We start from the raw sequence: 60,948 nt of genomic DNA on the forward strand, positions 1-60,948 counted from the left end.
AGAAGGGAAGATACACGAACCTGACGTAAATAAGGAAGGGAATTTGGTATAGTTACAAGGAATCTCTAGTCATAAATGTTTCTGTTACGGTTAAACATGGTAGCGAGCAATCAATACAATTAATACCATTAGTGAGCTCAAATTAAGTAAGGGAACCGTTATAATTGTATGCTCATATATAAGGACTGAAATCTCATTTGTAGAAAAAAGTAACGATTATTATTGAAATACATACTGTTATTCTTTGCTTTATTCTCCAAGCTTTAAGCCTTAATTTTGGGAGTAATTATCAGTTCATTTCTTATTTTCTTTGTCAATCATTTTTATTCTTTGATCTATTCTTCCAAAATTATTGGGAAAGTGAAGTAAATCTTGGTTATCAGTAACCCGATTCTTCTAGATATTGACTTTGACCGAAAAATCTAATTTTGGTTAAACATCTCACCGAAACCATTAGATGGCATGGCAAGCCGTGGTAGTATTGGTCATTGGAATTGATATTACAGATTTTTATTAGGTATTTTCCAGCTTTCAGAGCTTGTTTGGTGGGAGTTGTTAAGGCTTCTTAAATCCTAATAAACCCTGCAGATAAATGAGGAAATGGACTGAGCTATTAGCACGTGAATTGAATAATTTCCGTGTTCTTTTTAGATAGTGCGCGCTGCATTTTAAACAGTGATTACGAAAGAGAGCCGATTTTATTTGGGCAAAGATCACGCCTGCGGCCAAAATTATTTGTATTCGATAGCCGCAAAAGAATATAAAATTTATATATTTTTCGATTATTACTTTTAGAGTGGCTATACAATGTTATTTTTCCAGCTTATTTTAATTTAGGTCCTCTTTCGATAATAAATCCGTACGCTGTCAATAACTATTTTTATCTGGTCATGCCACCAGAGTCCAAAAAATCAGCCCAATAAAGTTGAAGTGAATCTGCAACTTTTTGAAAAGTATATACGAAAAGGGAAATAAGAATCTACTATTACAGAATGAAACTTGTGTATGGAGATGGAGGATTAACATGGAAAATACTTTACCGTTACGGCAAACACATATTATATATTTATTTAATATAAACAACGAGTAAGTCTCACTACTAGAAATTCGGTAAAAATCGATCACGGTCGACCGACCAATTTTGACCGATCAAAAAACCGACCAAAGTTGGTCGGTTTTTTAAAATATTTTATTTTTTAAATTTTTTTACGAAACCGACCAACTTTGGTGGGTTTTCTTTGGCGCAAAAATACGGGAAACTATTTTTGAGTCCCGCAAAATTTATTTTTCAAGAAACCGACCAACTTTGGTCGGTTTTTCATTTAGAATAAATTAATGTTAATATTAAAAAAATCAACCAAAATCGGTTGGTTATTTTCGTGTGAAAATACAATTAAAGAGTATAAATGAAATAAAAGACAGTCTTAAAACAAAATGCACCAATGGTCTAGTGGTAGAATAGTATCCTGCCACGGTACAAACCCCGGTTTGATTCTCAGATGGTGCATTTTTTAATTACATAATTAAAATACCGACCAACTTTGGTCGGAAAAAATCGACCAACTTTGGTCGGTTTTTTCGGTAATTTTTTCTTTTGAATTTAATTAACCGACCGGTATGCCCTTCCGACCTTCAAAATACCGTCCTCACGTAAATGGTCGCGTTTTGGACGGTTTTTGGCCATTACCGACCCATTTTGGTCAGTTTTTTGGGACGATTTTGCCCGAATTTTTAGTAGTGTCTTTTCAGATTAACGTGACCCACGCATATATCTCGAAGAATTTACATAAATATACATGTATATACATATCTTTAAGAATTTAGATAAACATGCACATATATTTTACGAGCCGTGTTCGATCATGGTTTCTTTTCCTGGCTAAACATGAGAAATATTGATTAACGGGTAATTCCTTAGCATGTCGTTTCTCTTCCCTCTCCCATCATAGACTATCACTTTGTTTGCCCGAAAATCGGTACAGTTGAATTTGTCTGTGGTTTCTAGACAAATGGATTAATATAGTCAAAAGAAGTGATGAATTAATCAATTTGGATGCAAAATACTTAGCTCAAAATGCAGATGGAACTATAGATCTGAAGAGCCCGAGAACAGAGTCTCCGGACACAATGATGGTTAGAATAACAAGCTCGAGAGAAAAAATAGTATCGAGATACTGTGTTGGAATATATTCTTTGATGTCCACCCATAAACCGTCCTTACAATAGGTATTAAGCCTATTATTTATAGCTCAGTGGACGTAATGATCGGGCTCACCTCTAATGACAATTATTAAAGTGGGATAATGAAAACCTAACGGTAAACATAAATGCTCAAAACTTTGTAACGAGCCATTACTCTTTAATGTTGTGGAATATTCTTTATTAAATATCACCGGGCGCAGCGTGCTTAATGCCTTTATGAACTTGCCTTTTTCGGTGACACACGAGGTAGCAGTGCCCGGCTTTCCATCCTCCCAGCTTTGGTTACACGTGTCCTCTTCATTGGTGGCCATGTACCGTAATATATTTTACCCAATACAGATAGTCCTCCTGCTTTTCGGTGACACAACTTTGTGTCACCGGAAAGTTGGTAAAAATTCTCATTTGGCGGGAATTACTATAATGTAGCACCCTGAAAAATTTCAAAGAACTTAAGCGCTATTAAGAAAGTTAATATGTGCTAATTATATTATTTTGTGTGCAGACCAGCAATATTAATATGATAGATATCAATTGAAAATGATAATAAGTGTACTAGGCATATTATAAGTGATGTGGGGTCTAAGGAGAGCCCTAAGTCTAAGTCAAGTTGGAAATTACATGATAGACTAAAGTTCCAAATGAGTATGCACAAGACCAAACTTTGGACGATCATACATACATATATATATATATATATATATATATATATATATATATATATATATATATATATATATATATATATATATATATAAAGAGTTATGTGATGGACAACCTATCAAATGAATTAACTTCGTGTCTAGTTTCTAACGCTTGAAACCGTTCGTCATTTCGATACTTCTATAAAAAGTTATGACCAAATTCCCAAAGACTAGCAGAATGTAATTCTGCGGTCAATTCCGAGACTGTAGAATCATTCTGCGAACCGCAAAAGTGGTCTGCGGACCGCAGAATGGTCGCAGACCTAACTAGTCTAGCCCAGATCTGGCATCGGTTTTGTGGTCCATTTTGTGGACCGCATACCTGTTATGTGGTCCAGTCTGCGACTGAAGACCTGAGTTCGGAGAGTCCATTTTTCTATTTTAATAACCCGACCCCATTTTGATAAATAGCCTTTGGGTTCGTTTTGAAGGCAAAAATCTAATATTTTTAGAGAGAGGTAAGATTATCTTAGAGAGAGAAAGAGAAAACCTAGTCATTTGTTCCTCAATTCTTGCTCAAGGCTTGAAGATATCACAAGGATCTTGCTAGGGCTTCAAAGAGGTAAGAATTTCTTCCCCCAATTCTTCAATTTTGAGTTTGGGATAAAAGATGGGTGATTGGGAGTAAGATTCTTGGGTGTGAAAGTATTATGCATACGTGCATGTACCAATAAGGTTTGAGGGAAGATTGCTGAGCTCAAATAAGTAAAGATTGGGGTATGGAATGAAAGAAATCTTATAGAAGAACTTGTAGCCAAATTTGCACACCTAGTGTTTGATAAAATGCTCAAATGAGCTGAAACCATGAATATCTTCCTAATTTGTGTTTAATTTTGTTATGTCTCAAAATAGATTAGGATTTCTAGGATTTTCGAAACTTTGTAGTAATTTAAGGAAAGCTCAAATCGAGGTATGTTGGCTAAACTACTCTCTTAGAATTGAATTCCATGATGTTCCCGTAAGTTTCAAGTATGGTTGGCTCAAGTTCTTTATTCTCATGTTTCGAGTTGTTCCCTATAAATTCGATTGTCCCGAGTAAGCAAAGTGTTGAGAATTATGTATTCAAAATGTGTTCCGAGTGTTCCTATCTCATTATGTTATCTTCGGGAATGTGTTCAAGAATGATATGTGTATTAAAATATTATGGCCTTGAGTAGTGTTTCAAATAAAGGTTATGATGCCAAATTGTGGGAGAAAAACTCGATGTGCTTAAGCTCTTAATTGCTCATATGTGTACCTAAAGTCTTGAGTGGAAATGCTTTATTGTTGATAATGTATAAAGATGCTCGAAAGTGAAAGAAGTGAGTTGGTGATATAAATTGTGGCCGCCGTGCCAAGAATGAAAAGTATACTTGTGGCTAGTGGTGCCAATGAAATGAGATAATGTGAGAAAGATTATGAAATGAGCTTTGATTCAACTGTTCCAATATTACTTCGAAAATAGATTTGCCTAAAAGTTTATGTCCTTACGTCACGCCCCAATATGGTTGCTTTAATTGATGATATGCTTTGTAAGTATTTCCAATGTGTTTTAAGCCTTTACATATTTATGAGTTGAAATTATACACTATCCTTTTTGGTATAAGTATTTCAAAGAATAAAACTCGTTTATGATTTTAACGTATGTATCTATTGCTGGTCAGTTTGCCCCATTCTTTGGGAAAAAACCTATTGTGTTTAAAGTTTTCATTACTAATGAACTTGAAGTTATGATTTCTCGAATATTCGATTCATTGATATTTATGATGATGATACATGAAAGAAAAGAAATGAAAGTATGGAATGTGATATATGGCCATTGTGCCATGAATGAAGAATCATATGTATGGCCAAGAGAGCCAGTGAAATAATGATATTGTAAGTGGTTGAAAGTGCCAATGAGGCTATATACGGTATGAAAGGTTATGAGGTAAAATACAATTTGTACTTATGTTTCCTTTGTATGCAAATCAAAAATGTATTTGGGAGTATCGATAGTCACCGAGGAAGGATAGGTTGAAATAACCTAACCCCGAAATTTCACGTGCTGGTGTAGGAGTAGATTGTGATTATTCCCCTTAAGTGGGATGAGATTGATGTTATAAAATTATTCCCCTTAATTGGGATGAGATGATTGATAGAAAAGTATGATCTCGATCCATACGGTATTGTGGTGAGATGACCTAGATGATCGGGTCGTGATCGGACACCATGTTGCACACATGGTGGTGATTGTGCTGTAAATTGTAATTGAAATTATGATTGTGGTTGATGTCTCGGATGAGACGGCCTAGCCGATCGGGTCGTGATTGGACTCCGTGCTAAAAGTACGATGGTATTGGTATTGTAAATGGTGATATTATGAATAGTGATATATCAGTGCTAAAGATCTCCCAACCAAAAATAATATTATCTTCATATCTTGATTATTATCTTCACAGTATTATTTTCGTATTTTGAAAATTGTAATGTTTTAACTTGACATTTGGAAATCATTGATTGTTGATTGTTGTTTCCATGGTTCTCCCTTTTTTACATTGGCATTCTAATTTGAAAGAGGACAGTTAGCTTTACATACTAGTACTATTCCATATGTACTAACGTTCCTTTTGCCGGGAGCGTTGCATCTTCAATGGATGCAGGTGGGTCATCAACGGGCAGCTTTGGTCCTCGTTAGCAGTCACTCTCTATTCAGCAGGTTTTGGTGAGCCCTACTCTATTCCGGGCCTGATGTCATTTAATGTTGTACATTGTGTTTTGATGTATAGCCGGGGCCTTGTTGCCGGCATTTCCATATTACTCTTCTGTTGTACTAAGAGGCTCCGTAGATAGGTTGTGGGTGGTGTTTGATGTGGGGAATTGAACTAGAAATATTGGTATTTGGAAAACATATTTTCATTATATCTATAAACTTGTAATATTTTGGAAATTATGAATGAAGCTACTAATGAAAATGAAATGGGAGTTGTTAATGAAATCTTTTCAGTTTTTGATTAATGGAGTGCATATCCTCTTTATTCATGGATGAGTTTGGGTAGAAGAAAATCTAACAGGCTTACTCGGTCGGGTTCACTCAGTTGAGCGCCGGTCGCGCTCCCCGAGTTTGGGGCGTGACATATAATTCCTTTTGGAGGTTACTGAGGGTTGATTAGACGCATGTCCCTCCATATTTAATGTCCCGAACACGCGTCTTCCTATGATTTAGCACGCCTTTTACCGGTAATCGAGGCAATCTTAGCCAAGTATTTAGCCGCTGAAAATGCCAACTATACGTATCAACTTCCCTTTCCTTTGAGTCTCAAAACTGCTTATTTTCCGATTTGTATCCCTGTTCTTCATCCCTTCTCTAATTTCCTTTAAACACAAATTCTTTTCTTCCCCTTTTCTCATGACATCTTCATCCAAACGTACTGGTTCTTCGAAGAGCAAGAATAAAAACGAGGATTTCGCTCTTCCAACACTAAGTTCCATAATCCCAACAAGGCTCAATACTTCGAAGGATTTTGAAGAGAAATTTCCCACTGAAAACCCTCGTTCATGGGCGGTTAGCAGGCACCCATCTTCCATTGATCCTTCCAGTATTCCTACTGTGAAGGAAGTTTGCAGCTGCCAAGAACTGGACATTATTGCTCCTGATTTATCGGAGCGAGTGACTCTCCCCCGGGAGGGTTTTTACATATTTTTACACGTATCCCTTTACTCTAGGTGCGTTTTCTTTGACTGGAGACCCTAATCCCTTTACTCTAAGTCCTTATGTGTGGAGGACGGTCGCCTGCCTTTGGCGCTTGTGCCTGGAAACCAAAGAAGAGCTAACATTGGCTCACATGGTGAACCTGTACTCCAGAAGATCTTCCGCGGGGGAATGATAAACCTTTGCAAGCGTGGCCACCACGCTATGATATCTAGCATGGATGATGACAATGACTGAGGGTGGATGGAACAGTTCATTGTAGTTGCCTCTGGTAACATTATTCCAACAACGGCTTCATCCTTTCCAGCTGTTTGGAACCGCTCTCGTAAGTTCCTTTTAACACGTCTTTTCCTCCTAAATATTCTTTCCCGTCTATATAAGTATTGATACTTTAACTCCTATGTGTCACAGTGACTCGATGGATCCCACCGTTGGTAGAAGGCTTAGACCGGTGGTTTCAGAAGATCTTGGACATCACCACGCCCGAAATTCGCTTGTGGAAAGAGCTGTCCATTAAATACGGATGGAAGACCAAAAATCATGGTAACTTATTTTTACCTTACTTTAGCTTCTGTATATGAGGAATTTGGTTGGGCCCTTCTGATTCGTTCATGATTCATGAAATTAGGTCTACCTGCGGGCTCGGTTGAGGTCCCCGAGGAGGATGCTTTGGCAGATCTTGCTGACGCGGCGAGGCTACTTCAAGAGGCACTTACTCGAACTGGTGCCTCTAGGTCCGCTTCAGGCGCAAGCGTATCTTTACAAAGCCCCCGGCCAGAGAACAAACAACGGAAAAGAAGGCGTTCCTCTGTAGCCGGGGAAAATAAAAGGAGGGCAAAGGTTGGTGCTCCCGAGTCATCCCTGTTGGCGATGATGGTTGGTCCTCCTTCCGGAATGGTCATTGACACTGTGATGATCGATGATGATGAAGAAGCTTGTGATGAGGGAGCTTCTTTACATAGAATACAACGATCCTTATCTTCTCAACATGATGCTCAACCTGTTGATGCAGTCACATCCGCCGAGGATGATGTCTCGGCACTTTGGGGAGAGTTTGATTTAGTGGAAAATGCCAACTCTCGTTCTCGGGCCCCAATTGTTGTGCCCGGTACTGTGAAGCAGAGTATTCGGTCCTTGCCGTCTTCGGTTGGTGATCACCTAACATCCAGTGCTGCCTTCGATGCAGTTGTTTCCCGTTATTCCCCCTTATCACCTTTATCACCGCCTTCTTCGCCACCAGCAGCTGTTACATCATTTCCATCTTTATCCATGCTTCTACCAACAACATCATCTCCAACGGCCGTACCTAACCGTGCTGAAGGCGTTCCTCTTCCACAGTCCCCTGTTCATGGGAATTTGGGGCAAAATTATGCTGCCCCTTCTGAAGATCCTCAGAGGAGGAGGAATGTTACCCTTTCGGTCTCTACCAGGTGCAACCTTCTTTCTTGGCCAGTGGAGCTTGCAAATTATCTCAAGACCTTGACTTCAAAGAAAGATTGGGAAAAGATTCAGACACTCTCGGGAGAGTGTTTGTTGAAAAATGCTATGCATAATGCCGCAGCAGTATGTTTCTTTTTTTCTCTGCTATTTTTCTAGTTCCTGAATGAGTGCGTTTTAAGTTTTACCTCTTCTTATCTTGTAGGCGAATTTTCTTGCTTCTGAGGGCCTACAAAGGTTAATCCGCGAGAAGGAGGAACTTTCTTCTGACAGGGTCAGCTTTTGGCGGAACGGGACCAGACTGTTCTCCGTCTTTCAGAACTGGAAACCAGGGCTACTGAGGTCGTCGTTTTGGAGGTCCGTTTGCAACAAAGTGAACAGGAAGTGGTGGCCTTTAGCCAAGAAATTGGGCCGCTGAGGACTAGTTTTGATGAAGTCAAAGCTAAATGGGCTGAGGTCCAGGATGCCATTCTTGCTACCAACGATCGTGAGGCTGCTGCTACTGAAAGGGTAACTAATTTAGAAGCACCCTTGAATTCTAAGGTCGAAGAGTTTGCTGCTGCGGGGGCAAGACATGCTTGGTTGGAGGGGAAGTATAAGAAAACTATCGAGCACAACAGGATCTACAGTTATACTTTCCATGATCTCGATGTTAGTCTCCGGTCTGCCAGGTTCGCCTGGGACAATCTTTCTACCGAGATAACTCAGCTCAAAGAAGAACTCAATCGCCGAGAGGCTTTACTCGTTGTTGAAAAGACTTATGCTATGTATAGCATGAGGAGCAAAACCTTGGAACAGGACAAGACTGGTATCATTAACATTGATGCCAAAATTGCTAGGCCTGAGAGCTTGAGTTGGCTGCAAAAAATGGACTCCCGGCACGGTCTGATGCTCCCGGTTCTTCTGATTCCGGTTTCGAGTTTTCGGACACTGAAGAGGGATCGAAAAGCGATGACACCGAAGACCAAACTGAGGAAAGCATTGAGCCGTTAGTGGAACCATCTTCTCTCCCTCCTGATTCCGGAGATGCTGGAGTTTAGCTTTTTCTTTTCCCGTATTGTACTTCTTTTGGCACATCCTTGTAAATGAAGACATATTTTGCTCAAATGTTTGTTTGAGTCTTACTTTTTCTTGAATATTTGTGCATATTTTCCTGTATGTGGTCTCAGATGCAATTTCTTCGATGCACTTCGGTCTCCGAAAATTAGCCCCTTTTACATGAGGGTTTCAATAAGTATTTGCGCAAGTTTGGTTTCTGCGTCTTTTTCATATGCGGCTTCGGGTGTATTTTTTTCCGATAGCATTTTTGGTTCCGGGTATATATTCTTCCGGAACTAACCCTTTAACGGGAGGGTTTTTATAAGAGAGGGCCCTCTTATGTTTACGGTGCTCTTGAAGAAGACGTCTCATGTTCATTACGACACTAACATTTGAAGTATTTGTTTAACTTTCAAATGACAAAATTAGCTCATCGTTCAGACAAGAAATAAGATAAAAGCAAAAGGATTTCATTTCATTTCTTTTGTTTTCATAGTTTACATAGGCATTTTGCTATGTAGAAAAGAAGTTGCCATGACTTGTGGCTATCTTGTACAACTTGTTTCTACGTAGCTGTTTGTGCAGTCCCCAGTCCCGATGACGCGTGGCATTCAGTGTTGCCTTGCCAAATTTTCGTTCCCATTTGACATGGCATTCAGTGTTGCCTTGCCAGAGTTTCGTTCCCGGTTGATGTGGCATTCAGTGTTGCCTTGCCGGATATTCGAATGCGAAGAATGCAAATTGAAACACTGGAAGTCTTGTGTCTTCGAAGATCCAACCAATGAATCGTTAGGTAATACTTTATTCGGCAACATATCTTGATTCCCAATAGGAATCTATGCTATCGAGCGAAAGAAAACCTAACAGCCCTCTAGTGGTTTGTGCTCGTGAATGATCGTGTAACCTTTGTTCGGTAGTAAACTTTACTTCCCAGTGGGAATTTACTATCAAAGAAAAGATTACCTTATCTTCCCCGAGTGGAAACTTGTTTGTTTGCCTTGTCACCGAAGGTCTTATCACTGTTATCTTCGTAATATGCTTTTCCATTGCTTCGGTTTGTCTGTTGTTTGTCAGTAATAATATTTTTTGAGGTGAGCCACGTTCCAGTTGCTGGGCAACTTGTCTCCGTTGCGGTTTTCCAACTCGCACGACCCCTTACCAGTGATAGCTTAAACCCAGTAAAGGCCATGCCACGTAGAGGCTAATTTACCCGCGTTGAGTTCTCGGGTGTTCTGAGTCACCTTCCTTAAAACCAAGTCTCCCACTTTGAAATAACGGAGGTTGGATATTTGATTGTAATATCGCTCCATTCTCTGGTTTTGGGCCACCATTCTGACATGCGCTAAGTCCCTGTGTTCTTCAAGCAGTTCCAATTTGATTAGCATTGCCTCGTTGTTTGACTCTTCGTTTGCTTGAAAATACCTTAAGGTTGGTTTCCCTACTTCCACCGGTATCAACGGTTATGCGCCGTACACAAGGAAAAAAGGGGTTTCTCTTGTGCTTGACTAGGCCGTCGTTTGGTAGGCCCATAGTATCCCAAGTAATTCTTCGGGCCAATGACCTTTCGCTGCTTCTAACCTTTCTTTTAGATTTTGCACAATTCTTTAGATTTTGCGCCGATAAATTGTGGCCCGTTGTCGCAAGCAATTTCTTTCGCTATTTCGAACCCGCAAATTATGTTTTCCCACAGGAATTCGACCACTTTGCGTTCTCCAGTCTTTTGATAAGGACCTATTTTCCCCCATTTTGAAAAAATAGTCAGTCAAAATTAAAAGAAACCTTACTTTTCAGGAGCCGGTGGTAGTGGTCCGACGATGTCCATTCCCCATTTCATGAACGGCCACGGAGACAAAACTAAATGTAGGGGTTCTGTTGGTTGATGTACTAGCAGTGCGTGGTGTTGACACTTATCACATTGTCGCATAAAGTTCTTGGCATCTAGTTCCATACGGGGCTAGTAATATCCTGCTCGAACTAACTTCAGCACCAGAGTTTGAAACTTCGTCCGTGAACAAGGTCCAGACTCCCGATGTCGGTTCCGACGCCATTATTTCCTCTTTGGCAGCCAGGGGCAATAGTCCCGGGCTAAAATCGGCCACGAAGTGAGCCAGGACTTGTGATTTATTCGTTGTCCTCGGTTTATACTCTATGCCGAACTCGCTCATTTGAACGGCCCATTTGGCCAATCTACCCGAAAGCTTGGGTTTATGGAGTATATTCTTTAAAGGAAATGTAGTTACCACGGCTATCATATGGCATTGGAAGTAGGGCCTCAGCTTTCGAGCGGCGACTACGAGAGCTAAGGCCAGTTTTTCCAGATGCGAGTAGCGAGTTTCTGCTCCCGTTAAAATTTTGCTAACGTAATAAGTGGGAAATTACGTACCTTTATCCTCCCGGACTAAGACTGCGCTTACCGCAACTTCTGAGACCACTAGGTAGATCAGCAATGTTTCTCCTTCTTTTGGCTTCAAGAGCAACGGAGGGCTTGCCAACTATTCTTTCAATTCCTTCAAGGCTTGTCGACACTCCGGTGTCCATTCAAAATTATTTTTCTTCTTGAGCAGTGCGAAGAAGCGATGACACTTTTCCGATGATCGGGAAATGAACCTGCTCAAAGCCGCTAATTTGCTTGTGCATCTCTGGACTTCCTTTATGTTGAATAGTTGATCCGGGATGTCCTCTATGGCCTTGATTTTGTCGAGATTTACCTCAATTCCCCTTTGCGAGACCAGGAATCCTAAGAATTTACCTGAACTTTCCCCGAATGCACACTTCTCGGGGTTAAGCTTCATATTATGCTTCCTCAGTGTGTCAAATATTTCTTGCAGATGCTTCAGGTGATCACCTGCATTCAAAGGCTTAACGAGCATATCGTCTATATATACTTCCGTAGTCTTTCCTATTTGCTTTTCGAACATTTTATTCATAAGCCGTTGGTAAGTGGATCCGGCATTCTTTATCCCGAAGGGCATTACATTATAAAAATATATGCCAAAATTCATTATAAACGAAGTCTTTTCACGGTTTTCAGGGTTCATTTTGATTTGATTGTACCAAGAGTAGGCATCGAGGAAACTCATTAACTCGTGCCCAGTCGTGGCATCAATCATTTGATAGATATTCGGCAATGGGAATGAGTCCTTTGGACATGCCTTATTAAGATCCTTATAATCTACGCACAAGCAAAATTTATGATTTTTCTTAGGAACCACTACTACATTAGCTAGCCAATCTAGATGTCTTACCTCTCGGATCGAACCAATCTCAAGTAGACGGGTTACCTCTTCTCTGACAAATTTATTCCTTGCTTCTACAATAGGGCGCTTCTTTTGTCTTACCGGAGGTATGTTTGGATCCAAGCTTAACTTATGCACACCTATCTCTGTCTGGATTTCTGTTATATCCTCGTGCGACCATGCAAAGCAATCAATGTTAATTTTAAGGAATTCGATAAAAGCAGACCTTAGCTCTGGGTGTAGTCATGTTCCCAAATGGAACTTCCTTTCTAGGAATTCTTCGAACAATGCAACTTGCTCCAGTTCATCTGCCGTGGACTTCGTTGCTTCCGTTTCTTCCGGTACTTGGAAATACGTTGGTACCTTATATTGTTTTGACTCCTTTGTCTCTGGGGATTTCCCTCTGGTTCGGGGGTGGAAGCCGATTCCTGTAACTGCTATGCCGCAGGTTCCTTTCCTTTGTTATGGGAGACCGATATCGCATTCATTTCTCTTGCGGCCGGTTGATCACCTCTTATCTGTTTGATCCCCTAGGGTGTGGGAAATTTCAGCAATTGGTGGTACGTCGAAGGCACAACTTTCATCTCGTGCAACCATGGCCTTCCCAGGATGATATTATAGCCCATGTCTCCATCTACTACTTCGAAGAGAGTTGTCTTTGTTACGCCCTCGGTATCCGTGAGCAGTAAAATTTCCCCTCGAGTTGTCACGCTTGTGAGGTTGAATCCAGCAAGGAGCATCCGGGAAGCGTCCGAACTTCTCCGATTTAAACCCTTAGTGAACGCTTCAGCTACACATTCATCCGGGATAGCTGGTAACAACATCCTTTCCTTCTGGAACTGGCTAACGAATCTCCGTTATAACTCGGATTTTCACTGTGCGATCCTGAATATGTCGGCCTTTCGGGCTTGTACCTTTTTGGCACTGGCATGGGCCTTGATGAATGAATCTGCTAGCATTTAGAAGGAATCTATAAAATTTTCAGGCAATAATAAGTACCACGTCAAGGCTCCCCTCCTGAGAGTCTCACCAAATTTCTTTAATAACACAGTCTTAATTTCGTGAGGAGCCAAATCATTTTCCTTTACCGCCGTTGTGTAGGTGGTAATATGCTCATGTGGATCTGAAGTTCCGCCATATTTTGGCACTTTAGGCATTCTAAACCGGTTAGGGATTAGTTCCAGGGTCGCACTCGGCTTGTACGGTAATTGAATATACTTCTTCGAGTTCGGACCTTTCAATACCGGTGGTACGCCGGTGGTACGCCCGGGGTCTGATACATGCGGGCATTAACTTCCTTCATGAACCGCAAAAGTTCTTCCTTAAATGGGTCGTTCTCGTTGTTGAGGCCAGATCTACTCCCCCAGCCCCGTTGGAGCCAACTTCGCCCATGGGAGTGTTGTTGTCAATTCTCTGTGTTGTTTGATTTGTAGAAACGACGGGAGGAATTGGATCTCGCCTGTTAGCATTATTTGAAGAACCTGACAGTGCCTGGTTTAGTTTCGTCATAACCTGATACTGTCGTGTGAGATGACTTAGGATGATTGCATGTTGCTCTTGAAGGATCCTTACTACATCCGCCACGTGTTCTTCGTCAACATCGTCAGGAGTAGCCTCTCGCACTCGTCTAGGGTACCGCCCGTCATATACCGGTGTGGCGTTATCTCCCCCAATGCGAGTGTCACTGATTGAATCCTCAAAATGAGGATGTCCCCCTTTAATTTCAGGATTGTGGGTGTCGTTAACGGTATTGATTATCATTTTTTGTTATTTGTTTTTTTGCTAAGATAGAAAACGATCAAAGTATTGAATGGAGAAAAATCAAGGACGATTTTAATCGCACGGCTGTCTAGGCCCCACGGTGTGCGCCAAACTATTTGCCCGAAAATTGGTACAGTTAAATTTATTCATGGTTTCTAAACAAATGGATTAATATGGTCAAACAAAGTGATAAATTAATCATTTGGATGCAAAATACTTAGCTCAAAATGCAGATGAAACTATAGATCTGAAGAGCCCTAGAACAGAGTCTCCGGGCACAATGAAATTAGATAACAAGCTCGAGAGAAAAAATAGTATCGATATGCCGTGTTGGAATATATTCTTTGATGTCCACCCAAACAACGTCCTTACAATGGGCATTGAGCCTATTATTTATAGCTCAGTGGGCGTAATGGTCAAGCCCACCACTAATGACAATTATTGAAGTGCGGTAATTTAAACCTAACAGTAAACATAAATGCTCAAAACTCTGTAACGAGCTGTTACTCTTTAATGTTGTGGAATATTCTTCATTAAATATCACCGGGCGCAACGTGCTTAATGCCTTTATGAAATTGCCTTTCTCGGTGACACATGGGGTAGTTGTGCCCGGTTTTTCGTCCTCCTGACTTTAATTCCACGTGTCCCCTTCTTTGGTGGCCACGTGCCGTACCATATTTTACCCAATACACACTTCTAATTGCAGGCAACAAAAAGGTCGATCTTTCATTATGCTTCCCCTTTTGCAGTGAAAACTAGCTCACATACAATGATAGAAACTCACATAAAGATGTAAATCTATTTGGCACAAACAAGAAGTGTGATGAGATGGATCTGATATTTTTATCTTCAATCTAGATTTTAGGTTTCGAGTTTGAGCTTCAAAAATCCCGAAAATCCACGATAGGAAATGTTAGCGTATTATTATAATGAATAATGAAACAGTAAACTTTATGAAACAGAAAGTTAGCAGCAACAGAATATCGAAATAATATCTGAAAATAATTTTAGAATAAATCGAGCGCACTGAATGCTCAGTATGTCCTTAAGGAAATTATCCCCCTCAAGTTTCCGAGGTGCTGGAATATTATCCTCCCAAGATAGAATGAATTAACTCACTAGTGTATTGGTACTAAAAACTTTGATGAACTGCGAACCACTCAATGGTTGTAAAATACACTAGAAAATGTTATTCATAAGAAGAAGAAGAAGAAGAAGAAGAAGAAGATCAGAATATTTCGTAAGGAAAGATTGTGGGATCAAGCCATATTTATAGCCATTTTCTGGCACAGTTTCTGAAAAGGTTTGAAACCTTTCAGAAACAGCCATGGTTGTTGGAACAGGTGGGAACATTTCGCGTTTTAAATATTCTGGAAAAGGGGATTTAAAATAATTTAGGAAGTCCTCAGTTATTCTGGGTTGAATTTTCGTTAATTAATTAAATAATTAAAAGAAATTTTATCCAATAAGATTAATCAATCGATCGATCTTTGGCCAAATCCGAATCCGAAGCCGAAGCCGAAGCCGAAGTCGAGCGAGCGACGACGACGACGGCGCGATGCTTACTTTCTTTCCAACCCATTTAAATCCAAGAGAAGTGTTTTCTCAATATAATCACATCTATTTTTCCATCACCAATGAGGGACACTTTGCTCTTTCCAAATTAAAATGGAGCTCACGTTCCCTCCACTTTCTTGCCTCCATTTCTCATTCACCAATCATTTAATCCCAACAATCCCCCACATGAATGGGAAATGGCTATAAGACAAAGGAATGCACGGACGAGTGTGAGATTTACATGCAAGGATTAATTGCATCTGGATAAGTAGGTTTTCCTTTGAACTTTCCGTAGTGAACTTATATCAGATATACTCGGTCAATCGGTAGATTTGATATCTTTGAACCGTCTAGCTTTGTTGTATACCTAGGCAATATAAGTCATAAAATCAACCCTTAACCATCTATGGTTCTCACGGTTGTTTTCGTTTCAGCTATTAACATCGCCTGGTTTCATGAGTGCTTAGAGAATGGGCCTTTACTTTCATTCCCCTTGAAGCGGCTTACACTTCACACTCCATAGGTGATTTCTAATTATGTAATCCTATAGACACACTATCTGAATATTTCCTGCCAGACTTAGTAAATCGTTAAAAAGCTTTAAGCTTTATTGACTCATCAAAAAGCCTTAATGCTTTACCCTGATTTCTGAACATTGTCTTCATCACGAGAATGGGTTAAGTTATTTGACAATGTTGAACCATCATTCATAACTTTGTTTGATCTCTTTAAACCTAGCTCTTGGGATCTCCAGTCTTCTAGGTAGAGTTACTGCTATGATGACTTGTCCTAGGCCTTAACCTCATTCCCTTCGATGATCTTTCAACTGCCTCTCTAGATAGGTCTTTTATAAGTGGATCTGATACGTTATCTCTTGATTTTATGTAGTCAATCGTGATAACACTACTAGAGAGTAGTTGTCTAACGGTATTGTATCTCCGTCGAATGTGAAGAGATTTTCCGTTATATATAACGCTCCATGCCCTGCCTATTGTCGCTTGAATATCACAATATATACATATAGGTGCCAAAGGTTTGGGCCAAAATGGAATATCTTCCAATAAATTCTAGAGCCATTCAGCTTCTTCACCGGCCTTGTCTAAAGCTATGAATTCATATTACATTGTAGAACGGCGATGCACGTTGGTTTGGATGATTTCCAAGACACTGCTCCACCCCCAATTGTGAAAATATATCCACTCGTGGATTTAACTTCAGATGATCCGGTGATCCAATTTGCATCACTATATCCCTCGATCATGGGGATATTTGTTATAATGTAAAGCATAATTTTGGGTATGTTTCAGATATCCCAAACCTCGTTTCATTGCCATCCAATGTATATGATTGGATTTACTTGTAAAATGACTCAGCTTGCTAATAGAACATGCTATATCTTGTCGCGTACAATTCATGATATACATCAAACTTCCCAATACTCTTGCATAGTCCAGTTGTGAGTCACTTTCACCTTCTTTCTTTTGAACTGCATAACTCCCGTCAATTGGAGTCTTGGCAATCTTGAAATCCAAATACTCGAACTTGTCAAGTACTTTTTCAATGTAATGAGACTGTGATAATGCTAGACCTTGTGGAGTCTTGTGAATTCTCATTCCTAAGATCACATCAGCAACTCCTAAGTCTTTCATGTCGAATTTGCTAGACAACATGTGCTTAGTAGCATTTATATCTGCCATAATTTTGCTCATTATCAACATGTCATCAACATATAAAAAAATAATGACTTCATGACTATTGTTTGGGTGCTTGTATAAGTCCATAAAGCGACTTAACCAGTTTGCACATTTTTTTTCTTTACCCGGAACCACAAACTCTCAGGTTGTTCCATGTAAATCTCTTCCTCCATTTTTCCATTTAGGAAAGCTGTTTTAACATCCATTTGATGGATTTCAAGACCATACACGGCCTCCAGTGCCACTAACACCCTACTAGATGTTATCCTCGTTACTGGCGAGTAAGTGTCAAAGTAATCAAGGCCTTCCTTTTATCTATAACCTTTGACAATAAGTCTTGCCTTATATTTGTCAATAGTGCCATCAGCTTTCATTTTCAGTTTAAATATCTATTTCGAACCTAAAGGCTTATTTCCTGGAGGAAGATCAACCAATTACCATGTATGGTTATCGAAAATTGATTGAATCTCACTATTGACTGCCTCTTTCCAAAATGCTGAATCAGAAGATGACATAGCTGCTTTGAACGTTTGAGGCTCATTTTCAAGCAAGAATGTCACTAAATTTGGTCCAAAGAAAGTAGATGTTCTTTGACGTTTACTACGCCTTGGATCTTCATTACTTGCAATATTTTCCTTTGGTTCTTCCCGTGGTCGTTTAGGTCTTTCACTTAACGACTCGTATTTAGTTTTATACGGATAGATGCTTTCAAAAAATTCAACATTATCTGATTCAATTACCGTATTAACATGAATTTCGGGATTATAAGATTTATGAACCAAAAACCAACATGCTTTACTGTTTGTACCATATCCAATGAAAATGCACCACAATTTTTTGTTTGATTTTTACCCTTTTGGGTAAAGGTACTTGTACCTTTTCTAAACACCCCCACACTTTGAAATATTTCAAGTTGGTTTTTCTTTCATTCCATTTTTCATATGGAATAGATTGTATTTTGCTGGGGTACTCTATTGAGTATTCGGTTAGCTGTAAGGATAGTCTCCCACCCACAAAATCTGCGGTAATCCGGAACTTATTAATAAAGAATTTATCATTTTTTTAATGTCCGATTTATCCTTTCCGCAATTCCATTGGATTGAGGTGTGTAGAGGGGAAGTAGTTTGATGGATAATTCCATGTTCCAAACATATTTCTGCAAACGAAGATTCATATTCTCCACCTGTATCACTTCTAATCATTTTAATCTTTTTATTCAATTGATTCTCCACTTCATTCTTGTATTGCTTAAATGCTTCAATTTCTTCATCCTTACTATTAAGCAAATAAACATAACAATATCGAGTACAATCGTCAATAAAAGTTATAAAATACTTTTTTCCACCTCGAGATGGTGTCGACTTCATATCACAAATGTCATTATGAATTAAGTCTAAAGAATTTGAATTCCTTTCACCAGACTTATAAGGATGTTTTACAAACTTAGATTCAACACATATTTGACATTTTGATTTATTACACTCGAATTTAGATAATACTTCTAAATTAATTAACTTTCGTAAGGTTTTGTAATTGACATGTTCTAAACGAATATGCCATAAATCATTTGACTCCAATAAATAAGAAGAAGCTGAAATTTTATTAATACTGTCAACAACCATTATATTGAGTTTGAAAAGGCCCTCTGTGAGGTAGCCCTTTTCTAACATACATATCATTCTTGCTTACAACAACTTTGTCAGATACAAATACACATTCGAATCCATTCTTAACAAGTAAAGAAGTTGAAATTAAATTCTTCCTAATAGTAGGAACACGAAGAACGTTGTTGAGCGTTAACACCTTGCCGAAAGTCATCTTCAGGAATATCTTCCCATAACCCTCAATCTTGGTTGTTGCAGTATTTCCCATTGAAAGCTTTTCTTCGGGACCAACAATAGAGTAAGTTGCAAATGCTTCTTTGACAGCACAAGCATGTCGAGTGGCTCCAGAGTCAATCCACCACTCATTCGGATTTTCAACTAGGTTGCATTCCGAAAGTATTGCACACAGATCATCGATGTCATCAATCTTCTCCACTATGTTGGCTTGTCCCTTTTTCTTATCCTTTTTCAAGAGACGGCAATCAGGGACTTTTTGACCAGCTTTTCCACAATTATAGCAGTTGCCCTTGAATTTCTTCTTATTCTACTCCTTAGTCTGTCTAGAAGACATCTTCCTTTTCATACATTTTGGAGCAGTCTCCTCAACGATATTAGCTCCCATAATCATTAAATTTCCACAAGACTTCTTCTCGGCTATTTTGTTATCTTTCTCAATCTTGAGACAAATCACAAGATCTTCCAACTTCATTTCTTTGCGCTTATGCTTAAGATAGTTTTTGAAATCTTTCCACGAAGGAGGCAAATTTTTAATCATTGCAGCTACTTAAAATGCTTCATTCACTACCATATCTTCAGCAATAAGGTTGTGAAAAATACTTGAACTTGGGTTCCAACAGTTTTGTTGTCTATCATTTTATAGTCTAGAAACTTGGCAACCACAAACCTTTTCAAGCAGGCACCTTCAGTCTTGTACTTCTTGTCAAGTGCGTCCCATAATTCTTTCGAAATTTTCATAGCACTATAGATATTGTACAAGTCATCCTCCAAAACACTTATGATGTAGCCTTTGCAAAGAAAGTCTGCCTGTTTCCACGCCTCAACAATCATAAACTTCTCAATATCCCGCATGTCGGCGGCAGGCACTTGAGGGTCTTCACTGGTGAACTTATGCATACCAAGCGTGGTAAGCCAGAAAAATATCATTTCCTGCCATCCTTTGAAGTTGGCTCCAAAAAATTTCCCTGGTTTCTCGGTCGGTTGCACAACAGTTCTGCTTGACGAGGCTATCGTCGTTGCCGCAACAGTCGCAGAAGGACTTTCATTATCAATTGCCATTTCTCACTATTAACAATAGAAGAGCTCAATTAATGGCAAAAAATAGAACAATAAATAGTATTGTAATTAATGATAAACAGTACGTTTAATAAATAAAAATCAAAATTTTTATATTCTGTTTCACAGAAAACGATAAAGTTTTTATGTTATTCAAATCGTTTCTGAATTTTAATACTTTGATGAAGTTTTTATATCTTCAAATCAGAATAGAAAAATTCAGAAGGAGTAGAAAACCACACAAGTTTTAATCTCCTAAAACAGAATACAGATTATAAAAAAAAATTCCTTAAGATTGTTAGCCAATCTGTATTACTATCGAATAATGAAACATTAAACTTTCTGAAACAAAAAACAGAAACAGAAAGTTAGCAGCAACAGAATATCGAAATAATATCTGAAAATAATTTCGGAATAAATCGAGCTCACTAAATGCACAGTGTGTCCTTAAGAAAATTATCCCCTCAAGTACCCGAGGTGCTGGAATATTATCCTCCCAGGATATAATGATTTAACTCACTAGTGTATTGGTACCAAAAACTCTGATGAAGTGCGAACCACTCAATGGTTGCAAAACACACTAGAAAATTTTGTGTAGAAAAAGATAAGAAAATTTCGTAAGGAAAGATAGCCATGGCGGTTGGAACAGGTGGGAACATTTCACGTTTTAAATATTTCGGAAAAAAGGATTTAAAATAATTCGGGAAAGAACCGGATCGGGTCAGGTCGCGGGTCCTGGCTTATTCCAGGTTGAATTTTCGTTAATTAATTAAATTCCGATTCCGATTCCGATTCCGATTCCGAAGCCGAGCGATGACGACGACGGCACGAGACTTACTTTCTTTCCAACTCATTTAACACCAAGAGAAGTGCTATCTCAATATAATCACATTTACTTTTTTTTCCGTCATCAATAAGGGACATTTTGCTTTTTTCAAAGCAAAAGGGAGCTCACTTTCCTTCTATTTTCCGCTCACCAATTATTTAATCCAAACAGGAAACACTTTCTTGCTACCCAAATTCAAATTAGTCGAACAAATATGTTTTTGCGAATACCATATATGGTTAAAAAGAAGAAGATGGAGATGGCTTTAACACAAGGGGACAAATTGAATTGGGATGAGCACTAAATTTGATTGATACGACAAGTGTAATAGGTGCCATTGGAGAATGGCAAAGAGAGTCAAGACTTTAGTTATAAATCCAACATGACACCAACATACAAATGTACAATGTTTTTCTATTTATTCCCATGCATCGCATTAGAATCGAAGATGGATTTCTACTTTTTGTCATGAATTGTATATTTAATGTAGCAAATTTGTCATTCCAAGTCCTAAAGGGAATCTCCCACCTTTAGTTCATTCCTATTTGTTCTCTAAAGAATCTTTCGTTTTAGTCTTCGCCTCTTTCATTTCCTCCCGCATATTAGTTGGACTATCAAGTTCGTTACTTTTTTCGACCCGAGGCTTAGGCTGAGAGTTTTGATTCTTTTGGACAATATTTGGTTAAAATTGAATTTAAAAAAAAATTAAGACATGAATTTAACTTAGAAGAAAAAGTTGAAGTTCGTGAACTTCATTATTTCACTTGAGATACTTTTCAAAAGAAGTTTCTCAAATGTGTTAAAGTACTACTCCTGTAAATGATGATTTTTATCCTATCAAAAAATGGAAGAACATTAAGTATTTTTTTAAGCAAAAGTGACAAATATTTATCTTTTCAAATTCATATTTTCAACTTCAACTTCAAATATTTTTCATTTTAAAAGTTCAATCAAATATTATCCAGACGCCTACTATAAAACTGGTAACCCATCCCACACCAAAAATAGAAAAGCAAGTAAAAAGGTATGTCTCATTTTATTTATGAATTCTAATATACTGTCATATCGATTCGTTATTCCGTAAAGATTGACAGCCACGAGTGCAATCATTAGTTTAGCATTATGTAAATCATGCTTGGACAAAGAGCCCACTTTTGGGGTCTCTTTCTCAATCTAATCAGACTAACCACATCTCTACAAATAATAATGAACTATACCAATAATGATTGTGATGAATTAGTGGAAAATTTCGGGAAAAATCGATTTTTCTTAAGTTAAAATGGTATTTGTAAATTAAAATTGTGTTTGAACAGGAATATAAATTAATAAAAAGGAAGATAGTGTTTGGGGAAAAAAAGAAAAAGAAAGATAGTGTTGGAGATTAAGGTAACATAATTAAATAGTATTGTATGTAGAGTGTTATCCCAAAAGAAATGTCTTGCTTAATATGGCACGCTGCTTCATCTTTAAGTCTCATTTTCGCACAATCTTTTCACACGCATCATTCTTTTATGTAAGCTTTATTTGCAGCCTTTATATATATTTATATTCAACATATAATAAATAAAAGAAAGTTGTCTTGATTTTATAAACAGATATATTGATTCTGGAAATTGAACCGATTGGTTTTATGATCAACAAATGTTATTTTAATGATATGACATTTTCAACAAGAAGTCAGTATGTTAACTTTATATAAGATTACTTTTTATAACTGTTATAAAGATTATTTTTGCTGTTTAAAACTAAAATGTGAATATTTATATCATGTTTTTATTTTTGTTTTTATAGAGATAACTATGCATAATTCCACCGTCATAGAATTATATATAAAATTCCACCTTTCTGAGATGAGAGATGCGTTTTTTGTCCAGTGGGATAAATTATTAGGAATAAGACATAATACCAAAACACACTAGTCTTTACTTTCGTACTCGCCTGCAAAAATCAATAGATTAATCCCACTCTAGTTGGAATTATTGAATCACGTGGATCTTTACCTTCCTTTTTCTTTATTTTTTTGGTTAGTTACTATATACATGTTTGTATCAACATCCTATAAATAGTAAGACTTGTTTTATTAGCTTACTAAATATACTAACCTTAACATGTATACATGTTTAGTAGTAGCTTCTTGCAAATAATGGAATTTATCGACAAACAATTAGGTGGGTACCTTTTGTTTAAATGAATTTTGAATCTTGAAATTCAAATAGATTGTCGGAGATAAATATATTCAATTAATCTCTCATGTTCCAAATAAGAATTATAATACTACTAGTCTGCTGGCAATACAAATTATGAAGGACATGTATTATTAGGTTAACCGTACGTATTCCTCGTGAGGATATAAATACGTATGCCACGTTATGAGTGCCAGGTTGAAACTGTGTCCTAGTTGGACCATCCAACCACCCGGCTAGACATAATTGGGCAAAACTACAATTAGAAGCCCTTTTCTTTAAGAGTTCATATATATATATATATATATGAAATATATATTTTCTAACTTTTTTAGATGTAAAATTATTAATAATATTTTTATAATCAATTTGTTTATTAATTATTTTTAAACTAAAAATATACTAAACCGATTAAATCACTCTTGAAACGTTGTTGATTTTAGGTAAAATTTTCTCTATTTTTGTTTTGATTTTTTTTCGTTGAGGCACTGTTAGGTATTTGAAAAAGAATCGCGTCTTTTTATATAATTAGATATATCGATTAGAGTATTATCTTCTACTTGCATTATTCCTCTTAACACTTTTAATTCAAAATATAAGCCTAAGCCTTTAATATTAGAGTGGCTATTATGTTTTAAGTATATCAAAGGTTAACACAATTTTTTCTTCTTCAAATTCTCATCCTTAAACTTTTAAAATAATACTGTAAGTTTTAGTGGTCAGAATGTAAACAATGGAAAATGAAGATTACCGACAGGACATTTTCATCCCTCAACGGTATCAAATTCACAATGACAAAAATTTATATAAAAGAAGAGTTATTTTAAAGATTTTAGGAAAAAATTAATAATCTATTCTCGGTAAAAATTGGTCCCCTTGAAATCGGGGGCCTAAGGCGCATGCCTTACTTGCTTGGCCTTTCAGCTGGCCCTGAACCACCTCGGGGGCGGATCTAGCCTTGTATCAATGGGTTTACCGTTAACGTAAACCCGATATTTTTTGCTCAAACTTTGTATATGTATAAAAAAAAATCGATTAAGAGGGTGTTTGAATTGGCTTTTAAACTGGTCAAATCAACTTTTAAGCTATTCTTAGTGTTTGACAAAGTTATAAAAAGAGTTTAAAATAAGTTTAAAACAACTTAAAACAAGCCAAAAGCAATAAGCTGTGCAAACCCAACTTTTTGCTTTTTGGTTTAAAACCTATTTGTGCTGAAGAACCATTTTTTAAAGCCAATCAAAACGGGCTCTAAATATACTTTTTCCATTTCAATTTATGTCTTACTTTCCTTTTTAGTTGTATCAAAAATAATATTGCGTCTATATTTAGTAATTATTTAACTCCAACTTTCCACATATCATATTTAAGACGATAAGACTCGAATGATATTTTGATACATTATAGACATCTTTAATTTAAGACTATAAGATTTTAAAATCATCTTTACTTTCTTAAACTTTGTATACATCAAACTAGGGTGTTAATAAAAATTCGAAAAACCAAATCAAACTGAAAACCGAACCAAACCGATTAAAAAAAACGATACTTTTTAGGTTTGGTTTGGTTTTGGTTTTAAATTTTAAAAATTGATCAAATTTGATTTGGTTTTGGTTTTGATTTTAATCAAAAAATAACTAGAAAACCCGAACCAAACTCACTATAAAAGTAGCTATTTAAATTTATTATTACACCTATATATATGTATATTTTTATATAAAGTATCTAAAATTTTATGGGACATATTAGTCATTTGTATTTTTAGTCTAGTTCTTTACTATTATAATAATCTAATTCTTTGCCTTCAAGTTTGATTGGTAATTTTCTTTTGCTAAGTACAAGATTTTTTTTCATGTTAAAAATAATAGATTTTTAATTGATTACTTAAATCATTCATCAATATTTGAGTCATTATCATCAATATATCTTGATAAATGATAGATTTCTCAAAGAGCAGTTGGTTTGATAGCGTTACGTTGAAAATGTAGTCGCTAGAATATGTGTTTGGTAGTGTATCTCTCATATTTAAGAAAAATACGATAAATAACCGAAAAAAACGAAACCGACAAAAACCGAATCGATAGAAACCGACTTAATTGGTTTGGTTTAGTTCCAATATTTGAAAAACCGACTTAGTTGGTTTGATTTTTTTAGGGGAAAAACCGACATAAACCGAACCATGAACTCCCCTGCATCAAACTAATACACATAAATTAAAATGAAGAAAATATTAAATATTTAACTATAAAATTAAATATTACTATTGTATGGAACTTTAAACTCGCCCTATGCCAGGCCCCTCCACATCCCCCTCACCCTACCCCCAACCCCCTACTTCCAAGTTGAGATCATATATAGCCCAAAGTGGAACAGAAAAGAAGAGAATAAAACACAAACAGTTCTCTCTTCTCTTTTTTTTCTCTCTTATTATCTCTCTCTCTTCCTCAGGCGTGTCATCCTCATTATGCTCTGCTCTCTCTTACTGTGAAAACATCATCAAACTCAACTCCATTTAGATAACTCTTGTCTCCTTTTTTCCCCTTCCCATTTTCCCTTACACTCATTTCTCTGTACTGTTAAACATGTGTTTTAATCATCAAATAGCATGGATTCTGAGCATTCTGTCATGATTTTTCGTGCCCCTTATCTCCATTGAACTCTCTGTTTTCCATCAGCTTTTGACTCTCCCAAAACAGACAATAAAGACATTCCTTTCATCATTTTTCACCCCACTCCTTAATATCCCCCCTCTGCTCTGTTTTTACCCCTGTTTTTTCTGCTCTGTTTTACCTCTATAAAAATAGGAATGGATAGATATAACTACCAAAGAGAGAGGGATATTTCACATACTTCAAATCCTTCATTTTCTTCTACGCTACTTGATGCAATTTACCGTTCAATTGATCAAGGAGAAGAGGAACAATTTGTACTATACAAAGAAACAATGCGCAAGAAGCAGAGCAACAACAACAACATGGAAAATTTCCAAAAGGTTTGTATGATTGAGAAATGGATGGAGCATAAAGTCAGTGAAAAAGTTGCCGTTCGAAGAAAATCAGCAGCAGATTTTGAGAGAAAATCAAGGAATTTGATGAACTCAAGTTCGAGTTCTTCAGATTCAAGTTGTGGGGGAGTTTTTTCTTCTAATTCAGAAGCTGAATCTGTTTATAATAATGGAGTGAAATATTCCTCTGGTTCTTCTTGTTATGGTCTAAATAGACCTAAACCTATTCGAACTTCCATTTCAACTACCCAATCTTCTAAAAATCTCAATTTGGAAAGAGATTTTGTTCCAAAAATGAAAAATGAAGGTGGGTTTGTTAAAACAAAGTCAAAAGCTTTGAAGATTTACGGAGATTTAAAGAAAGTTAAACAGCCAATTTCTCCTGGGGGTCGTTTAGCTAGTTTTTTGAACTCCATTTTCACTACGGGAAATACAAAGAAACCTAAAGTTTCTTCTAGTTCAGCTAATACATCAACTTGTTCTTCAGCTTCTTCATTTTCAAGATCATGTTTAAGTAAAAATACTCCAAAATCTAGCAATAGTGGAGTTAAAAGATCAGTTAGATTTGTAGATGAAGGTTGTCAGCCCAATTTGGAAAGTGTGAAAAACATTAGGAAAACTATAAATGAAGAAATGAAATTTCATGCAATGGAGAAAAATCGAAGAGTGGAGGAAGCAGCTAAGGAATTGTTGAAAAATTATCAGAAGAAAGTGGAGAGGGAATTTGATATGAGGAAAAATTCAGAAATCAAGCAAATGGAAGTTTTTGAAGATGAAGATTACGAAGATGATGACGTGGCAAGTTGTGCTAGTTCTGATTTATTTGAGCTTGATAATCTTTCTTCTATTGGAATAGATAGGTATAGTGAAGAATTACCGGTTTATGAAACTACTAATCTTGGTACTAATCGAGCCATTGCTAATGGTTTGATTTTGTAATTCCTCAATAAATTTAAAAATAAATAAATTTGTTAGTAGTGTATTATTGTTACTAATGTAATTTATGTATTGGTTTGAACGGGAGTTTATTTTACGAGAAATGAAATGAAATTTCTCTTCCAATTTAATTTTATTATCTACCTTTCTTCTAGGAATATTTCCCTATCTATTTTTATTTTGTTCCTATACTTGTTCACACTTGTTTACCAATTTTGCTTTATTGCTTGTGTAGATGATAATGGCCATGAAACAAAATAAGGCTAAATACATATTCGGTCCCTTAAACTTGTCCGGATTTTCTAATTAGGCACATAAATTAAGCATTTTATCTAGTCATGAACATCTAAAATCAAGTCAAGTTGTGTCTAGTAGTATCACGCTAATTGTAAGATAAATTCAAGTTATTACATATAAATGTCCATAATAAGTCGACTGGTTACTTCAAAATAAAGCAATAATTTGTTATAATATCAGTGTATATTAATTAAATCTAAAAAGAAAAAAAAAAAGGATTCTTGAGAGATCATGTTCACACGAGGAGAAGAAGAGGTAAAAGCAATTCAAGCAAAGGCAGATCCTCTTCACTCATAAAAGAGAGAGTTTAGGCTTCTTTTTTTTCCAATTACATTGGCTTTTTTCTTGTTTTTTTGTGGGTCCTTTTTTGCTTCAAGATGGCGCTAGCATAAATATTCTCTTTGAATTATGAAGTCAAAAAGCTACTCCTACTATAGCTTCTTTATCAACTATATTCACTGCTAGTAAATGCCACTTCTACAATTTGATGCATTTATTATTTCCAAATTTCTACTACTACATGCAGTCATAACAATTTCTTTTCCAAATTTCAATTATTGAAATAATTATGCATAGTCAAAATGCTGAATTTTTGGTTATTGCTCCTACTACCTATGGTTCATTATTTGGCCTTTTGAAAAATTAATTTTATTTTAAAATATCTGATGTTTTAAAAAGCAAGAATACTTTTTTCAACTTTAATTTCAGATGCTCTAAATGCTAATTAAGTTAAAAGTTGAGAATTACATAAAAGATAGTTTAGACAAATTTTGTCACAATGAAAGTTTTTTAATGCCTTTCTTAAGAGGTGTATAGCAATTTTAAAATCAACAAATATATTACAACGATAATTAATAAAGTAGAGTAAAATGGGATGACGAAAATGATGATTGGAGGAAGAAAAAGATAGGGATTGTCCATGGTCTCCAAAAGATTAGGACAAAAAATCTAAGGTCAGATTTTTGTTGGGCGGGGAGCTAGTCATCCTTTACCCATTTTTACTTCGATATTTGTATTAAGTTTCGATTAAATTTATATTCGCATCAAAATATTTTATATTAGAGTAAAGCGATTTTTAGCATATGTGATTCCGTACTCGAGAATAGAACCCCCAAACTTTTAATTAAGAATCAAAGAATACTTATCACTGTATCACAATTCTTATCGGTTATTTATATATACTTGCTTACTACTATCACCTATAGGGACGAAGTTGGAGTGCTGAGAGCGGATTCGACCGAACTCAATAAATTTGGTTCGAATCATATATTTACTTTATTATTATTAATTTAAAATTAAATAACTTAAAAAGATTAAAATATCAAATTCATAAACTTAGAAATAATGGATAGTAGCTTAGGTTTGTTATTCCAAAAAATTTAATAACTACTGACAGTACTTCTCTGTTATGTACACAAAGGTCAAAGAAAGGGGTCTTCATTTTCAAAGGGCATATGCACTTACAAGAAAAGTTAATTAGTACTACCTTTGGAACTGTTTTTCTTCTCACCCCAATATGCCAACAATATAGAATTCTGTTCCTACTGGAACCAGAATGATATGATGACCTCCAGTGGCTCAAGAAATTATATGAATTTTATGGTATAGAACTTATTATTAGTGCGTGGCTGTCCACAGATATAGAAGAAGAAAAAGGGGGTCATTTTTTGCTCATTAATAATAGGTTTAGGTCCCTCATTTTGGAATCCTAGGTTGCTAAAAAACAAAGTCTAATTTTACCACCTTCCGTTCATTTGAAATGTCATTTAAATCATTTATTAAAAAAAAAAGTAGGGTACACAAAATATTTCATATTCACATAGCATTCACAGAAAAGTCGCACCTAAAGAGTATTATGTAGAGCCCGTTTGAGCATAAGAATTTTTTTTTTTTATTTTAATTTTTTTTAAATCAATGTTTGACGATGAATTTTGAAATTTTTAGAAAATTTTAAAAACTCTAAAAAACTGTTTTTTAAAATTTTCACTCAGATCACTCGCAAAAATTCAAAAACAACATAAAATTATATTCATGTCCCATCACAACTCTAATTTTCAAATACCATTTTCACTTGAAATTTTTTTCCCACTTTTTTTAGAATTTTACAATTCTTATGTCCAAACGCCCACGTAGACATCCTACCCTAATGCAAGGATAAATCAAGTTTGTTTGGCTAAAACGATAATTAAGATGGAATGAAATTAAGTATTATATATAATACAACAATAATTTTCAACGATGGCACATTCATATATAAATCCACTGCTAATTTACAAAATAAAAATTTTCTTTTCATGCTTTTACTAATTTGTTTTAGGTTTAGTTCATTTATTGGTTTCCGCGTACTGGTTCTTTAATTTATTTATTTCTCCTTTACGACCAAATGTACAATTTCTACAGCTAAAAGTATGCCTTATGAGCTGTGGTACGTACTGAGCATGACAACTTGAAATTCGTTAAGATACAGCGAAAATATGTAAATAGAAAATTAAGAAACTTAATACACGTGATGACCACGATCAAAAGGTCAATTAAAGTAAGTAAATATAAGAATTATGTTGTGATTACTGCAAAAGATATGTGAAATCTAAAGAAAAGGAATGCTCAGATATACCCTACAATGGAAGTTAAAAATGAAACGGGAGATTAGAGAGGACCACAAAATCATAACAGTTTGATATGCTAATTAAGCTATAGTATTTTATGCTTAACTTACACATTACTATAATAATATAATCTTAAAGTGAACAAAGCTTGAACTATAGGAAAAGAAAAGCCTATATCCTACTCCTATGTTCTAAAGTTGTTATAGGCTTTGAATTGCCTATGCACGAGAAATAAATTTTTTCTTAATTATGACCCATTTCTGTTAGTTCACAACCAAAGTTGGATGGAGCTAGTTCTTAACGTACCGTGTATAATATTAAAAATAATTTAAAATTAGGCTCACAACAATAAATCTAAAAGAGAATACTCATTAGCTAATGGCTCATTTAAGCCCTAGCTAGTATTGATGCTAAAACTTAAAGCAAAGATGTTAAAAATTAGTAATACTCTATAACACTTTTTCATATAAATTCAATACGTACACGACACTTTTGTAATTGGTCATGCACGCCTATAAAGATGTAGGCCTGTTGCATGTGAGTTCCCTAGTCCCATTACACATAAAAAATGGCAGTACAATCGCCGATGCATAAAGTATCACGTGTTTATGCAAGATGCGGGAAAAGACCGTACCTCAAGAGGTGTAATGCAGACAGTCTATCATAATACAAGTATTAATGGATGCTTTCACGACTCGAACCCGTGACTTATAGGTTACACGAAGACAATTTTAATATTGCTCACAAGGCTCACATTTCACGTTACATTTAAAAACTAAGAGTTTACGACAAGGATTGTGTACAATATCATATACTTAAATTTTGTATATATTGTTCAAAGGCCTGATAGTATAAATCTTTTACTCTGTCAGGATAGTACTATTAAATTTTAATCCAGATACTAAACATAATTTTGTTTTATTTTTTTCAGTTTGTTGTTAAGTGATGTATTGAGTTATTCATTAACCGAGGAATTTTAGTGGGGAACCAACATTATAATCATGAGAGGAAAAGGAAATTCCCTACTAAAGTCAAAAGTTGCTAAAACAACATTAGCTGAAATTCTACTTAGTTTGGATTCATCGTTTAGTTAGCAATTTAATTCGTAAAGCCTAGTATATAGTTAATGGCCATCGCGATAAGATGATAAACTTGCTTTATATATATGGTTGGTGAGGTGGGGAAGTAGTTAACTACTTAACTTCAATCATGAGATGAAATTAATAGGAGCCTAGACTTGAGACCACCCTGCGTTGACTATTTTTTAAGTTTCAAACCTATAACTAATCATCAAGCTAATCTTCTCCATAACATAAAGTTTGACGCACTTAATTACTGGAGTACTTTGTTCTTGTTAATCAGTATTACTCTTTATGCAGCATATGCATTTATCAAAACCTCAACTGGAAAATACTGTTGCAGTCTTATGATATGGTACTAATAATATTTTCTATAACTGGTTATTACAAAAAAAAAATATTTATGTTTCATATTGTAATAGGTTATTTGCTTTTAAGGTTACTATTCCCAGTTATTATAGATGCTTAACAATAGTTATCTTTTAAATGACCTAATAAAATTGATTATATGTACTAACTGTGTAAAAATTATTCACGCAATCAGGAACTTATAAGATAATTATAAATAAATCTCTATAAAAGTATAGTTAGTGACCAGGTAAAAATGGTAGTTGATCATATGTTATCGGGGTAAACTATACTAAGAGTACAAATAATTCTTATATTTTTGGTGTACAAAACCTAAATCAGACCCGATAATTTAAAGTTTTTTTTTACCTTCCTAGTGTATCGAACTTTCTCTTTCTCTATATATATATTCATTCAAATTAATAAGAAGCAAGCTAGCCACATAAGGCTGGAATACGCAGCCCCCATCAGCAATTAAATGACCTGTTTCTAATTCAAACTGAGTGGTTACAATCAGACTGTTTTTGTGTATATATCTTTTGGGATCCAACTAGCTTCTTCTTTGATAATGTATAATATATAGAATTTCTTTTCATTATGTTGGGCAAAGCTCGGCTGGGCTTGTTACATACCAACCATGCACATGTCACTGGCACCTACAGTATTTTGCCTTAGCTTGTAAATGAAATCGTTATATTTGTGGCTGCTGTTACTAAATTGATCAAGTGTAGGACCAATTGATTCAAGTACCTCAAAGAATGACACATAAAACTTAGAAATATACTCGTTATGGAGTAGTTATTACTAGTAGACTTTGAAAATGAAAAATCAATTAAAAATGGGGCCAAGATTTCAAGCTTATGTATTCTTGTTCTTAAAACGACTACTTTAAATATTAATAACTGAGTTCTAAATTTAATATTTTGTATATGTTTAATAAATTTTTAACAGAAATACATTGTTTGAATAAAAGCTACTGAATTAAGTTGAATCCGTAGCCGGGCTTCTAGCTCCGCCCTAGAATCAATGGCTTCTTCATAAAAGAGTTGCTATATAAGAAGGGTGCAAGAAGGGTCATTGAGAAGGTACCTACTTAGACAAAAATGATTCTTTTGTAAGGCAGTGTTTCCTCAAGGGCTTTTTGAATCTTAACTTGTTAACGTCTGCTAGTTTATAAATATTTTTCCATTCTCCTCCTGGCTCCTTGTACTCTTTTCTCGTATTTTTAAATAATACGTGTTCGACGGAACTCAATAATTTTTGCTCGAGCAATTTATTTGTGTAAGAAATTTAGTAATATATGTACACTTTAAATTTAGAATTACTCTGTTGTTAGTATTTGAAGTGATTGTTCAAATATCTAGAATTCATAAAATTAAAATCCTCCCATTATCTCTGCTAATTAAGTCTATTTTCTGGTATGGCACTGCCTTGTCGTGGAGGCTAGGGCTGCATTTTCGACTGTTTAATTAGCACTCTTTCACGTATTAACCACAATTAATATGCCCGACGATAAAATATCTAAATTTATTTTGATTAAATCAAAAAGGCTGAAATGATTTTTATCTCACCTAACGATATATGGATGAATATGCGCAGCTTAAAGTTTTTATGTGTTTAAATAACATTTGTAAAACGCTAGATGAGTTTGTCATTTGTATGTATTTTAATTGGTTGATTTTATCTGAAAGTAAACCTGATAACTGAAATCCTAACAATCTTGGTTCACAAATTTCTTGGTTAATAGTACTATACAAGTATATATGATGACACGTAAAGGCAAAAGTCATGTAGAGTACGTATATACGGAGTAAATTTTCTGATAATATATAGTAGTAATCTGGCTTTTAAATTTTCAAATAGGACTTGACGCAAACAAGAGAATTTGCATCTCCTTGTAGAAACGAAACTGCTAATTGCACCAAAATAAATTGATCAACTTCCCTAAAAAGGGTTGATATTATTATACTTGAAAAGAAAATTAATCAATAAATTAAATTTGCAGTTTTTATAAATATTCAATATAATAAACATATATATAGATAATATAAACGAGTTTCAACGCCTCCCCTACCTCCCGACTTTCCTATCTGCTCTCTCCTTCTTCAACCAACAATGGAGGTGGCAAATAGGTGGTTAGTTAGGTTAAAATGAGTCAAATTATTAAATAAGTCATGTCCAACTTGTCCGAAATTTGTTTGGATCGATCAAGATAAGATGAATTTAATAAAAATAGGTCAAATATCGGGTCAAAATTCAACCCGTTCAAGATGACACGATCTCTCTCTTAAGTTAAGGTACTTATTATAAATTATTAGTTTAAGTTTTCTCAAATTTACTTAATCCCCGATGTCCCAATTTGATTTCGTATATATCTCTGAGTTGGCCTTCATTTCTCTCCATTTGATTCCTCTATGTAGACCCATTTTTTATCCAATATTTTAATGAATCATTTTTATTTCAACCCGTTACATCAAATCAACTAATGGATTGTAAAATCTAAAGTATTTAGACTTAGACGGTGAGTTAATTTTGGTACCTCTAACCAATGCCTACAGAAAGATCGGAAAAAAGGAAAGAAAGAATAATATAATGAAAAAAAAGATAAAATACATAATTGTTCGGTCAGTTAAAATTAATTGTATTCGCTAAAAAAAAGTATTTTTTCCATCCCAATTTATGTGATGGTGTTCGAAATTCGATAGTTAAACGGATTTTTTTTACGGAAAATTTTTCATACATCTTTTAAATATCTTAATTGTGACTTATAGTAATTTTATGTAGTTTTCAAATATGTAAATTTTATTTCAAAAAACTTAAAGATTCTATGTCTACACGATTAAAATTAATATATTTGAATATCGAAAGGCAAAAAGTAGTACATAAATTAGGGAGTAAAAAATAAGTATATTAATGATAAATAACATACATATACAAGGAGGGCCAAGAATATATATTTGTGAAGTGAGAATAAATATGAGGAATTTTCATAAATCACTATAGTTTAGAGTCTAATAACTATAATTTTCTTAATTACCATTCATAGCTACTATTCAATTGTTACTAATTTGTATCAGTTGTATTCAAATGCGCAACGAATACAACATGTGTCAACTGCATGTATTCGTTCGTGCAACGAATACAAAATGTATCAATTATAACTAAGGTGAAATACAAGTATCAATTGTATATAGGGGTGTATACAAAGAATACAATATGTATCAACTGTATTTGTTCGCGCAATAAATACAACTAAGGCGAAATACGAAAACACAAGAAAATAATTTTTTGAGAGTCAAACTCAAGACTTCCGCTGACTAAGCGGGCGTTCCAACCAACTAAGCTACGAGAGTTTATTGCTTTTTTGTTTCAGTTCAAAATAATTATTTTTTTAATTTATGAGTTTGATATAAAATTCAAATATAGTTACGAATGATAAATTTACTGAACGTATAACTAACGGATAATAAATAGAGTATAAATGTTTTATTTGTAGCGTAATTTTCTGAAGAAATATTGTGAGAAGGATAAGGTGGGCCCACGGGGAGGGGTTTTTGTCCCACAGTTGATCTGGCAAATCTCAATTGAAACAAAAAAATATTTGGGAAATGACTTTTGGGTGCACGTGATGGGCTGGCCTGCATTTACAGAGCCTTTTGTCGCGCATGCACACGTGCGTTCCCTCCTTATTTACTGTCACTGGTGCGTACGTGGGTCCCATCTTCTTTTTTAAATCAAAAAGATTAATTTTCTATAATATATTATTATTATTATTGATATCTTATGTTATATTTTACAGTAATTGATATTATGGGAAGAGACTTACAAAACAAAAAAAATATTTAGTAGGCATTTGGATATAAGAATTGTAAAATTCGAAAAAATGGTAAAAAAATTTTTTGGTGAAAATAATATTTGAAATTTAGAGTTGTGTTTGGACATAAATTTCAGTTTGGATTGTTTTTGAATTTTTGTGAGTGATTTGAGTGAAGATTTTGAAAAACAGCTTTTTGGAGTTTTTTAAATTTTCGAAAATTTTTAAAATATATTTTAAGAGAAAATTAGAAATTTTATGAACAAACGCTGATTTCGAAAAAAAATAAAATTCTTTTGGAAAAAACTTTCATCAAATTTTATGTCCAAACGGGCTTTTACTATAATGGATCATAAAAACCGATCCCGATATAAAATTTTAAACGAAAACAAAAAATTACAAAAATATATAATTTTATCCTAAATTAATGTGAGAAATTCACTTAAAGTGGTAAAGTGGACAATTTAACGTGTACGAGTCACACGTGTGTGCAGTGAGGACAGGTGGTAAGATGGGCCTGGGCTTGGGCCGGGAAAAAGTTGATTACAGTAAAAGAAAGAAAAGCAAATAAAGAGCTCCATATAATATATATATATAGTGAGTAGATATTTTTTAGGATAGAAAGAAGAAGAGACACAAGGCAAATTGCAGCTTTGGTTAAAGTTAAAGAGAAGAGGAAGAAGAGGAATAAAGAGAAAGTGAAACAGTAGAAAATTTTCAAAGTGGAATAAAATTCGTTTGTTTGGCGATCCCAATGAATGAATAAAGAGAAGTGGAAGCAGCTTTTTGTGTTGTTTGGCTTTTCTTGGGAAAGAGTTAGGGAGGAGAATGACATTTTTTCCTTTGAAATTTTAAATTTCAGTTTTACACTGAAATATAAAGAGTTATATTACATATTCCCTTGGTAATCACTTAATAATAGCATTAATTATAAAAAAATATTTGACTACATTATCTTTATTTCTTTTTTAAATGAGTTTAAGTAATATGTATTATCGGGATAAAAAACTATTTATACTAACAGGTCACCCAAAAATATACACTACTAGAAGATTACCAAACACCGCACAAGAATACCGACCGGAATCGGTCGGTAACTTGATAATTATTTAAAAAATTATTTTTGTTTTGAAAAAAAAATAATTGACACTGGACGGAAAAAAATAAATTAATATTTCCGATTGATATTGGTCGGTATTTTTAAAATTTTTTAGTTAAACTTTTTTTTGATAGATAATATGCGAGTCTGACCAGATCAAAAATTCAAAACCGAATTTATTGCTACCGAAACGTTATTTTCATGACAAAGTCTTGTTGGTTTTTCCTATTTTTCGTTTTCTTTGGGTTGGGTTTTTTTTTTTTTGGGGGGGGGGGGGGGGGGAGGAACCCAAGAAGCCTTCACAATCAGTCATGCTGTCGGACGACCCTAGTCGCTTTTACGTAGACTCTCTATTTGCATTAGGAAATTCATTAAATATGTATCCCAATTGAGCAAAATGGAGCAAATTCGGTTGAGGCCCGGGAGATGAGGAAAAGAAGAGAGAAGAAAAGGGAAGGTTCTGATGAGACTCAAGTCCCCCTACCGGAGCTCCCTTCCACACCGCGCTGCTTGTCAATCATATCGGAAAGTCGTTGGGTCGGCGGAGACCTTTTTCGGCAAAGAATTATACCACAAAGTCCCAACTAGGTACTACCACTTATATGAGTCTTCTTTGCTAGTAGAATTCACCCCACGAGAAGAAAGAATAGTGGGATGCTCACGCTCTCGTTGGATGTGACAGTCAGTTACGGTGGGTAAACTAACAAAGGGAAGAATTTGATTTAATCACAGAATAATTAATTGTGAGCTAGTAACTAAAACGAGTTATGAAATTATTAACAAATTAGGAATAAATAAATTTCAAATTCTGACTCCGCTCAACAAAAGTAGATGTTAGGAGTGTGACCAAAAATTTGGCGTGAAAGGAAATCATGTAGTCAAAGACGTATGAATGCATGCATGGATTTCAGCAGTGTTGAATGCAGATATTGAAGTGTTATATTCAGTTAGGTGATGATGGCAACTATGATAATTGACAAAACAAATTAATTCAATTTTACACAAACAAATCTTCTGTGGTGCAATTTCCATTGTCTCCTTGTCTACTGTTACTAGTCTCTCCAGTCGCAGTCTAAATATTGTCTACTGTTTCTATTTGAGAAGGCAACCACAGTTTCGCAATAACAATCACACGTTGATTTTAAGAAGTTGACTAGAGAGATGCATTTAATTCATTATTAAGCTGACTGACGGGATCTTTATACAAATAGTTAGTCTATTTATTACCTTTCCGTTCATTTTTACTTGTCATATTTTAAATATACATTTTCACTTTTATACGTCACTTTTAGCATATCAAGAAAAGAGAAGACAATTTCTTTTTTCCTGTTATACCATAATATTAATTACTCATTTCAAATCATCTTCTCAAATCCATTAAAAATATGCATCAATTGATATGGATATAATAGTAAATTATATACTTCATTTATTATTTCTTAAAGGGTGTGCAAAGTTGTTGGAAATTAAACCAAGATTAATTATTATTCCTAAGTTGTCTAGGATTTGGTATTTACTAGGTTACTTAATTCATGTTTAGTTAGGTTTTATTTACCAAGTTCATATTGGAATAGGTTTTGTTAGTCTAGTCAAATTTGATTTGTAGTATTATAAATAGGGGTGCTACTACATACTTTCTATTGTAAGGAGATAACTATGATGTAGAGATATTCAAGAGTTTATGAGTAGTGAAAAATCATCCTACCACGTTCTCTCCCTAGTTTAATAAATTTCTTCTATATAATCTTTGTTTAATTTTTTGCTTGTGCCTAAATTATTCTTGGGGTATTTCAATCCTTCAAATTGGTATCAGAGTTTGTGTGAGATTCTGTCAGAGCCTGTGTGAGATCCAACAAAAAAAATATGGATACTCTATTACCTAATTGTCCCGTTTTTATGTTTGATGGCAAAAGTAATTTCGAAACTTGGTATCAACAGATGAAGAATTATTTTAAGGCTATTGGATTATAGTCCACCATTGATGAATGATTTGAGAAATCCCGAAAAGTACAACGTTGATTGGTGATATAGCTACGAAAGTGGATAAGAAGAGACATTTAGATTATAAGGCACGCTACTATCTCGCTATCAGGTTGAATTGTATGTATCAAAAAATTATTTGCATGCAAGGTCATCAAGAGTCCATAGTGGACAAGTAAAAGTGAACAAATGGAGTATTTCTTTTATTAATCATATACTGAGATTACATATAAATTATGCATATATTATACTTCCACCGGCTATTTTTAATTTAAGCGATTTGGGCGGGCGGCTCTATCTGGATTAATTCTTATCTCTTGTATTGGTTTTGAATTTTTTTTATCTCATTTCTTTCCATACTCCAAAATACTTAAATTTTACAATGCTAATATGCTCTTGAGCAGAGTTTGTCTGTTTGATTAACAAAGTAGAGTTATATATTATATTATTCCTAACTTGATTTGACATACTACCAATTAAAGCTCTTTCGTATTATAAATCAAAATAAAATTCTCTTCAAACTTTAAAATTTAATAGTTTATTAAAGCAATTATACTTCGAAATTCCGTGAGGATCAGATAAGGTTTCCCGTAAAACAAAATAATGGAGTGTCCCACTAATCCCTTCCTACCTATCTATCCTAGCTTACCATATGCTATGCCACTTAGACTTAGATTTGTATATTTTCAAAAGCAAATCGAAAATTTAAATATTATGAATTCGAGTTCAAAATTCTATCAAAATTCATTTAATTTATCGAGTTTAAACTCTATTATTTGTACTTATTTCTTAGATTTTTAACACATACAAGATTAAGAGCTAAAATTATTGGGCCCGTATAAACTAATAATTTCTTAATTACATCTGCACCTAGGCTAGTTAAAATTTATTCATAATAATAAAAAATACTTACACTATTAATGCATATAATTTTAATCTTTTCCCCTCTATGATTAATTTGATTTTGTTTTATTTGAGTTCTTTATATCAAATTTCGAACCCACAGCTTTTAGTGATTGATGGTAACGTAACATAAGTAAGTTTGTAAATTTAGGGAACTTGACATGTTCCATGAATGACTCCCACTAACTTTGATCTGATTTTGATGGGACAGTAATACTCTTATGTCAGATATTCGTTGAAATTATATTTCACTTGCACCAAACTTCTTAACCCAAATTATGCAGTTTCTTCACCACAGCTTTCAAAAATCGAATTCCATAAACATGAAAGTCATTTAATTTCTGGTCAACTTTTGAATTCACTTTTACCTAAAAATTCCGCTCCTACCAAACTTCATTGAATGGCTAACTAAGCAACAATTCTCTAGAGTAGTAGAGTACTCACTAAGCAACAAGAGAATAAGCGGTGGTTTGGTTGGAGTAATTAAAGAAAAATAATCTCAAACATCAAATCCTACATAAGAGAATACAATGTTTGGTTGGAAGATTTAATATGCAATATTAAATATCGCCTTAAATTGTGCAGGATAAAAATTAAAAATAAGAATATGTGTATTTGTAAACGGATAAAGTATTTAAGTAAAAAATAATCTTAAAGTATGGTCATATCCCTACATAATGTTCCCCGTAATACTATTCACTGAATAATGATCTCTATGTTATTTATTCACCGTACTACAATCAATATCTACCTAACAGTTTTCGAATAACCCAGAGACAAAAAGATCCCTAAAAACTGACGGTTTGAATATTTTGTGACAAAGCCAAGAAAGATAAATATATATAATTCTTGAATTTCTGAACTTGGTACAACATGGATCTACTTCTTGAATATTCTTTTTAACTGTTCTCTTCTTTAGAAACCATTCCTTCCGGTTATAAGAAAAAACATAAATTAATAAGCCATGGAATTTAAATATTGGATTGATAAAAGAAAAGGTCAATCATGTATTTGCTCTACCACTTGGACTAGCAACTGAAGCTAATCCATAGTTTGGTTTAGATTAACTGTGATTGTGGCTCAGACCAAAGGCCGATTTATCAGAAGAATGCCAAGTTTATCAAATCCAAAGAAGAAAAGAACTTGCAGTTACTGGATTCGACTAGAGATAACATGAAGCTAAGATATCCACTTATTCTCACCTAGACACTTTTAGAAACTGAGACCAAAACTTTCTATAGCACATTCATACTATTAGCAACAGCGAATATTATCTGGAGGAAGAAAGAATGTGCCCAGATATTATACACACTGCAGAGTGTGACATGATCAAATACAGAATACAACAATGAAAGCGTCTACCCTCCTCTGATAAATAGGCTTCACGCCATAAAGTTGAGAAAACCCCAAGCTATTCTTATTGTATAGCTTGTTCTTCAAACAATAGTCTACGTGCAGCCCATACACACCTTCCAGATCAGCACATAGAACTAAAAGCCCCACTATCTGGGTCAATCATGTCTTGAGTGGAGCCTTCTTTACACGGTCAGATATACGAGCAGGATCAGTAGAATGCGATTTGAACCGGCCTCTACCTTCCCCTTCCTTATCCTGCATAACAGAACATGCTTTTGAGTATCACAGGCATCAACTTTGAGTGGAGCGCCTAGTTCAATAACATTGGCAGCAAGCTACACCTCTTAAAAGTGTACATTAGCTTTCTAACTTCCCTATCATGTGTGCTATGGTAGATACGACCACTCATAATTTGTGACACAAGCTCCTAATTAATCAGATGAGAAAAAAGCTAAATGCCTTGCTGTCATGTTTAGGTTTAGCTGACAGAATGTTTTAAGGCCAAAACTGAATTTACACTATCAGCTAACACGTTGCCTGACGAAATGACAAATCATCATATGATCCTGAAACTTAAAGATCCTTGAATATGATGGCTGGAAGAAGTATAAAACTAGAGTAAATGTGAAAAGCACGATCCTTTTACCTTTTTCTTAACAATCTGAACTACATCTTCATCCTGAAGCAGATGGGCAAGGCCGCAATGCTGGGGGTAGTGCCTTGCACTAATGCCCCACACCAACACATACTTCACATCCTTAACAAGGCTCCGATGTATGTGATTGCAGAAATCTTCAACTGTACAGCCACCTCTATCCTAAAATCACAAACAATGGAGATGCATTAACAGAATTTTAGAAAAGAAAAGAATTTGAGACTGTTCAAATTACTATCTTTAACACAAGCATCCTAAACAATCAATGACCACAGAATGAGAATTTTCAGAGTAACCAAGCACGGCACGGAAAAAAATATTCAAGCATAATGTGCCACATAACATACAGCAGAAAGGACCACGGGATCTGTGAAGTCTGGTTGCTGGCCTTGAGGCTTTGTATAAACTCTGACAAGACCCATCGCATCCCACATTTTTGCAAGTAGTCTGTCCAGATTCAGCTGTATAAGAAAAACAAACACAACATTAGCAATACAGACAAGGCAATGGAAGACATCTGAAAATCATGTCAGCATGTAAAGATCATTTGCTCTTATTCCAAAATCAGAAGCAGTTGTACAGTGATTCAAGTCCAAATTCGGCAAAGGAAACCAAAGTTAATCTTTTTTTCTATACCATCATCAAAATTAAGAACCAACTAGAAAGGATCCTGCGAGCCTGGAAATAAGAGGGTTCAATTATTTGCATAAGGATAAGCTACAGGCGAGAGACGACTCCTTGTCAAACCAAGCCTAGGGAATTCTACAGAGCCACATAAAAGAAAGACTTCATATACAAAATATCATGAGTTGCATTTAGCTTCCAGCACAAGCCCAATAGGACGGCCGCACACACAAAATGCTCAAATTAAATATGTTATCTGATCTTGGCAGCACTAAATATCATTTGCAAATGTCAAAAACCAACATATTATAATAATACTAGCACCTTGCAGCTAAATTAGACAGAGCTATGAGCTTTCTGGTTCACCAAAATGAGCTATAGCTTATTTCAACCAGCATTCAAATGAATTGAACAAATTTTAGTACCTTCAAGTTGCAACTGATGACAACGGAGTTCGGCTGTCGAGATAATCTGTCCACATCATCAATACCAACAACATCTATCTTGTTGTAGACGTATATGCACTTCATGTATTTACGATTTCCCTCAATAACATCAATTAGGTCATCCACCGTAGCATCTTCACGAAATAACAGCTGAAAAGGTGAACAATTACTATAATGTAGGGAAACAAAGCAGAAGCAAATACTCAAACAGGAGTTCTGAAAATGATGAAATCACCATGTTATTCTACAATACCTCAGCATTGTGAATCTTGTATTCATGCAGAATTTGATAGCATAGCTTCTCATCCAGATGTGTCAGATGCACAGTGCTGTTAAAAGAAATTCCACCAGTCTTTTTCTTCTTGAAGTATATCTGCAACCATTGAACAATTTATTAATTTAAGCTAAGACCTGAGACTCAATCTTGTCCGTCTGAAAATACACTACCAATGACTGCATGGGTGATACGCTAACACTTTAAAGACCACGAAAAGGTCTTTTCTACACAGAAATATCATGAAAAGAACATTTTCTAGCGAACTGCTGAAGGACAGAAAGGAGCATAGATTTATAAAAGTATACTCTGCTATAAAATCATTCCATAATAATGTGGCATGCTAGCTGTGTGAATAATCATTGAGAAAATCTTCCATAAACATGTGAAACTCTTTAGAAAAAATTCAGATAGAAGAAATTAGACAAAGGAATATATATGTTATTAGAAACTAAGGCACAGCACTGCAATATGGATAATAAGCATAATGGATCACCTGAGGAGGTCGCTTATTTAATCGCAGGCCCACAGCTTCCAGCTCCCTTGTTAATATTTGTCGATGGCCTTCACTCTGATGTTGTATATTCAATTAAGAGTCAAGAGAATCAAGAAAAAAACATCACCTAACAAAAGGCACATGAACAGAGAGATAACACAATTCTAAACTTAGCTTAACAGCTAATGAGATCTTGATATTTGTTCGATTTTATTGCTGGAAATGAGAACAGGGCCTAAATGTACTTTTTTTAACCATGTTCCATTTTCTTTTCGTGGTTTTGGTAAAATTTATGTGTATGTGACTGTTTCCATTTAAAATTGAGACTGGAGACTGAAACGTGCAATTTTTTTTTTTTGGGGGGGGGGGGGGTGTTTCGGGGGGGGGGGGGGTACTATTTTTGTTTGATAATTTTGCACTGTATTTTACGTGGTTAGTTTTTTAATAGGTAAGACCAACTAGAGAGAGGGACCATCCACCAACGCTCTCCAGCTGAGGGACGGACTGGCTTTATTCCTTCTAGTTATTTGTGTTCTAACTATGACATTATCACCTATGGATAGACAATTCCCTCCATGCCAACTCAGCCCAAGCTTAGCTTGACTCTGATACAAGAACCGAGCCGGGCTCAGCTGAGCTCAATTTAGTACTACCTGAGCTTGAGCAGAGGTGAGGAGTAATTCTAGCCAAAAGAATATGACCACAAAGAGGAGAACATAAACCCCAATAGGCCCAATTATAGAAACAAATGACCAACACTTACTTTTGAAGCGTCAAGAACCATCAATACGATGTCTGCAGACTTGGAAACAGCAATGACCTGTTCAAAATGACTACTTTTCAGAGGTTGAAATCACAACCATACAACATACATTCATTGCCAAATTGCTAATACCAGCTTCAATATACCTGTCTACCACGCCCCTTTCCTTCAGATGCACCTTCAATGATTCCCGGAAGATCAAGCAATTGAATTTTAGTATCATTGTAATGGATAATACCAGGGATGCAAGTAAGTGTTGTGAACTCATATGATGCAGCTTCAGAATGTGTTCCTGTCAACATTGTAAGGAGTGTAGACTTTCCAACACTGCCAAAAAGAAAAAGTAAAGAAGGTTAAGACACCACGCAAGTGGGCAGTTAAGGTGACTGCTAAAGAAAATCGTGTGCCACATTACCAAATAGGATAAGTTGATATGTCTTAGGTATTAGGTAACTTTCTTTTTATGCTTTTTTGATAACTTTAAGTTACAATTTAAGTGCAGACAGTTCGGTAGTGAAAGCAAAAGGTGGATCCTCATCATTTCTATATGGTCTCCCGTTCTGAATCTCACATTAAAGAGCATCAGCATCTTAAGTTACTAACGTTAAATATATACTTATCAAAAAGAAAGTTACTGAGGTTAAGTATATCAGGACCAAGGATGGAAATGAGAAAATGTAAAAAGTGACCAAAAGAAATTAAATGATTCAATTACATAAACCATCGAGAACTAGGAGAGTATCAAATGCTTTGGAAATTGTTCTTCCTGATGAGAATTAAACCCTTCATGACCAGTCACAAACCACGAAAAAGGGAAACGGCAAACCTTGGAAATCCTATTAGTGCAACACGTCCATGGCCAAACTTTGTAACTTCAAAACCTTCTCCAGCGCCACTAGAACCCTGTTTCACCCGCATAATCAGAAAGTTATTACTCGGTTTATCAAAAGAAGAAAGAACAGCACGAGAAAAGGTGGTCGCCAGCTAAAAGGAATTTTACTATAGTATAACTGTTTATTATTGATAAGAAACTATATCATGAAATTATATCAGGAAAACTCGATGAATCAAAGATAACAGAAAATTGACCACTCCGTATTAACAGTTGAAATACCAAAAATCATACTTTGGGGGGCTCCAACAATTGTGTCCTCAGCTTTGCTATCTTAGCCTTCAGCTGACCCAAATGATATTCTGCATCACACAGTTGAAGTCAATTATTAAGCTTCTGAAGACAATTTTAGGGAAAGGTTCAATAAAAAGACAGATGTTCACACAAGATCCTCTATCACAGAGGAATTAAGAGCACAAAAATGAATTTCCAAGGGACACCGAGAAATGTGACAAATAGTTTTCTTCTATATATAAGATTAAACACATAACATATAGTTGCACCTCAACCAAATATAATCATGTGCTAAACAACAAAGAGTGCTCTTATTTTGTCAACATCCTGCTTTGCACGCTTGTTTCTGAATTTCCCGCGGGTGCACCCATGAAGAAGATGGTCTCCTTTGGAGGACTAAAATCCTTTTAAATGTTTGTTCTATCATCATTGAACAGACCCTAAGGAGGCCTTCTAAGCGTGTACGTTGATTAATGTGCACAGGACTGAGTGGCAATACGGATTCACTGATGGTGATGCCTAATGGTGGCTTAGTTGGTACAACAAGTTGTTGTCTAAGTTACATCTAAATTCAAAGTGAAACCAACATTCTACATCAATATTATATGGCACAACTCATTAGGAGGTATAAGGCTTTAGCAATAGGACTATGGCAGTTACCAGTTGCTTTATTTTTCTGGGTTTTTGCCATCTCGGCCTCAATTTCTTTGATCTTCTCTATGATCCCCATGGTTCTCTAGCTTACCTGCACATAACAATAGAAGAATAAAGATCAAAATTCAATCCAACAAACAATCCCATGACAAAAGATATGCTCAAGAAAAGTGCACACAACAAAAGAACTACTCTTTCTAGAAAAGTTGCAGTCAACAGACCAATAAGCATAACGAGGAAGCAGAGCCGCAGGTATCAAGTCAGATTTCAATTTTTTGATAATGTCTGGGGCCTGAGGTAGTTAAAAATAGAACTAATGCAGAGTCTGCAGAGAGAAATGGTTGCTTGTGCTATAAAGAGCTAAATCTAGAGCCCGAAATCAAAAGCCCGAACCACCTGATCCAGAAAAAGAAATCACAAATCGGAAAAGATAAAAAATCCCAAGGACGTGAGTTCGGACTTTTATTTATGATGGTGCTGTCAGGCCAGTTGTGCGCACCTCGACTATTCCGCCGGGTACCTGCTACCTCCCACCAGCATAGGTATCGGGTAATTCTGCCCACCATGGCAAAGTTGGACTTATATAGGACTTATTGTGTTTTAACTTTTAAATCCCATCTCCAGTTTCAAACCACCAAGCAGAAAATGCTCGAAATAGAAGAGTGAGCATGAAGTTGATAAAAATATCACACAAATTAATGAACGAAACCAAACAATAGGCAACAGTAATATGAAACTGTGAGGCAAATCAACTAGATATACATAGGAAAACTACAAATAAAAGCAGAAATTGTCCAATATACAACAACCAAAATGAGCTGTGCGATTAATACACTTGATAGTCATAAATCTATTACTAATGTAGAGTTATCATATAACCTAAACATACTAATGTTTTAAATCAAATTATCTGGATTAAATCTCTTTTCTAATAGATACCAAGCTCAATCCAGATTACGAGAGATTATGCGTTAAATATGACGACGTGATGTTAAATTCAATTTGTGAATCAGCAAAATACGAATAAGAGGAACATTAGGATTTGCAATCAAAGCATAAATTAACAATTCTATGAAATTAAGCATCTCTTACAAGACTCCGGCAACCGGCCACCTAATGCTGCTTCGCGGCGAATACCGTGATTTTGGGAGTAAAAGAAGAACAATGAGGTACACCCGGGAGGAGGGTTCAGAATGAAGAATACGTATACTTGTGGCCCTGATTTTCAATTTTAACTTTGTACACTCATGTTTTTCGTAATTACACTATCCAACCCGGAAATTTCAGTCAACATTGTACAAATGGGTGTCAAATGTTTTTTTCTAAAAAAAATATAAAAATCGATTCGAACAAACGATAACCGAATTGATTTTAGAATTATTTTTTTTTTCATAAATACATAGATTTTATTATGAGTCTATAGGTGTAACGAATAACTAAGATAGATTTTTAGTCTTTTTTTTATAAAATAAGGCAACAAAATGTTGATTTGAACCTACTAAATATTTTTATTGATGAAATTAACTTATACTATATAAATTAAACATATAAAAGCATTAATATTCTGCGCCTTGAGAAGTAATAAAATACTTAAAATCATATAGATTTATTTGGCTTATTTTGACTAGCGAGTTTATCTCCATCTTCCATCTTATTTTTATGAGATTTTTCCTTTTGCAAGCGGATATATAGGAAGTGAGTAAAATTTCACAATTGTTTCAAACAAAAATTTATAACATCACTTTACCTTTTGATTTTTGTTTTGGGTATATATTGCTATAACTTCTAGATTTAAAGTTCTACCATACTTTTTCATATTAATGAAATAATTAAGGCAGTTCAGATCCATTAATTTTATGTTTTTCTTTTATATTTGTTCGTGGGTGGGAGAAGAGATCAGCAGTACTTGCTAGTTCAATTCTGGGTAATATTGCTAAAATATTTTTATCTGAAAATAAAAGAGACGACAAGCTTCCGACGACCCACACACCGTTAACTTATTTTTTTCAGCACACAAGTGTTGACTCTCCCTAATCTACATTCTAGATGAAAAATATTTTAATGATTTCTCTTACATAAAGTGATGACCACCAGATAAAGTCTCAAATAAAATGTTACGTATTTCTTATAATATTGCGTGTATCAAAACTTAGTGAATAATAAAAACCCGTTTCTCTATCCTTCTCCACTGAAATATCAAACGTTTGTCTACGATAAGATTGCTAAAGTTATGTTAGTGTAGAATGAAGCTCATAACTGATTTTAGCCCGAAGGGTAGTATACTATGATGCAGCTGCTTCACTTTCTCATCTTTAATATGAAAAGTATCAACTGTTTCTTTCCCAAGTTCTCTGACAACCTCTCCACCTTCCTCTTATTCAGGTATAATTGTCAATATTATTCTCTCACAAACCTGATGTTCCTTTGTTTTCCAAGGAGACAATGCGTGAAGTATCTTCTCAGTCATATACGTATAACATATAGGAAAAGCACATTCTTTTTATATGATATTTAAAATCACTACTTAAAAATGGGGCTAGCACCACTAACAATTTGTGGGGTATAGGGCGGGAAATGCTGGCTGGGATATGACCAACTGGAACCATTTAAGCACGAGCAGCAGTCTTGCTAACTTTTTTTCACCTATATGTGGGCAAAAAATAAAATTGATCGACTTTTAAGAATTTTAAGCAAAATATGTGTACAGAAGGTTAAAATCACACAAAAAGTAACCTAGCACATGAAATATAGTGGCCAGTAAATTTTTAGCCCATCAACATCAGGCTTATTCCAAAAAACAAACCCCTGGTGTTGAAACTACAAGTATCCAGACCTAGCTTCATGTACACTTCTACCACTACTATGTCCACTTGACTTGCCGGTACTGAGAATTGGTTGGAACTGACCTTGCATATCAGCAAGCTCTCTCACACGCGAGAGAATTGGAGCAGGGATCGGAACTGAAGCCTGTTTCCGGGAATTCAGCATCTGTTCCATTACAAGTATGATGTTAAGGATACTACGATCAGTCCCTCTAACTTCCATAAATTGGGTGGGGGTAAAATGACAGACTAGCCTGTTTGTCCAAGCTTCTCAAATCTTAGAAGCACTTTTTTCAAAGTGCTTTGAGGAGAAGCAGAAGCAATTTTGGAGAAGCAAAAAAAAATAGTTTTTCTCCGAAAGCACTTTTTTGAAAAGCACTTTTGAAAAAAATACACTTAGGGACAGTTTTTAAAAGCTTCGTCAAACACTAATTGCTGCTGAGAAGTGCTTTTCAAATTAATTAGCCAAACACAAACTGTTTCTCACCAAAAGTACTTTTGAGAAAAGCACTTTTGAAAAAAAAAAAACACTTCTCAAAATAAGCTAATTTTTGCAGCTTGGCCAAACAGGCTATAACTGTTAACAGATGCAAAAACAAACCGCACCACCTTCTCTTTTTATTTTCAAAAATATGGAGTAGATGAAGTCTTGATAAAATCATTGGGAACTGTGAAACAACTTGCATAATAATTCTAATAATGCTAACCCCTTTTTCTGCAGGCAACTGCACAAAACTAGCTTTCAGCAGATTTCTCCACTTGTCCTGCAAATACATCAATAATTTGAAGCATTTCATCACATGTACAAAACAGTGATAGACTAATTTATTTCGAATGACCCCGAAGGCTGATTAGATTCAACTAAATGCACAAGTCAATACCAACCTTCAGGTCCACCGAAGTTCTGTAAGGGCAAGATGCAAAAGCAAGCCGCTTTATCTCAGACCATCTACCAGCACCATACCTGGCTACGCCTTCAACTAACTTAACAACCTCATCAATAGTCCAAGGTCGATGATGTTTTCTCCGCATTCCTCCTTTTGGGGTGGGTACAGATATCACATTATCATCTGAGTTATCCTCAAAGCCATCATTCAGTTCCACATTATCATCTGAATTGTCCTCATTCATGTCATTCTCTAGCTCAACAATTCTCATCCCACTGTAATGCTCGTCTTTCTCACAAGCAGCAATAAGCTAAGAAAACAACATGAGTGCCACAATATATCTTCATCAATTTAAACTTCGGATGGATGGATATATATATATATATATATCAGAGAGAGAGAGAGAGAGAAACCAGCCAAATATATACAACAAAAATTTGACTCAACATGAGGATGAATCTAATTGACAAGGAAAGCAGTATATTGAGCCAGAGATTGGGTTCCATGGAGATTGGAAAATGAAAAAAAGAAAACTAGTTTTGATCAAATATGTTTTGATCTGACTTTTCCAATTCGAAAAATTTCCATTCTGAGAAAAGTGAGTTATATTAGACCAATTATCATTTATTTTAATAAAAAATACTCTAATCTCAAAGTGACTTAAAATGAAAATTTAACCTGGTTTATTACCAGTTTGAATCTTTTTTATGTCCTATACGCAGAAATGAGTTTGTATCAAGTACTAACAAGCAAGTTTAAGGAGAAAAGGGTTTTCTCAGTCTTCTATTTGTTACCTTATAACAGATGGTGCCGTTAGTTATGGTGTCGTTAGTTTGTGTCTTCTTTCTTTGGTTTTAGTAACACTGTTATAGCTTGGACTAAAGCTATCTACTTTTACAGACTTGAGGGATGTTTTATATTCAGCAGTATATATAAGGGATCAAAATATTCCTATACCCATACTTAACTACTTAAGGGACTGTCCTGGTTTTTTCCTCAGGGAGAAATACATGATAAATTTTTTATTACTTGCAAATAATCTCTCATTCTTTTATAATGGTGATGTCAGGGCCAGCTTGCGTGCACCTTTACTATTCCAAAACTAATAATATAAACTCGTGAAAGAAGCTAAATTGGCATTTAATAATAACACAATCATTCAAAATCACAACCACGGCAATCTGAAACACTTTTTAAAAGTACTCTGTAACTGTAGTATGACTTTAAAAGGTGACAATTAACACGCAAGTAGTCTTGCTCTACACACAAAAAGAAAGCTAAGCAAGAGTTGCATGGTTGCAGGATATAAGAGAATTACTCAATCCAAATGACGTGTGCCAACCGGAAAAAAATAATGATGTTATTCGTAAAACTAAAAAGAGAATCATATCTAGTTTTATTTGAAGGCAAAGGCTAAAAAGAAAAATTATTTTAGATGATTATTAGAGGAACACAGAGAACATTTAAATTAGTCCCTCTCCTACACAGATAAACTTGTTCTCTTTCGAGGATAACAGGCTTCCCAAATAAAGTTGAACTTGTTTTAATTTGTATTTTGGAAATAAAAATTTAAATATCTCGAAATATATTCTAGAGAAAAATACGAAGTTGCCATTCTTTCTATTTTAAAAATGACAGGAAAAACATTTAAAAGTCTCAGTCATGGATCAATTTTTTTTCTCCACCAGGAAAAAAAGGGGGGACAATCATTTCAGGATAGAGGTAGCAATATTTAAATAAAGTAATATTGTAAGTATTGATAAAATGAAAATTGCACAGAATTTGAAGGCAAGCAGTAGAAAATGAAAGTTGTAAGCTATTTACAGGCTGTTTAGTCCACCCAGGAGTTGAGCTGGTCTTGATCAGGTCATTATTTCTCTTATCATCTTCTTGTGGCCCAGATGCATCAAAAACACTTCTTACTTGTCTGGTTGCCATGTCCATATCACTGGGCTGAAGTTTCTGCAATATTTAACTTGAAGTACATCAATAACCCAGAGGAAAAAAGCTAATCTTTCCATCAGCCATAGTAGCACATGACACTGGAGCCGAAAATACTTTAAAAGTATAAGAACCACATAATTTGATTTGGAAGATAAATGATTCAACAGCTTTATATAGAAATTACAGATTTATTGAGAAACACAGACACACTCCCTTATATAGTCACACTATGCTGTAAATACAAATGAAGAATCGTCGGATAAATGCATTTCAAATTGAATCTGAAATAATGTATGCAAGGAAGAAGAGAATAGCAGCATTGCAAGCATAAATATGAAATCATGTCTACATGGTATATATGGGAGTTTGAATGTACTATGTATTATACCCATTGAAAAAGTTATATGTCCTTATATGCAAATACATACTAGGAATATCAATGTAAACAACTATATGTCTATAAGGTAAGATACTTGTATTACCAAAAGAGATGTGAAGTTCTCACGTGGACGGCTCCTTCGAATCCGAGAAACAAATGGAATCTGAACACCGGAACCTCCTAGAGAATCTTGCCTGGTGAAGAGAGGTCTCGCGTTTGACCTAACATTTGTGGTGGGCCTCATAAGAGATTCTGTACATGGAAACCTGTATCTGGAGACTTTATATGAAGATGGTAACTTCTCACTAGTTTCTTCTATTTCTGAAAGTTCTTCAATATATCTTTTTGTCGGTTTGCGAACTCTTTTGGCTGTTCCCTGCTCTGCGTACAGATCCTTAGTAACATTACAACTTTCAAATGCTGAGCTGGGAACATCTGTGCCGGAAAAATTAGCATCATCATTTACTCTATTGTCACGGTCACCTAATGACCCTCCAGAGTCAGAATTTGCCACTCCAACTTCAGGATCTGCAGAAATTCTGACCTTTACAGGATGACTGATTTGTTCTTCACCTTTCCTCACCACTAAATTATCTCTTATTATGAAAGTGGTGCATGAAAAATCACACGAATTAGTCAGCCCCATAGTAATCCTCCTCTTAAGCCACTGTTTATCCTTGACAGAAGTTTCCCTTCCAAAAGTTGCTTTAAAAGTTTCTTGGAGCTCTTTAACTGTTAGATTGTCTAAGCATATCTTCCCCTCCAACTTCGAAAAGTCTGGCTTCCAACTAGAACTAGCAGAAGTTGATGGTGTATCCTCATTTAATGCATCTTCGGAATTGAAGCTTATTTCAGTCCTCCCAGATAGGTCAATGTTGCTGAGCTCCGAGCAAGGGGCCGATCCATGAACAGTCACCTGGAAGTTAATTCCAGTGTAAATCAGTAGAAAATGACTAATAAGTAGTAATACAACCACTACTAACAGCACCAGAAGCAAGAAAGTGGCGAAGTATATAAAGACCATAATATATTTCTTCAGACTCACTAATGCAGAAAGAGTTGAATGCCAAGCAAGATACAACACAACTAACTCTAACAGGTGAATGATTCACAAGCAAATCAGATCTACTTTACAGTTCACCACAAAGGAAAATTTTATCGACTCAGTAGTTATGTCATAGCAATTTTACACTCAATCAATCGGTAAACAGCGCCTTAATCCCAAAACTAATTTATCTCAACGATATGAATCCTCTTAATCTGTTCCCTCTATTCGGGCTCATTTCAGCCAATGGAAAGAAAAAGGCTTGCTTTGAAGGACATAGAAATCACATTATTAGAATTAAGAATACATGTCTTCATAATCTGTATTTTTGGTGTAAAGGTAGTCAGTTAGGAAATCTGAATCAATTTATGGACTTTCTGGAGGTGCTAGGAGGGGGAGAATAGTTTGCTGATGTTGTAATTTGGGATGTATTTCTGTAACTTATTGTACCATCTTGGTACCTTATTAATAAAAATTTTACGTTCTTTAACAATCTCTACGATGAACATCAACATACTGCAACCCTCCTCCTTTATCTAGCCATGTGAAGCTGATATAACAATTTCACACTAGAAAGTTCAATATGAGGCCTAAATCAAGGAGATGTAAAACTGAAGAAGGCTACTTACATACCTTTTCAGGAGCTCCCATTTTTTCCAAGTCAGGCACTTTGTCGACTGACGCATTTGACTTTTCTGCAACAACTTTAGGGTTTTCATACTCTAGTTTACCTGAAAATGATTCTAATTGAGGAAAAAGCCAAAAGGAACCACCGAGACATAACCAATGGAAGTATGCTATTCAGTAACAATAGTCACACAATAAGTTAAAGAAAAATGGATAATTTAACATCTAGTTCTAAACCTTCTGGAGCTTGAAATGGATTTCTCTCCATAAGACATCCTTCAGTTTTGCAGGATTCTGTAGTTTGTCTCGTATCCGGAACAAGCTTGGGTTCACACTTATCATCTTCGAGCAAGTCCTCAACCACCATAATTTCATCCTGTGTTGCAGGGACTAATCTCCCGTCACCATCAACCTACACAGTTGGTAAAGCATCACGACCATCAATTACTCTCTACGACATCAAACTTGCTTCTCCTGGTACAAATTGAATGTTTTACCTTTTCAACTTGGACAACAAGTGCTTGAATGACATTTGGAGAAAATATAATAATAATTAATACTGAGCCCAAGTTTGGCATTATGCTTAGAATTTCCTAGTAAGTCATAGGGAACTGCAAAGTATGACCAATTCAAATATGTCTTTCATTTGTGAGGAAAGAGATGTCCACCACAACACAAAAGGTAGCATATAAGACACTGTAGAAAGCAACCACCTTTCTAGAATTACCTTCTGCAAAATCCAAACACTTGTAATCTATCTCAGGCAAGATTGAGTAAGGCAACTGAAAATCAATATGATGACCCTTGGAAAGAAAATAGTTCTTCATCCCCTCAAAATAAAGCGAGAGAATCAAAAGACGACGTTCATAACCTCTCATGATGCTAATTACGATATAGGGTGAGCTCAAGGGAGACTTCCTTCCAGTTAGTCTTTAGCTAGAGCTATTTGATCCTACAAGTGATCTAAAAGCAAGAGAGATAACACCAATGCTTTGATAATCACCCAAAATTATCTTAAGCAACTATCTAACCACCACCACCACCACCACTCTCCTCTTTGAGGAGTCCCCTGATTACGCCTTTACCAGCTTTTCTAGCACCAACTACAAATCTTTAAGTAATTATGCTTTACAAACTAAAAAATCAGACACTCTTAGAAGGCCACTTTGACTTCAATATTGTAAGACCAATAAATGTCAAATTTTCAATTACTGTCTTCACGGGAAAATACAGCATACCCGGACAAGCTGGTAAACAATAGGATCAGCAATCTCCTTCTCCAAAGCCCCGAGGGTATTTGTTACTGGAAAAACACTACCCTCAATGTCAGCTTCATTTGCCTCCATTGCAAATGCATAATATGCAACTGGAATTTCTGAAAAGCACATAAGTTTGGGGAGAAATAAATTATTACACATGACATCTAAGTATCATAGCCTACAGTACATGCAGAACACAAGGCCACCAATTAAAGTACTAACATATTTGGGGAGAAATAAATTATTATACATGCGGTTTAAATGTCACAGCAACATCCATAGAATAGTTAACATACCTCAATCAAAACTTAGGCTGAATTTTATCGCAATCAACAAATAAACTGCGATTGAAATTGAACTCACCATAGGATTTATAGGCAACTGATAGAATTTCACAAGACCGGTCACATCATTCTACCGAGCTGAAATTCAAATTTTTGAACGCAGATTATAAAAGCGCGAGTAAAATTTTTAAAAAAAAAAAAAATATATATATATATATATATATATATATATATATATATATATATATATATATATATATATATATATATATATATATATAGAGAGAGAGAGAGAGAGAGAGAGAGATCAAAGTCCAAAAAATCTGAGACTCGAGATCACAATTGAATAATCAAAAGTAGTAATTAATTACTTGTGATATTGCAAATACGTTTCTCTGGATATTGCTTTTCCAGTACGCCGGGCAGAAGAGACCATCGAAAAGTTTCGGAACTGAAAATTTGTTATGTAATAAAGTCGATTGCCCAAGCGCGCGTGAAGTCCGATACCATAGTTCTCAACGATTCCTCACGGGTCGAAGCCACGTGCGGAAGTGACTCGATTTTATTTTATTAGTGAGCGGACAGGTGGAAATGGGATGATGAATTGAGCCTATGACAAGATCATTGGGCTCCCATTCTTTCTAGGGAAATATTCTTGGGCTATTTAAAGGAAGCTCATGATTAACAGAAAATGACCCATTATATCACCTCAAAATTTTAATAACTCATATTTTTTCTTGTTGATACGAAATGTCTCTCCGGCCCAAATATATTATATCTAATAGTTTAAAATATCTATTTTATATAGTGACAGTCTATTTTGTATATTTTTTGTATAGTGACACTCTATTTTGTATATAATTTGTATAGTGACAGTCTATTTAGTATATTTTTTGTATAGTGACAGCCTATTTTGTATAGTGACAGTCTATTGTATATAAATTGTATAGTGACAGTCTATTTAATATTTTTTTTATATATATATTGTATAGTCACAGTCTATATATATATATATATATAGACTGTGACTATACAATATATATATATATATATATATATATATATATATATATATATATATATATATATATATATATATATATATATATATATATATATATTGTATGGTGACAGTCTATTTAGTATAATTTTTATATAATGACAGTGTATTTTGTATATATTTTGTATAATGATAGTTTATTTATATATTTTGTATATTGACAGTCTATTGTATATAAATTGTACAATGACAGTCTATTTTGTATATAGACAATAAGTACATAATATAATATTGTATATATTTTTTAAGGATTTTTTCATTCCTATACACTATTTGAAACCTTATTACGAAAAATGCCCATGTTTTAGTATTTATCCGACCTAAACACATTTTAGTTACAAAATATATACAATCCACTTTAAAAGGCTCTCAATCCATTATTTGTGCCTTCAATCAAGGGATTTGGTTACATCATTTTCCTCTTTTTCCTCATCTCTCCTCTCTTCTCTCCAAACAAATGCAATTTAGATTTTTTTTTTTCCTATGTGTATTCGGTATTTTATTTCCCAATATTTCAGTGGTGATCGAAATCTAAAATTCTGAAAATGAGCAAAGGGATGGGCTTAGCTATTCAGCCACGTTACCTCACAAAATTGGAAACTTCCCTTTATCAACCAAACCAAATACTATCAAAAAAATTAAAACTTTAATCATTTCACTCACCTCGTCCTATCTTTCTCTGTATATATTCCAAATTCCCTGGTCCACTTTATACCTCTTGCTTCTAATTATAATATCTTATTACTAACAACTCTACAAATAAAAAGTGGCTCTTCCTCCCTAAATATTTTCGATACAGATAGTGTATGAAATTAAATGCACTGAGTATGTACATTAGCCAGTAAAATCTCTCCAAATGGAAGTGATTCAAGTTGCTACCAGAAAGCCATGGGTGGTGCTTTGAATTGCTTGTGACACTATAACTTATTTACAACTTTCATACATTATTTCTACCAAGTTAAATACAACTATAATATCATACAACTTAAATACAATTTTTATACAAATTTTATACAATATGTCTTTTGTATATTTTGTATCTGATTTATACACAGTAAAAAAAAAATTCATACAACTAATTATATATTATACAACTTATCTACAAACTTTCATATATTTTTTCTACCCAGTTATATACAACTACAATATCATACCACTTAAATACAATTTTTATATAAATTTTATACAATATGTCTTTTGTATATTTTGTATCTGGTTTATACATAGTAAAAATAAATTTATACAACTAATTATATATTATACAACTTATCTATAACTTATCTACAACTTTCATACATTATTTCTACCCAGTTATATACAACTACAATATCATACAACTTAAATACAATTTTTATACAATATTATTCAACTTTCATACAATATTTAAATAAAAAATATGTATAAACAACAGAATACAATTTTTCTACAACTTTACTATAATTTCGTAAGTGTTATAAGAAAAATCAAATTATGGTGGATGTCTACTCTTCCTCCATGATCTTCTCAAATGCTTAATGACATATTCAATGACATATTTCTATGCTTAATGGCATATTCAATGACATATTTTTCTTCACTTTTCATGCCTATATAAAGGCCTTGTAATAGATAAGAAAATACATACAATTTGAAGAAGAAAATCTCTTCCTTCTCTCTATCTTTATTTCTTGTTCATGTTTTACTATATTATTTTTATTTCATAATAACATGTCTTGTTCGTGTTTTACTAAATTATTTTTATTTTATAACACGTTATCAGCACGAATTGCTCATTTCATGATCTTCTATATCAAGACTATGTAAATTATAAGCAGACAATGAGATCAAGTACAATGAAAAATGTCTTGGATGATAATACAAAGATAAGTTTTACATCCATCTAAACTCATCCATATTTTCATATCTTTGCATTAACTTTATGGGCAGTATTTAGTTAAAATATTTTTTTCAATTGTATCCACTGAAATAAAGAACTGGAAAGGTATGTCTATATTTGCTACATCTCTTATAGGACAAATATAATATTCCAACATATATATATGTTCTAACCTTTTTACATACTATGATAGATAATTATTAAGGTAATTTAGTAATAATATTTTTACCATCACATGATGTATTTCATTGAAAGTAAAATTATCAAATATGTAGGTGATTTTACAGTACCTTGCAAATTTGGCATTCGAATATACAATCAATATAAACTCATTATAGTTATAATTTATAATAGTCACAGTTATGCATTAAGCCTTAAATATTTTTGCTGAAAACATAAGGCTCATTCCTCCGTATTGGATTTTTTTGGTGAAGTTCTTATAGTCTTTGAAATATAAGTGGTTATAGGTTATCTGCATCTTTTCCCTAATTAATTTATTAAAATGTAAAAATGATTGTATTATTTTTATAAAAAAAATGGCATATAATAATAATAACTAAAGAAAAAATAATATATTTTTCATGAAAAAAACATGAAGCTTGTCCCACTTGATTTGCTCCATTCTTAAAGTGAATGTGATAGCAGTGCATGATAAGTCTAAATAAAGATAAGTGGTTGAAAAATGAATGTGGCCGTGCGAAAGGTCAAAATAATAATAGTTATCACTATGGTAATTATAAAAAGGGAGAACAAGACAATGCTTACCATCAAATTAGTATGAAAAAATAAAAGCACATTGTATGATTAAACTCCATTCTTTGAAGAGAATGTGACCTATGATAAATATTAGGAATGCATACTCATTCCTGAAAGTGAATGTGAAAATATATATGTAATAAAGATTATGCATAATAATGTACTAGTGCATGGTTGGATAAATACTACAATTCAGACAAAGAAAGATAATGAATATTATTGTGTACTTATATGAATATATCATTGGTCGCATACATGTGATACGCCAAATATTTTGTCAAGCTTTATGAAAGTTATTAAAAGCAAAATTAAAGCAAGAAATTATTTTGCTTATGATGATTTTGAACATGACAATTATTATGATATGATTCTCTTTGTGAAGGAGACATTCATTATATGGATGGTGTGACAAAAGATCTTATAGTACAAAAGCAGTTAAGAGATCTGAAAGAACTAATTTGTTACTACCCGAATGAATGAAATTGTTCGTGACATTAATCTTGTAGTAAGTCTCAAAAGAAATATTTTGATTTACAAATATATTAGCCAAAGTGGTTGGCATATTGAGACTATAAATGAAAAGAAGATTAAATATCTTTATATTACTATAATCATACCGGGTAAATATGAAATGTTATCTGACTTTTCTTCTATTTGTACTATACAAGTATAAGCATGATGATGCAATCACAAGCCATAAGTAAACTAGAGGTTTACAGAAATAAATATTAGTTGGCATGACCGGTTGACCATCTCGGTTCAATTATGATGCGAAAATTTAATTGAGAATTACATTGGCATATATTGAAGAAATATAAGATTCTTCAAGAATTCTCTTCTGCTGCTTATTCTCATGATATACCAGTTAAGGTTGGGATTGAATCCCTTGATTTATGGAACGAATAAAAGGTGATAAATATAGGCCCACTCACCTTCCATGTGGACCGTTTACTATTATATGATTTTAATAGATGCATTTATTCTATGGTCACATGTGCATTTGTTATCAACTTACAGTTTGGCTTTTGCAAGATTGATTGCTCAAATTATTAGAGCACAGTTCCAGAATATAAATTATGATGATTTATCTTGATAATACTGGTTTAAATCCAAGTTGGTTTAGCAGAAATTGTATGCCTCCAATTATATCTAAACCATTAGTTATGAGAACAAAATTGCCAAAATAAAATTTGGTATGTGATATATTATTTAATATTCAACAGCACGTGTACGCATCTAGCCAAGTTATGATAAGTTCTCCCTATCACAATCGATTCAGGGTCAGAAACCAAATAATTTCCATCTAGAAATATGAATGTGCCATATGATTTAATTGTTCCACCACAATGCACAAAGAAGGATCCCCAAATAAGGCTAGGGATATTTGTTCATGATCCCAACAATAGGGGGGAGAAAATAGGCAGCTGAAAAAGTAATGCATGTAATGAATTATTATGAGTACATCTAGATCCTCGTACGAGAAAATGTGAACTTGAAGTTCAAGTGATAATTCATTTGCAAAATATTGCCAGGCGTATTTGCTGACCCAAAACTAAATGTCATATTCAGTTGTTAATGCTCCAAATAAAATAAAGTTCATAATGAATAGAGTCTATAGCATGCATAAAGCATAATAGACTAATCGGTTTCAAAGATAAAACTCCTTGAAGAAGGAGAGGAGCAAATGTTCAAGATGGTCTTAATAAGGAGGCAAATGCTCTAGAAGAGTACCACGACATAACACTTCATAAGACCTCACGGGAGAGGCTCAGGTACCTGAAGATAATAAGATAAAGAGATCTCAATAAGTTATGTCTTTGTTGGGTAATAGTAGAACCGATATAAAAGGATCATTGACGATATTGTTAATATAATGTAGCGCTCAATATTATTAATATTGACGAGGATCTTGAGCTCAAATCTGTCATGAAATTTGGACAGATAAATGATTGGCCAAATGAAAAATACGCAATGAAAATTAATTTAACCTGAAAAATATGAAGTTGGACGGATGGTCCCAACATCTGAAAGTATAAAGCCAGTGGAGGTATAAATGTGTTCTTGTACGAAAAAAATAAGAAGGTCAAGTCGATAAACATAAAGACGACTTGTGTCACACGAAAATTTGTAAATATCCTGGCATTGATTATATAGAGACATGTTCTCCTGTGGTGGATGTCGCCATTTCAGATTTTAATCTGGCAATACAAGAAAAATGTGATATGCGTATAATGGAAATCATTGAGGATTTAAATTATTCTGAAGCATATTAAGGTTTCTAAGAAATTTATTAAATAAAGCTTCAAAAATCCTTATATGGGTTGAAACAATCAGGGAGCATGTGGTATAA

The 60,948-nt window shown here is 34.6% G+C and overlaps 3 protein-coding genes across 7 annotated transcripts; 1 reads left to right on the plus strand and 2 right to left on the minus strand.

Annotated features, from left to right (window-relative positions):
• Positions 1–25,584: 25,584 nt before the first annotated feature.
• LOC107782796 (protein BIG GRAIN 1-like A) lies at positions 25,585–27,183 on the plus strand. Its single transcript, XM_016603732.2, has one exon. The coding sequence runs from the start codon at positions 26,006–26,008 to the stop codon at positions 27,140–27,142; it is 1,137 nt and encodes a 378-aa protein (XP_016459218.2). The 5' UTR covers positions 25,585–26,005; the 3' UTR covers positions 27,143–27,183.
• A 13,292-nt stretch (positions 27,184–40,475) lies between these two features.
• On the minus strand, positions 40,476–46,935 carry LOC107782800 (developmentally-regulated G-protein 2). Its single transcript, XM_016603738.2, has 12 exons — positions 46,752–46,935; positions 45,666–45,750; positions 45,006–45,073; positions 44,706–44,782; positions 44,026–44,206; positions 43,880–43,936; positions 43,117–43,191; positions 42,600–42,719; positions 42,326–42,496; positions 41,624–41,737; positions 41,268–41,438; positions 40,476–40,876 (listed from the first exon to the last, which is right to left on the minus strand). The coding sequence occupies exons 2-12, from the start codon at positions 45,733–45,735 to the stop codon at positions 40,781–40,783; spliced, it is 1,200 nt and encodes a 399-aa protein (XP_016459224.1). The 5' UTR covers positions 45,736–45,750; positions 46,752–46,935; the 3' UTR covers positions 40,476–40,780.
• A 1,351-nt stretch (positions 46,936–48,286) lies between these two features.
• Positions 48,287–55,542, minus strand: LOC107782799 (uncharacterized). 5 transcript variants are annotated; one of them, XM_075251242.1, is made up of 10 exons: positions 55,278–55,542; positions 54,986–55,044; positions 54,602–54,738; positions 53,601–53,775; positions 53,370–53,467; positions 51,795–52,607; positions 51,193–51,330; positions 49,367–49,678; positions 49,189–49,245; positions 48,287–48,647 (listed from the first exon to the last, which is right to left on the minus strand). In XM_075251242.1, exons 3-10 carry the CDS (start codon positions 54,707–54,709, stop codon positions 48,477–48,479), a joined length of 1,872 nt encoding a protein of 623 aa, XP_075107343.1. In that variant the 5' UTR covers positions 54,710–54,738; positions 54,986–55,044; positions 55,278–55,542; the 3' UTR covers positions 48,287–48,476. The 5 variants fall into 5 exon arrangements, with proteins under 5 accessions (XP_075107343.1, XP_075107344.1, XP_075107341.1 ...); XM_075251243.1 differs by having other exon boundaries at positions 54,919–55,044; positions 55,278–55,417; XM_075251240.1 differs by having other exon boundaries at positions 48,288–48,647; positions 53,370–53,479; positions 55,278–55,539.
• Positions 55,543–60,948: the final 5,406 nt, after the last annotated feature.

This window comes from Nicotiana tabacum, chromosome 4 (genome assembly GCF_000715075.1).
Source record: "Nicotiana tabacum cultivar K326 chromosome 4, ASM71507v2, whole genome shotgun sequence".
Taxonomy (NCBI): domain Eukaryota; kingdom Viridiplantae; phylum Streptophyta; class Magnoliopsida; order Solanales; family Solanaceae; genus Nicotiana; species Nicotiana tabacum.

Bases quoted from the DNA above. Each gene is read 5' to 3' on its own strand.
- LOC107782796 (XM_016603732.2), top strand. From the start codon at position 26,006: ATGGATAGATATAACTACCAAAGAGAGAGGGATATTTCACATACTTCA.
- LOC107782800 (XM_016603738.2), bottom strand. From the start codon at position 45,735: ATGGGGATCATAGAGAAGATCAAAGAAATTGAGGCCGAGATGGCAAAA. The intron at 45,074-45,665 runs GTAACTGCCATA...TGTGTGATGCAG, and splicing joins CCAGAAAAATAAAGCAACTG to AATATCATTTGGGTCAGCTG. The intron at 42,720-43,116 runs GTGATCCATTAT...CAATGGTTGCAG, and splicing joins TAAATAAGCGACCTCCTCAG to ATATACTTCAAGAAGAAAAA.
- LOC107782799 (XM_075251240.1), bottom strand. From the start codon at position 54,709: ATGGAGGCAAATGAAGCTGACATTGAGGGTAGTGTTTTTCCAGTAACA. The intron at 53,776-54,601 runs GTATGCTGTATT...CCAACTGTGTAG, and splicing joins TTGTTTACCAGCTTGTCCGG to GTTGATGGTGACGGGAGATT. The intron at 51,331-51,794 runs GTAATACAAGTA...TAAATATTGCAG, and splicing joins AGAACTTCACATCTCTTTTG to AAACTTCAGCCCAGTGATAT.